The sequence below is a fragment of the Labrus bergylta genome, chromosome 18 (assembly GCF_963930695.1).
Source record: "Labrus bergylta chromosome 18, fLabBer1.1, whole genome shotgun sequence".
Taxonomy (NCBI): Eukaryota; Metazoa; Chordata; class Actinopteri; order Labriformes; family Labridae; genus Labrus; species Labrus bergylta.
Window position 1 is genome coordinate 20964318 of NC_089212.1, and position 50582 is coordinate 21014899.

Genomic DNA, 50582 nt, shown 5'->3' on the forward strand with positions numbered 1-50582 from the left:
TGCTTTTATTTTGAAGGGCTTTACGAGTAAAGAAAGGGAGGGATGAGGTAAAAGATTCATTAGATTGGGGGGGGGGTGGGGGATTTGGGGCCTGACGTGAACACACTTTACTTTGACAGATTTGCAAAAAAAGGCGTCCTTCAGGTTGAAGATTTCATTGACATTTGCAAATGATTTTGAAGCCTCTTCTTTTTTTTCTTCCATTTTCAGATTCTCCTTTGAATCTCTTACTTTCCTTTCGCTTTTGCATCAGATGTGTTTATGTTCACACTTCCTGGTGTTAAAGGTTTGTCAGTCTCCCGTTGTATCCGCGCAGCCAGCAGCTCCCACATTTTTGGAATGACTCACATTTCTTCTTCTTCTTCTTCTTCTTCTCTTTTTAATTATTGCTCATCCCCCCCCCTCCCTTTCTTTCCTCCCTAGTCCTTTCTGCTGTGTCACTGTCGGAAACTGAAATGAGATCAAGAGAAAGCGCTGCGGTGAAGGATACTCCCGTTTCACTCATCTATATTTTGTTTCCTTTAGATGTTATCTTTTCTGTCACAGCGCTTCCCAATAAAAATAAAAAAAAAAGTAGGAAGATTGAGGAAGGATAGTCTGTTATGTGCTTGGATGAGTGTTATGAGTGTTTCAAATAAACAGGATTTGTAACATGAGAACTGTTAATTTTCTCTCACTGCTACATCACCAGTGCCAGGTCTTTCTTTCATAAACAAGATTAAGGAGCACTTGATGTCATCACTGATACATGTTTTTCCCATGCTCCCTGAAAGCAGCTTTACAACAACAGATGCATGTCCAGAAAGAAGAGGGAGGAAATTTTATCCCACTGCCTGTCTGAGAACAGAAGCAGTTAGGTAAGATGTCTATGTCGAGGATGACCAAAATAGTAGTCCAAGTAGTACAGGTACATGTTTCCGTCAATGGGTGTGTGTCAGTAAAGTTTTTCTCTTGAGTGACATCCAGTTCAAGTAGAACTCATACAGCCCTGAGGTGCGTTTATCCTTCTGTTTTTATTCTCGTCTAGGTTTTTGTAAGCAGGCCAGATTTGACGTGTAAATCGACTGCCTGTGTTGTAAACAAACACCGCTGTCGCTGCACGCCTCCAGATGTTGCTCCTCCGCTTGCCCCTCGCCGTGCGGCAAAGATTTCAATCTCCTGCTCTCTTGTTTGTGACTTTGGATGTCTGTATTTCTTTTCAAAATGTACCTATGTCTTTCTTCCGTTCTGTCTGCTACAACCTCAGCAGTACACTCGTCCTGTCGTCGATAAACGAGGAGAGCGCAGCAGGGTCTCTTTAGACATTTACAAAGTAGAAGAGAGAGGCAGACATGCACAATAAGAATAGATTCACCCCAAGCAGGAAGAAACAATCGGAACAAGTGTGTGTACATGGATAATGATCGGATAAAAGATTGGAATAACCCTACCCTCTCATTTGGGATGAAAGGTCTTTCAGAATAGGTCAGACCGGCTCAGTCTCTTTTCTGATTTAGTTGTTTAAATTAAGCATTTCTGTTCCGACCAGGCTTTTATTTTCTGATTATTATGTCCATGCAAACATGGCTAGTATTAAACTTAAGTCCGACATGTTAAAAACTAAAGCAGGATGACAACCAAAGTAAAAAAAAAATAACATGGATGATGACCTGACGGGTCTATTTATAGTGTTATTTTTGATTTCTCTACTTGAAACAAGACATGTCGTAAGAACTGATTTTCCTGAAAGCAAATAAAAATATAAATAAAAAAGAAGGTCTAAAGCTTCATGCCAAACTAATAAGTGGTCTTTAAGTTGAGATTACTTGTCGAACTTGAAATAAGTCCTATATATCGTATGTTAAGATGAAAATGTTAAGCTTGCTTGTTTTGAAACGAGGCTGTCACATCTCAGTACCTGAGACAAGGAGAATTGGATCTGTTTCTGCAGAGGCAGATTATCTGAAATCTTACTTTCAGATGTATTATTTTAGGAGCTGAAAGTGCGTTGAAAGAAGGTAACTTGATCACATATTATCCTTATCACCTTCAACGTAATCATCACCGTAATGGCTGCCATGTTTGCTGAGCTCACTCAGTTCTCCCTTTCTCTCTTCCTCCTCTGTCCATGGGCCCCCTCCTCCCTCCCTCTCCGTCCTTATTTTTTCCCCTCTTCTTTTTCCTCTTGATTTCCTCCAATCTGCCCCACAGAGACTGAGCCAGAGCACCTGCAAGCTCTCACTTTGAAAGATGTTGCAGGCCCAAGAATGCGCACAGTAAACACACCAGAGCCCTATTTATAATAAATCAGCTTTATGGCCCTCTGATGGAGGTGATATCAGTGAAATTTATGCTGAAAGACCTCGCCGTGCTTAGCAAAACAGCTGCGAGATAGCACTACAGACCCCCCCCCCCCACCCCCACCCCTCCTCGAACCACCACCACCTTAACCCCATCTCCCCGCCAACACAGCCCAAACCCCACCCCAGCGAACAGCCGGGTCCGACTGGGGTTGGAGAGCCTAACACAGTCCTCCTCTCTATGTGGAGCTGCCTGCGGTCCCTGGAACGGTAAAGTCCAGACTGAAATAGAGTGTGGGCAGGGTGGCGGTAGAGGGTAACAGTGTGTGTGTGTGTGTGTGTATGTGTGTGTGTGTGTCTGTGGTTGTGTGTATGTGCAGTCATACGTGCATTTAATGTAGGCTGGGTTGCACAAATAGCATAAGTCTCGGTGAAGGGACCAGACGAGTGTCAGAGAGTTTTAGGGAAGAACTCCCGATCGGTGTTATCCCTCTCCGACATTTTCCACAAAAATCTGACTTCCCTTATAAAACTCAAAACGTCCGTCTAGAAGGAAATCTAGTTTGATGAACGGGTGCAGAAGTTGTGAAACTTATCTCTAATATTTAGCAGACTAAAATGTGACTGCTTTGGAAGCAGCATAACACTATTGGGCACCATCTAAATGTGGAGTAGGCTAGCAACACTCCAATCATCAGGGCTGACGTATACAGACGGACAACCAGCCACACGGGCAATTTTAAAGTCACCAATTAACCTAAGAAGCATGTCTTTGGACTGTGGGAGGAAGTCGAGTACCCAGAGAGACACGCAAACTTCACATAAAGAGGCCCTGTGTGACGGAGATTCAATAATCTCAATTTAATTATGAGGCTAGAGTAAGTCCAAATACAGCCTCAAGGTTTTAATAATACAAAATCATCGACCGATCGACAATTTCATTAAATCTAATTTACCTGGGTTACTTTAACAAAAGTTTGAAACAGCTTTTACAACAACAAAAATACAACAAAACTTAAAATACGACTGTTTAGTTACAATGGGCTTCAGATAAATTCTCTCATCCTGTACTGGATAAGCTATCTAAGGCCAAGCTGCACAAACACACACACACACACTGCCAGTCCCTGGATGAGCCAGACCTCCTCTAACCGACTCAGATGGTTCCCTCTCACTGCTCTAGAAAAATGAGCACAAAACAGATTTAAAAAGCAATGATGTCACAGCGGTGTCACCTTAATGCACCCATTCCCATCATTCCACCATGAAAGGTGACCACCTGCCATTATTTGGTTTTTCAGCAGATGCAGGCAATAATAACAGCGGCCGCAGCCCCGATGGTTAGAAGTGTTCTTAAAGCCTCAGTGGATTCACACACAATCAAGCCCCAAAAATAAAGCACGTAAACAGTGAATTACTGTGTTTTCCTCTGATGTCATCTCCGGCCCTGTTTTGGCCAAGAAGGGTGCAGCAGCTTCTGTAAATGTTTGTTGTCCTTTTGTCAACAACCCCATGAGAGGAGTTGCCTGTTTGGTATCAGGATGAAATAGCACACAGGTGGACGTGCAGAAAATGACAGTGAGTCACCTCAGCCAGCTGTAGGTTTTATAATGAAGGAGTGTTGGAGGAGTGTTAAATCTGTACAAGGAGAAAGAGGCACATTTTGTCCCTTCAGTCCGCTGCAACTTCTGCTGAAGTGCTTTCGATTTTGAGCAACGCACACATAACATTTTCTGCTCAGTGGTCGGCAGTAGAAGTAACCAAAAAAAGCCTGCAGGTGTGAATGCCTCCAGCTGACTGAGTGTAAGCAGCCAATTACAGGAAAAGGTCACATTCTAGTTTCCTCTACAGCCGTGTTTAGACAGAAAGCTTAAAATAAAACACATGGATGTTTGTGAGTGGTTAAATGAACCAGTGAGAGCGCACTGAGTGTGATCCAGGGAGTCTGCTTAGGTTAGTTCATCCAAAAGTTGTAGGGCTTATTGTAGTTGAAAATATTGATTTAATATTTTTCCAAGAAAAGTTTGACTGATTTGGTGGCAGCAAAATACTACCAGGATTATCTTATATCTGGCAGCTCGGAGGCTCTAAGTCTTGGAATAACTTAGGAACATTATGTAGAGGGAGAATGTATAGAGAGGAGGGTTAATGTGGAATTGAACACTACAGGTGAGCAAGTCTTGTCTCACCCTGAAGGTGTTGTTTTCTCTGTCATAGCGTACAGTCTTTGTGTCTTTTATCCTCTTTCCTCTGTTGTTATCGGCTCCTTTCTCTTTTTCTCACAGTAAACAGACCGACATCAAATTAACCAGATTTCTTCCTATTTTAATATGATAATAGATAATCATCCAGAGACTATGATTAGAGACAACTTGCGATGAAATAGCAACTGCTTTTCATTCCAACCCGTTGTTCTTAACAACTGTGATGTATGGAAGGATAGAAGACTGTTACGTCGCGTCATTGGCTGATCAGAATTAAAGATTTATTTGGGGTTATTTACGTCTTTATTGGAGAGACAGGACAGTGGATAGTGTCAGAAATTGGGGAGAGGGAGGGGGAAGACATGCAGGAAAGGAGCTATGGTTGGATTCACTCCCCGGCCACCTGCTTTCCAGGACTTCAGCCCCTGTAAATGGGCCACTAGGCTACTGGCACCAACGTCTGATGAGAATTAAGTGTTTAACACAGCCTTGTTATAAATTAAATCTAAGGTGTCCTCCTGGATTCTCTCTCTATATATATGCATATAGGATTTCAAAAATGTGGTGGAAAAATTGGCCCAGAAGATGATTGGGTAAAATGCGCCTGGATGTGACCGAACAATCATTTCTAATCACTGCAAACCACGACCTCCTGCTCTCCTGCCCTCCAAAATGTTTTTGTCATATGTGATAAAAACACAGCATGAATTGATGCGGACAGGAAACCATAGAGAGCTGAGAAGTGATTTGACTCTGCAGCATGGGGAGGGATGGGGACCTCTGAGAAGTCACTGGTTTGCCTCCTCCTATTCCTCCTCTCCTCCTCTCTCCTCGATGTTCTCACCTCCTCTCCCCTGCTGCGGCTCTGGCTCCCCGTGGGTGGGGTTCAGCAGGGAACTGGAAGGGGAAACCGACGGAGTATAACGCAGCAAATTTTGGCAGCCAACCCAACACCAGCCCCCGGTGTGTTTGTGCTGATGCCATGGTGACCAGCGGGACTCCGGCAGCACGGCCCGGGCTTCCCGTTTTTCACACTTACGACTCCTGAGGAGAGAGAGCAGCTTGGGATGGGAGGTGTTTGGAACAGGAACAAAGAGGATGGAGGGAGGTTTACTCACATGCACTGTTTTCTTTCTGTATTTTTAGTCGCGTTCTGGTTAAGATCAAACTCAGGATAATATGTTTATACGTATCTTTTTTAGATCCTGCTCCCGGATATCCCCACGCATATAAATAAACAAAACCTTTCCAGTGAGCCCTCAGATGCCACTTAACGTGAGCCAAACCACTAAAGACAACAATAACTGGAATAACATGGACACATGCATCATTATGCTGGCTAATATCTCTAAAACTGCGGTAGCTTTATTTAACTTTTGGCCCAGAAAAGCTTTTATTCCATGACTTGGATATGAGATTATTTAGTTTTAGGTTTTGGTGAAAAGGATCCGATGTTCACATGCGTCAACACAGAAATGGCATATTTACGTTCCCTGCATGATAAAGGGATATTGATGTGTGTATAAACACAAAGTCAGAATAAATGACATTTTCCTATGTGGGAAAAGGGCCTTGAATGCATCGTTTTTTTACTTTGAGATGTTGGAAAAGACAGACTCCATTAGTTGCTACCACGAGCATCATTGGGTGTGCGACACCTCGAGGTGTGTGCGTGTGTGTGTGTGTGTGTGTGTGTTGCCCTCAAGTTTGCGCTTGCAGTAAAATGAAAAGTACCCAAGAACAACAACTCTAAATACGTCAGACTCATTGTAGAATTGCCAACTTCTTGTTTGTCTGTTTATTTGTTTATTTATTTTATTGCCATCGGAAAATTTGTGTCATGTCAGTGGGCCCCCGGGGACCAGCAATGAAGCACAGAGCAGGGGAGAGAAATGTGGCTTCAGTTAGCTGCATCCATTACAAAGTGGATAAATTGGACTGTTTTCCCCTCCAACCTTTACACTTATTTATTTTGTTTGTGTTTTTAAAAAGCTTGAGCGTCTTTGAGGACTAAACCGTGGAGACTCTTGTCACTGTATCCGCATGACTTTATTCTCCAAAGCTCGTTTGATTTGACGAGGAATTACAGGTAATATGACTAAGCATGCTTTTAAGAGCTTCCCAGCAGTCAACAACTCGAGTTACATCTGGCCTCGTAACTATCTGATTTAAGATCTGCCTTAGCCCACCAGGTGCAGACTATTACTTTAACTAGAGAGAATTCAAATGAGCCCGGAGATGAATTCACATCAGAGTCAGGTAAGCACTGATATGAGCTTTAATCAGAATTCTGATTCAATGTTAAATTGTTCACAAATCTTATTGGGAAAAAAAGAGAAAGAGAGCTAAACCAGCAATGAATTGTTTCCTTGACCACGTCTTTACTATCAAAACCACAAAAGTGAGTCACACGTCGTCATTGGTGACATGTTTCTCCAGTATGCAAAGGAGAACTGCCGTTTATTTTGAGTAATACCACATAGTCTATATCCTGCAGCTGTAAATACTCACTACAACAAATCTCTGGTTGTAAAGAGCACTTTTTTACTTCTGGTTGTGCAAGCGGCATCCGGTGTTGAAGTGAGGCCGGTGTGGAAATGCAAAATCTTGCTAGTCGGTCGATCGTCCGCTTCAGGATGGCTGCAGAAGCCCCAGAAGTCACAAATACACCTCATCCAAAAACGCTGCATTTTACAGCAAAAATCAAGTTTACAGCCTGTTTTCTTTTTTTTTAAAAAAAGGTCTGACTAGCTCATGTCTGGATCAGCTAACACAGTACGGGAGTGACTTTTTAAATAACTCATCTGTTTTGATTTTATGAAGGATTATTCATAATAAGGCTCGTAAATGACCTGATTGACACGCGGGCACGATGTAACGGTTTGTCAAGAGGCTTTAAACCCGACTCAGATCCACCTCTCAGCCTGTCATCAGGTTGACTGAAAGTTAGGGTGAGACAGCATTTCCAGCATGGCGACCACCATCGATGGGACTCTAAAGCCCCCTGCAGGACATGTGACATCACTAAGGCTTTGTCATTTAATATTTAGTCTTTGTGTTTGAGTCATGTTTACTGAAACCTTCAGAACCCTGCTGTTTGTGCAAATATTGTGCCTTTATTAAAAGAATAAAGTACATCTGCAATTTGTTTTTTAATGTCTTCTGTAGCGACAGTAGCTACAGAATACCTACAGCCTTAACAGGATGACCTCCTGTCACATGTGCATGTCTGTGCGTGCACACACTGTACAGTGTGTTGTGTTGGCGTGCCTGCCTGAGTGTATGTGGGGTAAATGTATCCCACCCCTGAGCTCCAGCTCTCAAATCAAGGCCCTGAAAGTAAACAGTGCACTGCCAGAGGACCTCTTTTATCAAATCTGCAATTGCACTCATAGAGCAAAATGACCTACAATTACAAGCCCAGCTAGAAATTAACTTTTCAGTCAGCCATCCAGAAAAAGATCATAGGAAATCCTGCAAAAGGGAATTCTTCAGTAGTCGTCCACCCTTTTTTTCCTAAAACGCTATGCCGTCATGTCAAACATGTTCCATAAGGTTTTGTGAAAGTTTATATAGCTTCCATGCACACTAACACACAGCGGTTGAGTGTGTATATGTCACATCATGGTCAGGTTTCTAGAATTTCCTCCCAAAGAAACCACAACAGGCTCAAACGTCCCAAGCACGAGAGCTTTGTTGTTACCGGCCTCGCCAACATATTCCGACCACTCCTAAAGCGTCAGCCATTCCAGCAAAAGCAATTACATGCCACTGCCCTGAAAGCAAAGTGGAGAGGTTCTGCCTTTAAAGTGTGTAAAATTCCCTCCTAGTTTAATTATGTGGTGCTTGCGTGGAACCTGGAGGCTTCTCTCTCTCCCGGCTTTGCTTCAGTGTAAGAGCATTTTCCATGGCATAGAGCATGCAACATGTCGGTTCCCACAGAGGGATCGGAAGCACGGCGGATCCCAAAAAAAAACCTGGGTTACAGCATTCCTGGATCTGTGTGCAAATGTGGTGACCTAATCCCATGACCACCTACCGCTCCATGCCAAATCCCGAGCAGCAGGCCAGACACCCCTGAGAGTAACATCCGACTGCACCATGAAATATTACGTCAGGAGTGAGTCATCGGACACTGAGCCTGGGCTGAAACAGCTTTACATACACACAAACACAGGAGCTCTGATCAGACCGTATCAATGAAGGGAAATTCGTCGTTCCTGGCAGCCTATAAAAGTCTTTTTTTTCAATGTTACCGAACATTCAATGACACTGTGACGGAGGAAACTGTTTTTTACACACGCATGGAGAAAAAACAACATTTTCTTAAGATATTTTAGAGTGAAATCTGTGAGCCATGAAATAGCTACATAAGTAATAAAATGTGCCATTATGAATAATAACCAAAAGGGCTTCAATCCAATAAAATGTCCAGCATTTCAAAATTGATTTATTTGCTTCACTGAGGGAGAAACTGGATGTTTGTATCCTGAAATGATCAATTCCATCAGTAAAAACTTTTCTTCTTTTTTTTTTTTAAACCTTAGTCTCCCCTCCATTCTGCATCCAGATGTTGCTCAGTGTGGATTTTACAAACAAAATTCACTTTGACAAATAACCAAGCTGGAGACCCTGAGTTTGATAAACAAGCTTGTCTCTGCTAATAAATCAAATCATGTTGGTTTTATTAGTGTTTTGACATATCAGGCAAGCACATAATCCGTCAACATGTCCAGATAACTCACCAAGCAAACACGACTGTGGGCTGTTGACCAGTTGTCCTTTCTGCAGTATGTATAAAGTGTTGTTTAGCTTTACTGTAATCTTTTAATTTAAGCTAACAGCATAAGAATTCGCTTTTTTTTTTTTTAACTCAACTTGAGCTGCTGAATTTTTTAACCCACTATTTAAACAATCTTAAGTCTTTAAAAATCTTCAATAATTAACCACAAAAAATAAAAATACAATCTTAACAAATTGAATCAGTATTCTGTATTTTGGACACGGCTAGCAGAGCGCTACTGAAAAGTGTGAGGAGGCAAAAAACAGTTGAGAGCTTAAGTTAACAGATCAGACTCAACAGTGTGCTGGACTGCTGTAATATAAGCTCCAATAGAAAGTCAGCTTACAAGCTACTACATTGCCAGAAATGAAAACATGATTACGATAAATAAAGTATGACGCGATACGATAAAGACGATAAAAGACGAGGCATGTGATATGGAAGGATACAAAACGAGACAAGACTGGAGTAGTAGTAAGGTACTTTACGCTGCGATACCAAATGATGCCATAAGACGCGATACGATCAATATGATACAAAACTATATGATACCATATGACGCCGTACTACACGATGTGATACGATACAAAAAACAATGAGATACCATACGATAGGAAATGAGGCATTACAACCTGTTTGAAAAAAGATTCCGGATTTCACTGGCTTTGATAACTTTTGGAAATATTTGAGGTAAAGTACTCAACAAAAAAAACATAATACGAGTTTACTTCATTTTGAATTAATTTCGATATTTGGATTGAAACATTGTCATACAATTCTACATACCTTTAAGTCACTACAAAGCCAAAACTCATCAACACTGAAACCAGGTTTTAAATAATCCCGGTGAATTCTTAATTTCACTGCCTTGTATTTTCAACAAGTCCAGTATTTTGTTTCCTTTCTGTGTCTCTACACACTCGTTGCCTCTCCTGTTGCCCATGGTTCGCCCACACAGAGATGTTAGCATTTTCCAACTGCTTGGAATTCTTTCCTGCCGTCTTGGGAGCACACACTGCGTTTTAAAACTTGTTGGGCCCTTTCAAGTTTTATTTGAAAGTATGTAATTACATTCTTGGAGGAATAACGGGTTCCCGGAGTGATTTACATGCTGTATTAAATGTCACGCTTTTTAAAAGATGAGCTGTTGACACTCAGCCGTTTAAGAGCTTATTGATAGCCTGTAATGATAAGACAGCTTTGGGCAATAAATGGAGATGCAGTGATATAATATGGAGGAGTGGTAGAAATGAGGGCAGATGTTTTGACTGTCTCCACCTCTGTAGAGTCGTGTTGATGTCTCACTTCATGGTGGTTTGTTGGGTTGTCTTTGGCTGGTCTTAAGGTCCTATAAGGTGCAGTTTCATGTGTATCAATATGTTTTTTTTAACATTTTACCTTACAGCTTTCAGTCAGAGTTAGATAAATTGGTGCATGGCTTGAAATCCAATTAGGGAACCTGGGTTAACCACACTGACTTTTATTAAATTATGTTCTATTCTGGTCAACTTCCATGCAGTCAACTTGAATCTATTTTTCTCTGAAGCACCACTACACAGCACTTGTGCTGTTCTCTATCACAAAGCAGCAGCACCACAACCGCCGGAGAATTTATTTAGCTGCCTATTAGCCTGGCCTCTTGGGGACTGCGGTGCGGGACAAAGTCAACTCCCCCTCAGATTAAAGGAGTGTCTTCAAGTGCCAATCCAAACGGTGATAAAAAAGCTTTTTAATCCATCGAGAAAACCTTCCTGGTGTAACCTCCCCAGAGTCCTCAGCATCAGGCGTTGCCCCTCTCAGGCTGGGTCTGGATAGTGTTGAAGGCTGAGTGTGTCTCCCCAGCACCCTGACAGCGGGAGAGAACTGCCTAAAAAAAGCACCCCCCCACCCACCCACCCACCCTTCCAGCACTCACTTGGCTGGCTCTCTTTGATAACATCTGGCAGGGGGGCAGCAGGAGATGGAGGGGCATTGAAGTCCTGTCACTCACATTGGGCTGACTGAACCTCAATCGCTTACACCGGAGTGTCACTGATGATCTCCCTTTCTCTCTCTCTCTCTCTCTCTCTCTCTCTCTCTCTCTAATGGGTCTGATGATATTCCACTTGGCATTGTTGCTTTTTATTCTGAACTCTTATATGTTTATCTTATCATTAAAAGAACCCAGACTCATGAATCCTCAGAACAAGAGATAGACCTTAGTGTGACGTTGGATCTAAACATTCTTATAGAAGAAAAGTGTTTATCTCAACAGAGAAGACGAAAGAGGGAGAAGGGCCGGAAAGGACTGGACCATATTTGTTCCAGTGAAGGGGCTCACAAGAAGTTTACAGGGGGCCAAATGTGAGTTTCAACACAGCTCCCCCCGGAGAGGCTCAGACCTATTCAACATCCATCCTTCTCCATTTTCTCTCTGTTTACTTCTCAGTTCATGAGTTTACATGCCAATTCCATTACAGGGATTAAAATAGTTTGTCCAATCCATCCTCAAACTCTGCTTCCTTTGTCCTTCTCCCTCCTTAAACCCCTCACTCCACTTACTTTCAGGCTTTCAGGGTCCCAGGGCTGGGTTAGGTTGGGGGGGGGGGGGGGGGGGGGGATTACAGGACAAGAACGCTGCACCCAGAGAAACACAAGGCGGCTGTGCTGAAGAATGTTCCAACGAGATGTCCGAGCATTAGCGAGAGCTGAGGCTGCGACGCGTGTCTGCACTAGCGAAACACTTCACGGAGTGTCTGAAAGAGAAGAAAGAGAAAATGAAGGTGTGTTTTGACATCGGGCTCAGGGTCACCTTTGAGCCTCTGCTGATTAAGGGCTGGTGTTCACAGGTGAGCGGCTCCGAGCAGGATTTAGTGACACACAGGCGCAGAGGTGAAACCACCCGATTCTCCCGGCCCAACGTCAAAGCAGAAATACGCAGCTGACCTCTTCCCCCAAAAATGGCCAAAGGCAAATGTCAGGAGATAAGTGAGCTCTGTGACCGTGCTCTGCTCGCTCAAAGAAAAGTGATGGCAGGTGAACTTTCAGGTTTTTAAAGTCACTTCTCAAACAAAACTTGTACACACAGAAAAAAAAGGCTACATAGATTTATTGATGCATACAATATTTGCAGATTTGAATGAGATAGTATCCCAAACTTTTCTCATTCACAGATTCAAAGGCTGTGAGATCAGAGGTTCTTATCATAAGCAGTCTGCCAGTGGCTGCCTGTGGCCTGTGGGTCTAAGCCACCCGCAGTTGGTAATCCCCTTCGGAACTGGAGGGGCTCAAAGGGGCTAAGCCTGGTCAGCACCTAGGAAAGGACATCCACAGAATATCTTCAAGTGCTCCCAGCAGCCAGGTTGGTAAAACAAAGCTGAGGCTTTCTTGGTGGAAGGAAAACAGCCAGACTCTCAAGCCAGTGAATCATAAGAGTCAGAGTGAATTCTCAGTTTGAATGATGAAAATTAAGCACTTTATTATTATTATAAAACTTATTTAAAGTAATGCCACTTGGTCTTAAAGACGCAGACAAATCTGCAGGATTCAGTAAACCAGTTGTTTTCAACTGGTCTAGTCTCTGGACACACAACCAACTCCTTCATGACCCAAATTTCTGATATTTTTCCACCAATCAGATTTATTAAAAAATATATATTGTGCAGTTTGGACCACAAACTGTACAAAGAAACAGAAAAAGGCAAACGTGTTTAAAAGCGCTTCGTAGACTTGTTGACAAAAAAACATTCCTGGCACATATTCGTGACCCAATGAAAACGGATCTGCGACCCACTTTTGGGTCTCCACCAGTTGAGAACCACTGCATTAAGTCTTAGCCTTAAACCACTTAACAGGGTTGATGTCAAATGGAATTTTCCAACATTATACTTACTGTGTTTAATGCCTCATAAATCTTTGTTTGTGTATCTGAATGGTATATCTGACAAAATATGTAGTTCTAGAATATATTGTTATCCATCATATCACCATCCATCATGCATGACAGGTGAGGTGTGCATGAGCAGCTGTTTCTAACTGATATACACATTGTGCAGGTCGATCTTTATCGTATCCGTGCAAAACAAATAAGTCCATAACTCTGCTGTTTGTGTTTTTTTGGGGGATGTGACTGTTATTTAGACTTATCTGCAGTTTGCTTCTTGTGGTTTATGGAATGCTGGTGTGGGCTGGTGTGGTTATCTTTTATGTCCACATGCTGACGTAATATAGCAATATCTCCTGTCCCGCATCTCAAAACATCCTGTAGTCAAATATGTAACAATTTAGTTGTTGTTAGTTCACCCAAAACAGACGTGATAAAGAGCAGCGTCTCTAACACTGCAGCATTGTCCTGTCACATATTCCAGTCAGTATTTGGCAAGCAAAACTTAAATAAAGGGAAGTAAGTAGAAATCAACAACATAAAAAAAATCAGAGCTGATTATTGATTGTTGGCAGTAATGTCAAAACTGTAATATTGTGAAGAATACTGCATTTAAACATATCAAGCTTCTGGTATCATGTGCATGTGAGGTGGGTCACTTCTTTTTAAACCTTTTTAAAGCCTACATCTGTATTAAATCAAAGATAATTCCAACAATCCTATGATATTAATCAATTCAAGAGGCTGTAACAAAGGGATCCATTTTGACACACTGGTGCAATATCAGGTCATCGGCATGATCCGTCGTAGTCTTTGAACTTGAAAGTGAATAACATGAAACACGGATCCCACAAGAAAGTCTGTAACCTCGACTAGACTTGACTGCATGACAAGGTCGCCATCAATGAGACAAAACACAAATGGCTTTTTTATAAATAGTGTTAAGATGAGACAACTGCAGCTTGAGATCCAGCGGCAGGAGTCATGCAGAAGGTATGCAGCAGAAGGTGAGGAACATCAAGTGGCCTGAGTCACAGAGAACATCTCAAATGCCAAACACAGATGAGCACACACGAATGTCAATTAATTGTAGCTTGTGCACTTGGTTGCATTGAGAGCAAATAGGGCGAGCACCACAACCAATGACTTTCAGGGTTAAATAAAATTAATAATGATGATTAAAATAAATTCTCTGATTGAGACAAAAAGTTCCGAAAACTAATGTGAGTAGTTTCCCCAAGTTTATATGTCAAACAATTCATCCCTGTATGCTCTATTTTGACAGAAAAAGAAAATATCTGAACCATATTTAATCGTTACCTGAGGATGATCCTCATCAGTACTTAGAAGGTCATCAGTTGATTTTCCCGTTTCAGCTGTACCGCTCACTGCAAAGGACAGAAATACCAAGAAGCTTGAAGCTACACAAAACTTGCCCCCACGTTTCCGAAAGACAATAAAAAGCGGCCTCTTGGTAATCCATTTTCAAGTGAGCAAACATTTATGGAATAAGATAAACCATTTTTAGGGAATGATTAAAGCCCTTGGAAATAAATATTGTATCGATCAACTATCTAGAATAAATCTGGTACAGCCTCCATGATAGGAAAATGGTGTGCCACAGGGAATCGTTCTGGGTCTCATACATTTTTTAAAGATTCATTGAACATGTAAACCCTTCTTTGGTACATTTTATAACATAACAGAACTGACTTAATAGTGAAATGCTGTAATATTTCTGGCTGTTGTATCAGACACAAATCAGAGCCAAAAGAAGTATAATTTTTAGACGTGTCATTTTTAGACATCCCTGTCGGGTAATATTTTTTTAAAGTATAACCTTTTATATAAAATTAACTTAACTGTTTTTAAGAGCTGTTTAAAGAGTAGCTTAATAATTGTCCTAACTGCTCTAGGTCAACAAAGGCAATGAAACGTACTTCCTTTGGATTCTCTAAACTTTTTGTTTACACTCTTATGAGCACAAAAACCTTTGTAACCATTTAATCTAGCTCTGTTTAACTTGTAACAACTCAAAAATATTTTAGTTGGGGTGTAAGAGGAAGAATGTAACATAAAGGTCGGCCATCAATTGGGTTCAGGGTTAGCTAAAGATTACAACAACCACAGGAGCCTTGTTCAGAGAATAGCTGTTTAGTTTTTAAGGACAGTGATTACTTCATTTTGCCTCCTTCTCTCCATTAGTGATGACTGTTAAGGGCCCCATTAACACCATGATTGACTCTAAAGATATATGAATAAATGAATGGATTTCCCCTCCATGCTTGAGGAAAAAATAAAAACGAGATATAAATGTAGAAAAAAAACAAGTTTCCCCCACAAGTTTAGACATGTATAAAAATTAAGATATTGAGATATTTGTGGAAAAATGCACCAGGTTTTTATATCAGATTTTTTTTTTTATTATACTGATATGATGTCCGTTTTACTAGGTAAATATAAAAGTCATTCTAATTTCTATTACAAGCTGAATGTAAATGACTGAAGTTTTCTTCAGACAGCTGTCTGCGTCTGCAGGTATGTGGGTCTTTTTATTTAGAGCACCACGACGTTATCCTTGCAACAAGTCATTTAATGTCTGGAGCCCTTGCATTTAAATGCAGATTCGCAGCATTTAGCTATTGGGCCCCGTCGGCTGTTATTCAAAGTCAAATTACAAAGTTTCAAATCATGAGAAAGAAAATAGTGCGCGCAATGAGCTCTCTTTATTTAAAGTGGAGGAGGAGGGAAGAGGGGGGTTATCCAAGGTGTTTGAGACAGATGAGGGAGGTGGGGGTAGGAGAGGAGGGAGGGAAGGAGTAGGAGGAGGCAGGGAGGGTAAATTGGGCGGACACATAAAAACTGCAAGGGGCCATAGATGCTGGATCATTTGGAAAATCTGTTCGTCCTGCGCACCAGTCGCCCTAACAAGCTGAACTAGAGACGGATAGAAACCTCGCTGCAGACCCGGAGCACCGGCCTTCACTCCGACCTCGTCTCCTCTGGTCCGATCAGATCAGAGGTGTCGCTAAAGGATTAATGAGGCAGTAAGGCACCCAGCTTCTCCTTCAAGGCTCATTTCGGCGTTTTTCGGCTTTACGCCCGGACTGCCTTACACCTTCCCTGTCTTATTCACTTCATTTGAGGATACCTGTACCTCTACTGATGGTAAGCGCTTATCTGCTCACACATTGACACACAATAGAGATCCAGCAGCGCAGCTTTGACAAACTCAACCTGTTGAATAACACAAGAGGAACCACGGTGACAGTTGTTGACTTAAAAGTTTTGTTCTGTGGTGTTTTTGCGCGTTCAGAGATCGTCAATGGGTGTTTTGACAGCATGAAAGCCATAAATGTGGATAATACATTTCTTTTAAAATCAAAGACCTACCAGATTGATACAGAAAGGGAAACCAAGCGTCAAAAGAGCATGTGTGGATGAATAAAAGCGAAGTGGTCGTGTTGGAGCTCGTAACAGCCTTTTGTGCCGGAGATATGAGCACTGACAAACCTGCAATGTGAGGTCATATCCAAACACAGTATCCGATTTCTATGCCACTCTCTTCCTTCAGCAAAATTGAATATTTATACATTTTGATTTGTAACTTTCTGCTGAAGTTTGGCACGGCTTTTCACCCGATTCAACACCTGTGTCTCCTTCGTGTCACCTCAGTGTGCGTAATGTTGAAAGATGGAGATGACAGTGCTCAGAATTCGTGCCAGGATAGGAAAAAATGTTTTTAATTTTTCTAAAAACTGTTTTAATTAAATTTCAGTTTGGAACTCACGTTATTCCAGTTACATTTTTTGCGCGTTATTATTTGTGAAATGTTGTCATGTCTGACCACTTGTGACACGATGTGTAAACGCATTTGGTGCAAACAAATTACAGATGGGATGCCAGTTACTCAATTGGGAATTAAAAAGCTCAAATGTTTCTTTTCTGATTTTTCACACACATTTATCTTATTTGGTAACGAATAGTGATAATAGAGTATCACTGTGTCAGGTTAAACAGCAACATAAACGCTGCAGCAGAGACACTTTTTGCGGCCTGCAGGCGCATGGCGTCTTTGGCACACTCCTTTACTTTTCAACTCAAGTTTCGCTGCCATCATGCGGAGGAAAGATTTGCCAAATTTTTGTTGCAGAAACAATAAATAATCAAATTAAATTACATTCTTTTTATTAATGGCTAGTCTTTGGATCTCGTGCATCTGATAGTTTCAAAGTTTGCGATTTTCTTTTGGTAAATATTGGAGGTGCTAACATTTTTTTTTAACTCTACAGAATGGCTCTTCTTTTACATTTTTTGTTTGTAATAGGCTATATTACACTCTTGAACTGGTTTTGCTAACCAGCTCAGAGCATTACACTTTGACAAGAGTAAAACCCATTTAAACTGACTTCTGGAAGAGATCTTAACGCTTTTCAAAATGTTTGAAAAGTTAACAACTCTTCTTGTGTCTCAGAAAGTACAACAGCTAACAAAAGCATTAACCTGGTTACAGTGATCTCACTGACTGTGAATGTTCTCACTGTTCAGCTGCTCACTGGGAGCAAATCAAACCTCAAACCTGCACTGCTCGACAACAACACAACAGCCGGTCTCTGTTTTGTTTCTGTCAATACAAATGAGGATATTGCGATTTGTTGGGCACAATGGCAGTGAAGCTCCATGCTATTATTTAAAATCCGCTAAGCTTCTTTTAAAACTAATTTGTATTAGGGAGTAAACAAAGACTTGAATTTTAATCCATCTTTTTGTACTTTCTTATTGTAGCCATTAGAATAATAAATACAAACTAAAATTTATAAAAGCTTCCTCCAGCTAACCAAAAGAGGACTTACCCTTACTTCAATTCCCATGAGTATTAAAGGCTTGTTAAACTGAGAACTTAAATCTAAAGATGATAAAATCAGGCCAGAAATTTGGCTGTTCCTGTGGTAATCTGTTGCCCTCCTCCCACCCGCCGTCCCTCCCTCTCTCCTTTCAGTTTTTCCTCCCACCATCACTGTCAAATTCCTCAGGAAACACATCTGAAGAGCCATGTGCATAGTCTGATCACATTATCTCTGGTCAGAGAGAGAGGCCAAGGGGGATCCAGCAAAGCCAAGGGCAGTTGACTGCTTCGGCCTAATTGCAGCCTGGTCTGCATTTGTTGTTGCAGAAGCCTGTCGGTCAGTTTAAATGTGATCCAAGTGTACGGCCTCTTCAGATGTTTTTTATATACGAGCAGCTTAAAATGAGTACAAAGTGTCGGTAAATGTGAAGAAAATCATTTGAAAAATGAATGGAGTTTGGTGTCGCTCAAAATATATATATATATTTTTTTATTGACACTGGCCAGAAAAATGAACGCAGTGACTTTTCCCAGAGTTGAAAGTTCCTCCCCGTCTGCCTTACATCTTCTTTCATCATCATCGCACCACTCTGAGTGTCTGAATGTCTTAGCCTGCAGCTTTGTCAGTGGCTGGTTACAGTTACAAGATGTTCTGTATGGTCAGTGTTTTTGAGTGCTATGAATCCCTGTAATCATGGGAGAGGCCCTCGCTGTACAATGAGCGTTTGTTGTAAGAGATGTGCACTCACACACACACACACACACACAAATACACACACACACGTTATCCCCCCACCCCATGGGTAATAGAGCTGATCATGTTCTGAACCCTCCTCTCCCCTCTCTCTGTGCCACAGTTCTCACGAACATGCGAGCGGTGGCACACACTTATGCACACGTACATGCACACAATTGATCTCATGCACACACACACACACACACACACACACACACACACACACACACACACACACACACACACACACACACACACACACACACACACACACACACACACTGCACATCACCCTCTTTTCAAACACACACATTGGATCCAGTGTCATGACCGAGAAAGGAGGGTCAGTCGTAGGTCAAAGTCTAATGCTGTTAGCAAAAAGGTCCTTGATTGCATGTACGGTGAGCCATGCAGGGGCCGAGATAATCACACAGATACTATCCCAGACATGCTTGAAACACACACATAAAGCGCAGACACACACACACACACACACACACACACACACACACACACACACACTTACACACACACACACACACACACAGAAAATGTTCCTACTTAAATGCATCTTCACTGTGTAGTAATGTTTGGGTGTTCTCCAGTGGAACAGGCTCCAATCCAAATGATGACCGAAGACCTATTTAGTGCCATTGTTGTGGTAAAAAAAAAAAAAATCAGTAACTTTATTAGCATGATTCAACAACATTTAGTACTTTTAAATGACGTGTAACAGAAGTGAATCATTAGAGCCACATTGCTGTAATTGTTAAAACCACCCAAGGACAAAACAAAAAAGAGTATGTTACAGCGAAGACAAAATCTTCTATAAAATCAGGGAGAAGATGCTCCAAAAACTTTCAGTTTTAATCAAATTATTCTTCTGGTACATAATCCAAGAGAATATTCTTCCAAACTCTGATTAAAAACAAGAGTAATAGCCAAAGATTATCTTTTTTTAACAAACATGAGCGCCGAGCGTATGCCTCTCCAACTGATGACAGTGATGTCAAAGAGCAGAAGTCCTGTCATCAGCGTCACTACAACCTGTGTGATCCCTCAAGTGGGGGGGGAGTGTTAACCAAGAGATGAGGCCCTTTTTCAGATGGATGTGTTTAGTTTCTTGTGTAAGGTGGGGTGGGGGGGGGGGGGGGGGGGGGGGGGTAAGGGTGGACGAGTTCACTCTGGAGACGGGTTCTGTAAGCAAGCAGCCCTCTTGTTTTGGATATGGATTTTACCAGTCCCGATCAAAGCGGTGTTATCAGCTCTTTGGTCTGAACATGAGAGGAGTGTTTTTGATTTTTTTGTTGGGTTTTTTTCTCTCTGGGAAGGGCTAGGAGCATTGAAAAGAATCTGCTTTTTAAATCATGTACTTGGAGTAGATGTAGGTGCAATGAATGAGGTGTGTTTTCTGTCTTATGTGGTGTAAGGCATCATAGTTCTGCCGTCTGTGTTGTGGCACATACCTCTTTACATTCCAGTTACAAGTAAATAGCTAGCTTAGCCTAAGAGCCAAAATGATAAGCCTTAAAGAGACACTCCGTCTCTCTTTAACCAGCACACACACATTACCACTCTTAAGGTAACATGTAACAGTCTCAGTCTATAATCCTCCCGTTTTTTGTCTGTCTTTCAGGAACAGGGTCACTCCAACGTTCTCCTGCAGCCGCCCAACACCACCTAACATTTCCTGGAAGAACGTGTCCATAGCTCGCTCCCAACAAACATGGACTGTTTTCCCATGCTTTATTTTCTGTCGGTAAGTAAGTGGACCATGCCATTTCAATTTGTGGCTTGTGACGTATTGCAACATCTCCCACTATTTTTTTTTTCCCCCCATTGAGTCACTGATTTATGTGGCATCCTACAGACTCGAACTGAAAGTCACAAATGGGTGTTGGGTAAGGCACTGTTACGAGGAAGAGATTTTCAGTTAGATGTTTGGCAGATTGTCTTTGGTTAGAGGAGACTGTTCAGGGACCGTGGCTCCTTATCAAGTTAAGAATTTGCTCTGACCCCGGGGCTGCCTCTTTCATTTGTCTAATCATAGCGGAGGAGGGAGGAGATCAGTAGGGAGGGGGGGAGAGTGAGGAGAAATGGCCCTCGAATTCCATTCAAGAAAGTTTGATTCTTGAAGCAGCTGTTTACACTTGGAGAATGTCCCCAAAGATAAACTGCAAGCGGTCTATCTGATTAAGGACTGCTTTAATGTAAACAAGACAGTCTGGAGTATTCCAAGTCTTCCTTCAGTAAGGGAGATGAATGAGAAGATGATGTATAGGCTGGATCGCTCTAGGGAATCCATGGACAAATCTTTTATGTCAGTTTAAAAAAGAAGCCTTTCTGTAGCCTTGTCATCTTTCTTCTTTCAGTAATTTCTCCCCTTTACTCTTTTCTAATCTTTTATCTCCTTGCCATCTGCTGCTCCCCTCAGAGACATCATGATTCCTGGTAATCGAATGCTGATGGTCATTTTAATATGCCAAGTCCTGCTGGGAGAGAGCAACCATGCTAGTCTGATACCTGAGGAAGGGAAAAAGAAAGTACCAGGCCTGCAGGGTCGTTCGGCCGCTCAGAGCCATGAACTACTGCGGGACTTCGAGGCCACGCTGCTGCACATGTTCGGCCTCAAGAGGCGGCCGCGGCCCAGCCGCTCGGCCACTGTGCCGCGCTACCTGCTGGACCTCTACCGACTACAGTCGGGGGAGGCTGAAGACGTCGGAGCGCACGACATCGCTTTTGAGTACCCGGAGAGGTCAGCCAGCAGGGCGAACACTGTGAGGGGCTTCCATCATGAAGGTAAGAGAACAATGGAGGATGGATCTAAAAAAACAACAAACAAAACGCAGGAAAACGTCTAGCCATCAGCAGGAGCAAGACACCCAAATGTTACACAATTCTGCACCCATTAGTCATAGCTGCAATACATGCCAATATTTTTGGTAGTAATGTATTTCATTAGAATGGGCGAGGACTGCTAAGCATTCAGGGTGTAAAACAACATTTCCTACAACCCTTGAAACATGATTGTGAGGCAGCTCCACCCATCTCACCATAACCAAGGAATCTAAGGATGTGGTCACCAAACACTGTCTGCAGAGGGGCATTAAAAATTCTGCTAGACAAGCTCTCCAGAGCCTCATTTGACAGAACTCTGCATGTTTGGTTAGCAGCCGAAGGAAAAGCAAACCTCCTTCTCACCCCACCCAGCAGAGAATGGCTCAAAAAAGCCCGGCCTTGGCCTGGAATCATATAGTGTGTGCTCTTCTGTCTCATGTCTTTGGTTTTATATGGAGGGCTCTTTTAGATGGACCATCCTCAACGTGCAATTATCTTTAATGCTACTCTGCAGGCTTCTAAATAAAGCTCCTGCTGCCAACAATATGGGTGCTGAGAGCAGACACTGCAGCTCTCTAAAGAGATGGAAAAACAGTCTCAGGAGCTAGTGCGATAGAAGGACTGGAATGCCGTTTAATGTGCTTCAAGTCTGCTTCGTTTTAGCTGCGAAAGAAGTTTAACTAACTGGACTGAGTTGTTTCATGTGGGTTGAAAATGGAAAGCTTGACTGAAACTCTTCCGATAAGTGCATGAACACAATGTTTGGCAGAGAGGTGTTGCACCAGATTTAGCAAGGGTAGAGGCAATCTTGCCAGAGAACATGGGAAACAGGGGAGCTTTGGGGCTACAGAACATGTCCGCCCTTAGGGGGAGGAGTGAGGAAGGAGGGATGAGTCAGCCTTATTGGGGATTGTCAAACACACTGCTAGCAGTAGCACACAGAAACATGCATTTAAACAGCAAAGTACCAAGGCTAGTTAGCTAGGCTTAGCAAAAGCACTGCATGTGATGCAATGTGTGTGCACAAATGTGTGTTTGAGTACGGATTTCTGCTGCTCTCTACAGGCGTTTACCCTCCTTCTCCTTCGCTAAACTATGTTAATAATACGTTCTGAGGCCTTTTGAGTGGGAGTTCTTTGCTTTCATGGAAGCACTATTGTGCAATAGTGTGATTCAGCTGTCTGATCTGGCCAAAACAAAGAGAGGTTTTTCACTCTGTAGCAGATGGACACATAAGTGAAGAGACATGTTAAACTGTGCAGCCATTCATTTTTAATTCAATAAGAAAGATTGTTGTTTTTTTGGTTTGCTGCTTATGATTGGTGACATCTCCCTACTTTCTTTGATTGTGACTGCAAAGTCGATATCATAGTGTGCATGCTTGCACATTTGAATCTTGTACAAGCCTTGTTAAAGGATTGAACTCATTTCATCCCCCTCCTTTCCCCATGGGCTTCAGATAAATAAGATTCTTCTGTATCGTCTGACTCCTTAATGATTATTCATGATGAAAATGATAAACGTCTTAAGTGAACAAACTGCAGAGCCAATCAAAAACACAGCAGGTTTTGATAATGAGAACCACCTGGGCAAGATTAGGGCCTGGGTGTGAAATAACAGGGGTGGATTGAGCAGGAAAATAGTAGACACAACATTCCTTTCCCCAACAATGGTGATCTTGCCAGAAAATCTGCAGACTGAGCGTGGAACAGGGAGCCTCCACTGTGTTTATACTGTAGCTGTGGTACGATAATCACCACCCTCCTTGTAATGCGTGTTTCAGCAAAGTGCTCAGGGAAAGGCATTGAGAGAAGAGCTGGGTAATCCTTAAAAAGAGATAAGGAAGCATGGACCATATATATTTACATTCACTTAATACCTAAGAAGCCTTAAAAAGTGTGCATTGGCATCATTTGGTTTCAGTTCGGTAGAGATTAGTAATGAGCGACTGCTGTGAACATTTTTGAGGGTAAAGAACACATTCAGATGGATGGACCACAGATTATATTAAATAACTGAATGCTTTTGTGTTTAAAATCGACATCTAATGGAAAGTTGTTAGTTTAGTTTCTTCACATTGCACCGGCTGACATCACAAGTTTTGATGTGATGGAATTTTGCAGCTAATCAACAATCCCCTTTTTTCTTCTTTCCCATTTTCAGAGCACATGGAGAGGGTGCACGAGCTGGACGACAGAGAAGCCACGCCCTTCCGCTTCCTGTTTAACCTCACCAGCATTCCAGAGGACGAGCTGCTGTCTTCGGCTGAGCTGAGACTCTACCGTCATCAGATCGACGAGGCCATCGCCAACAGCCTGACGGATGACCAGGGGCTCCACAGGATAAATGTGTACGAGGTGCTGAAGCCCCCTCGGCCCGGGCAGCTCATCACGCAGCTCTTGGATACGCGGCTTGTGCGTCATAACGCGTCGCGCTGGGAGAGCTTTGACGTGAGCCCTGCCGTGCTGCGCTGGACTCGCGAAGGCCACCCGAACTATGGGCTGGCGGTGGAGGTTCTGCACCTCAACAAGACTCTGCAGCACCAGGGCCAACATGTCCGCATAAGCCGCTCGCTCCACCAGGAGCCCGGTGAGGACTGGGAGCAGCTACGCCCCCTGCTGGTTACCTTCGGCCACGACGGGAAGGGTCATCCGCTGACCCGCCGGACCAAGCGCAGCCCAAAGCAGCGTGGTCGCAAACGCAACCGCAGCTGCCGGCGCCACGCACTGTACGTGGACTTCAGCGATGTAGGCTGGAATGACTGGATAGTGGCGCCCCCTGGCTACCAGGCCTATTACTGTCACGGGGAATGTCCCTTTCCCCTGGCAGATCATCTGAACTCAACAAACCACGCGATTGTTCAGACATTGGTGAACTCTGTGAACAACAACATTCCCAAGGCGTGCTGTGTGCCCACAGAGCTCAGCGCCATCTCCATGCTCTACCTGGATGAACACGACAAGGTGGTCCTAAAAAACTACCAGGAAATGGTGGTGGAGGGCTGCGGCTGCCGCTAACACACAGACTTCGTAGAGAACTTGGACTTGGACTAGCGACCAGAAGAAAAAAAAAAGAAGCTAAATGGACGCTAAACAAACCAGAAGTCTTTACTCCCAAAAAATGTTCACTTGGACCCTTATTTATAACTTTTAAGTTGAGGTGTATGTTTGTCTCACTTTTTTTTGTTTCTTTGACAATATGATCATATATTTTGACAAAATATATATATTTATATCTACATATAAAAAATAAATTGAGTCCTTATTTTAAACATAAAAAAAGCTGTACAACTTTTCATAATGTACATTAGATTGTAAAAGGTTTTTTATTGAGAAAATAGTAAAAACAATCTAAAAAGTAAAGTTTATTTACTGGTAATATTTATTGCTTTCATTTTTTTTATTGACGTCTTTTTATGAAAAAAATAAAACCATGTTTTTTTTTTTACGACAAGCACATTCACGCAAAAGGAAACGAAGAGAGCTGTGTGTATCGGTCACAATATTATTTCTTCTAGGGTCGGGAAAATAATCCGAAATGTATATCTTACAAGTTGATTTTGGTGATTTTAAGAAGCACCTTTAACCATCCAGTAAAATTTTTGTAATTACATTTTCCACCAGGAAGTTTAAAGAAAATTGGCAGTCACCATTCACTTCTTTTAAACATGAATTTGGATTTAAATTCCAAGCTGGGTACTTCCCACGATGGCATCTTTTATTGTGGGTCTTTTAAAAGAAGTTAAAGGGAAGAAATCTCCCTGAACCTCGTCTTAAAACTTTTTACAAGACATCTAACTGACTTTGATGATTAACATCAAAGAAAACAAATTCTGAAAATGATCTGCCAACAACTAATCTGTGGCTTTTTCAATCTTCTTCCTATGTTCAAAGACAGAAGCTGTTGCAGAAATGCAATGCCTTTGAAAGCTAGCAGGCCTTTAGGTTAGAGCCTTATTGTTCTCAAATTTCACTTTTATGTCAATTAGGCTAACATGTGGTGGTTGGACACTCACTAATCCAATTGCAGCCGGGGCGGCTTGTTGAGCCTGACTGTGGGAGAGTGATTCTATTGTTCCTGACGTCCCCACACTGGGGGAATGATTGTGGCCGATGCGTCCTGCCCTGCTACGAGGCGGCTGAGTCCTCAGAAGAATCAAAGGTTAGACGCTCTGTCTCTGCCTTTGTCTTCAGCGGCTCATGCCGGCAGAGCAAAGACGCCTGTCTCCAACCTGTGCCCCATCACACAATAGGCTTCTACATCACTTATTTACAAGCTGACGGCTGTCCCAAATTATATGATAATGTTTGGAGAGAGGGACTCCTTTGAACTGCTGGGGGGGGATGGTGCCTGTGCATTGTTTCACAGAGTACCCTGTACATCAACATGTCTCATGTACTTACTAATATATCACATTGGAAAATATATAAGTTACATAAAGCTGAGGGTATGATCAGCATTTGAAATATTTTTTTTACCCTTTAATGTGATTATTTAAGGCCTAAAAAATTAATTCAATTTGATATAATAGGTGTCACTTGCCAAAAAAGTTATGCAAAATCCATTTGTCGGTGTGGTGTGTCTTATAAAATACTTACATCTTTTACCAATCAATCATTATTTGTAGATTGCCAATTCTCGACAAATGTTATCTCATGACACTTTACAAAAAGAGCAGCTGTAGACGGGACTCTTTGTCTTTTAGTGACACATCAGGCTCTCTACACAGGAGCCTGCGCAGGGCCCCGAGGCCCTCCAAAGGCCGCCGGGCTTCTCTTTGATGCCTGCATATCAGCGTCAAAACAAGGGAGAAGATGGAGAAGAATTTCATTTTGAAGTGGCTGAGGGCAGGGAAGAAGGGGCTGAGGGTGGGAGGGACGTACGTGTGTGTGTGTGTTTGAGAGAAGGGGGGGGGGGGGATGTTTCTCAGGAGCTTGACAGTGCAATTACAACATTTCAACTGATCTCCCCCCCTGAAGTTGAGATAACATCAGCCAGTTGTTGTAAATGTCTTGCCTGTTCATTATCCCACTAACCTACATGAAGAGAAGATGTATGTTTATTAAAAAGGACAAAAAGGTCAGGACACAAAGTGAGTCGGCCTTTTATTTAAACATCTGGCAAGCCTCAAGTCAAAACTAAAAACCTGGAGTACACTTCTGCGGCAAATCTACGGCATAGCTGGGGCGGCCGGAAGCCTAGTGTTTGGTGCGCACACACCATGTGCAGACGCTGTAGTCCTCCAGGCCTTCCTGTCTGGCCTGCGGCTCCTTACCTGCATGTTACTCCCAGAATTCCCGCTCTGTCCACTGTCTTATCTCTATAATAAAGGCTATAAAAGCCCAAAAATAAATATTTGCCGTAGCTATGAGCCCTACATACTCGTTGGTTGGTGCGTCTGCAGAGCTCTGCAATAACAAACACTAGATATAACACGCTAAGTATATCGCCAGTGTCGGGTTCATTCTCTCCTTGTCTGTGTACAGGAAACCATGGCGACTGGAACAGAGCGTATTATGTTGGAAAAGTAGCATTCAAGCGTTCTTTCTTCTGCAGAATTCTGAAAAATGGCGGCAATAACGGAAATGTTGTAAACGCAGGAAATCGCGATGCCAACCAGACCAATCACAGGGCTCGTGATCTGCTTCATTTCGACGAGTTGTTACATTCTTGACGAGGTGCACGTCAGGCTACGTACACAGGCTTCTGCGTACAGGTACAGGACAGGAAGTGAACCTATGGCGGTGATTAGACACAGAAGTGAAAATCCGGCTTTAGATCGACCCCTCAGCAAGCCTCACACCTGAAGTCCTAAATCCTCCAATTGTCCTCAGCCACGTGATGGTGAAGAACTCCAGGAAATAGAAAGATAAATGTGTGTGTGTGAGTGAGTAAGTGTCTGTGAAGGGAGTTAGAAGTTAAGAAGGGGGGGGGGGGGGTGGGGAGTCGGGGTCAATTACAGAATGAGTCCTTAAAAACAGATCGAGGGCTTTGTCATTCCTATGTGACGTGCCACTCAGTCTCCTGTAAGTGCTTGTTCTCACGCAATTACAGGTGAGTCATTATGCAGCGGCTCTATTGACACTGCTCGACTAATTGACCGGGGGAAGTCTTCAAAAAGCTTTTTATTTGGACGTTCTGCCATAAAAGCCGAGTGTTTATAGACAGTGAACCTCCCCTCAGGAACAAAGGGAGATGATCCTCGCTTTGCATCGGCCTGTTTGAGTGGGCGCACTCCATACCTCTATCTCAAATCTGCCTGGGTTTTTTTTTCTTCTTTCTTCTTTAGACTCAACAGATGTGAGAGGCCGGGTTGTGTGGATGTGTCCATGAATGAGGCTCTACAGTAAGTCATAGGACAAAGACACAAACGTGTTACCTTTTGGTTCAGCTTAAAGATGAGTCCTGTGAGCAAAGGTAGGGATCAGTGTTGGAGCAGATAGCTGACTTGATCTTTTTTTGGGGCTTTTTATGCCTTTATTTAGAGACAGGACAGGGGATAGAGTGAGAAACCGGGTAGAGAGAGGGGGGAACAAAACATGGGAACGGAGCCACAGGTTATCACTAGGATACCGACGCCCCCTCTTTGAACTTTTTTTTTAGAAAACTGAAATATATATTAAACTTTAGAGTGAAAAAATCCTGAATATTTTATAGTTCTATACAGACTGGATTGAAACACTTTGGTAAGTCCTGAAGCCGTTTTCATTCTTTTAACACACAAATGTGAAGTCTCGCTTCCTTTAGGTCTTCTTTTTAAAACTGCTTCATTCCCATACACAAGTTTAAAGTTTCATACTTTCTCCCAGACCAGGTTCAAAAAAAGACTAAAACTATTTTTTAAAATTGCTTACAAGGAACTTCTCCATCATTTTGTTTGATATATCAAGCTGTGAACGAACCATGCAACTTCTTTAAATTTGACGATATCACATTCAAACAAGCTCAGACTGAAATAAGCTGCAACTCCTCATAAATGAAAAGCTGGACAGAAAACAAAAACGAATTCACAAAGTATTTTTAAGTATTACACTTCTTGTCCCAGCTGTATGGACTAATCTTTTATCTTCTCTCACTCACATCAAACCATGTTTTTTTACTCTTTAAAATAGAGGGGAAACAGTTGATTTCACTCAACCGTTATCAGCCTAATTCACCCTGCTTCACTAATTAAAATATATTTGTTTACCCTGTGGGACTTTACAAGCCTGAAACAGTGATTTCATTGATTCTTATTGAGGTACTTTAGCAATCACAGCTGTACAACAATTGGCTCATAATCATTTCAAACTGTGCAGATGAATGTGCAAAACAAGGTGACCTAACACCTGTTGTGTTTTCATCTCAATTAGAACCCCTCAAAAAATGCAGGTTTCATCTACAGAGATCAAACTGAGTATTATAAAAAAAAAAAGCTCACTGCCAACCTTGGCAATGCACAATGTTGGAGGTTGCCAAAGTTTTGAGATACAACTGTAGAAGGTCCAAATAAAAATAAGACCATATTTGTGTTACTGGTGACTTTTTTCTCCTCCAAAGACTCCGAGAGCACCAAAGTAAGAAAGTTCTGCTCGTTTCCATCACATTAAGTTGGCTGACGAACCAGAACGATCGAGTCATCTGACACCAATGTTATCAAGCAAACAGCAGTGATACTCTGTTGTATAGAAACAAGTGTCCATGGACCAGCATGCATCACTCAGCTCTGTGCTTCAAACTGGAAAGAGTGAGTCTCCGCTCCGGTGCTCCGCTCTCTCCGTCCGTTGGAGAATCAGGAGGGGCTGCTGTGATGAAAGCTCATGTCAGTGCTGCTCCAGGTCACGGCCTCTTGTTTCACTCTCCCACTCATACTTCCACACACATGCACAGACACGCAAACACACACACACACACACACACACACACTCTTCTTATACTCTTTTTCAGGGTATATCATTTTTACACAAAGACACACACGCACGCATTCACGCACAGATCTGAAACCTTAGACCCTTCCCGCTGTCCATCTGTAGGGGTTATCTGTGTGACACCTCCTCTCACCCCCGTCTGTGACTCATCTCCACTCATCATGCACACCTCGCCACTGGCACATGGCAGCCGGGATGCTACGCATCGCATTTAAAGGGGATGAGGCTGTCATCGACGGACTACTTTGACCCCGGGGTCACAGGCATGGAGCACATACACACGCGGACACACAGTGTGTACAGTGCAGGTAGCGATGGGAAGAGGAGGATTTTATTCCTCAGGGTTCAGACACAGGTGAATTCATATTTAAAGGCTATATGCTAAATGCTAAATGTTGTCCTGAAGTGCTGAAAGTATTTGTTGATACATTTTACAACCATTTTAATAAGCAATTTAACCCCAAATTATAACTTCCAACTATGGCTTTATTAACTATACAACTGGAGGTGTTAGTCTTATTTTGAAAGCACCTTTCAACTAACTAAAACTACACAAGCCTATAATTTAAAAACAATTGTTCTGTTTCAACCTTTTCAAGATTCCTTCATGAAGTTTTCACCTGATTTTTTTTTTTTTTTAAACAAACATGCTCACTAAACAGTCCAGCAAAATCTTAACTCAGAAATTCACATTATTTGATTGTGAACTTTGATTCTGCATACCAAATGAGATAAAGACAAAGCCTGTAATCCAAAGGCTACAGACATTGAAATTGGCATGTTTTTTTTATTCTATTTTTTTGCACACAATTTAAGGGGATTGTTTTTGTCATTATCTTACGTACCTGTCCAACAGAGCTTATTCTGACTCGTGACTTTAGCTACATTAAGAGTAAATCAAAGCAAACAGTGTTGTTGCTAACCAAAAGATATAAACTAAAAACACTGATCATGACTGACAGTTGTTAGGGGTTTGGTCAGTCTCTCCCTCTCTGAGCTTCCTTTGGCTTTCAGTGTGCGTGTGTGTGTGTGTGTGTGTGTGTGTGTGTGTACATGCTTGCATTAACATGCACACTTAAGTACACGTGCACAGCTCTGTCTTTGCTCTCTGTTTTGAGGCCGTTAGCTCCGCTGGTATCTGTCAGGGGTGTTAGAAGAAAAACAATGACGGCCTCTCAAAGAAAGCTTAATAACAGTAATTGCTGCCTGAGTGATTAGAAAGAGTATCAGATATTTCCATCTTGACAACTGTTCCCAAACAAAGAGTAGCAGAGGGTCGGGGGGCATGGAGCGTATGAGTGTGTGTGTGTGTGTGTGTGTGTGTGGACTGTGTGATTAAAAACCCCCTCGTTTCTCCCACCAAAACCTCCCCGACTGAGAAGGGACCACAGTGGAAATTTCCACTTGTCAAAGAAACAACCTGCGGGTTTAAAATTTGGTGTCAAGTGCCGCTGTCGTTGTGTGGACGGAATGCGTCTTTTGTGGGCGAGTCTCTGGTGTAATTTCGGGCAGGGCAGGGTGTCCCCGCAGTAGGCCTTTCTTCCTCGAGCCCTGTGCAGTTTCATTAGATACGGCTAATGAAAAGATGGCTGCTGGACAGCCCGGCCCCCCCGACGCTCCTCTGGCCCTGTATTTAGAGCCTTCGCCTGGCTTCTCCCACTGAACAGGTGTGCTGGCCGGCCCCTCCAGCACTGCAGCGACTCACTGAAAACACTTGACATCCTCGTCTTTGCTTCAACACGCGGTGTAGAGATACTTCCACAAGTTGACTCAATTTTGAGCTTTTTTTACTTACTAACTTAGTAACAGAAATCCTTTATTTACCGTTAAGCTTTCTAACTATAGATTTTAATTTCATCACATGAATTCATGTTTCTGTAACCATTAAGGGAAACAGAAATTCATTTATATGTACCAGGATTTCCTCTTTCACTCTATAGGGTTCATTTTTGTACGATTTTAAATTTCTAGGTTGCATTTTGCAAAGCTTGGAAATGAGATTTGGAATTTTCTTAGAAATATTTGTTACTTTTTTGTGAATTGTTAATCATTTTGAGATTTGTATCCCTCTGGACATGTTGGGAGGTTAGCCACATCAGCATGTTGGTATTATTTCTCTAACGTGATGAAGATCAAACTGGGACTAAAACATTCATCCCAATTTATTTGTGTGCAAGATTTATGGTGCGGTACCTTTTTCTATTCATCACGAGTATAAATACTTCAACGTGGGTTTACAAACACCGCCTACTTAGATTTACAATTTCAGATAAGGACGCACGTATAAGGATGTTACCATTTAAGTTTTTTAATCCCATGAAGGTTTATCGCCCTGCAGAGCCTACAGTTTGTTTTTATGCCTGTTGTAAAACATAAGTGGCAACATTAAATGTCACATATTCTTCTCACATCCTTGTCTTTATTTACACATATGGCAGGAAATTAAAGACAGTGAGGAAAGTGTGTATCCCTCATTTAACAATCTGCAGCGCTCTGAAGCCTCTAGCTAACTGAGACATTGTAAAAGAAGAAGAAGAAGAAGAAAAACAAAGCCTCCTGTAATTAAACAAAGCTGTTTATGCACAACTGCTACATCTCGTTCCCCTATTGGCTTCTCTGTGAAGCTCTAATTTGCCTTTCAGCGTGATAATAGTTGATATACAGTAGGGTGTCGTCCGGTGACAGCTCATTGTTTTGCTCTGCTTACTTACAGAAGCTGTTTTCGGCTTACTGGCGGCTTCTCCCTTTTCAGGTGCATAAATATCTGAGAAGAGGACTGGTGTTTGGCGGGGAGTTAGATCTCAGTGTTTATTTGCTAACAGACTCCCTCTGTGTTCATACGCTGACCCTTTGTGTGGCTCTCGGAGAGGCAGGTGGATTGTGCCCCCGGCTTGCGAGCTATACAGTTTGAAAGCAACAACGTGAAACCGGAGCCGTAACACGACCCCGAGGCAATTAGGCCCACAATGAGGACGTTTTTTTTTTTGGCATTCACTCCCTTTTGTGTTCCCTAAATACGATTTAAGGGCAAATAAGATGAAGAACTTTCTGGTGCTTTGGCAGAGACGCTGAGGCAAATTTATTACCAAGTCGCAAATCAGCAACACATCCAAGTTTTTGTGACTAAATGACGGCTCGTTGTTGCACATACGTTGACAGAGATGCTCCTAAATGCGTCAATGGTCTTGCTTATTATTTTTATTATTTTTATTTTAAGAAGATTTGGGTGGGGTGGACAGGATCAAGGAAGCAAGACCACTGAAGTCCATTTTGGAGGGTGGCGACTCATTCCCATGTTTGACTGTGGAAGCGGGAAAAGGTACAAGGAAGGCTGGAAAAGAGAGAGACCTCCTTCCCTCCCTCCCTCCCTCCTCCCTTCCTTCCCTGAATGGAGTGTGTCTACCGGATCTGCCCAGGATGAAATGTCATATCTTAGACTGATCCTTATCTCTTAATCGCTTCCTTTGTCTCCCATGATTCCCCAGACCCTCCCTGACTTCCCTCCTCGGACACGGCCCTTTGATGTGTCAGCCACGGTTAGGGACGCTGGGGGTGGGATATTTGTGGTGTGTGCATGCATATGTGTGTGTTTTAAAGTGGCAGTCTGGTTCTGCTTCTAGCTAACGAGAGCCAGAGGTTATCAGGACTTCATGGGAAGGGGCTGGGGCTCTCACATCTCTTGTGGCCTTGTCTGAGTTACTTTGTGTGATGTCACATGCACATGTGTGTATCGAAGAATGTCTTAATGTGCTGGAGGGCGGGAGTAACGTATAACTTAAGACAGTAAAGTGTTCCTGTGTGCCTGGGTTTGATGCATTTGTGTGTATCTGTGCGGATGACACATCAGCCTCACAAACTTTCTCTGGGGCTACAAAGCAGATGGTTGTTGGTCACAGACAGGCTAATGTGAAACAAATGTTGGAAATATAAAAGACAGTGTGCACATAATATATTAAAAAAGAAGAAAATAAATCTTAAAAAGAGTTTTGGACTAATGTGTAAAATACTCAGGATGGGACTCTGTACTAGGGATGACTTTTGAATATTCAAATAGTCATTTATTTGTGAAAATTAAGGTGTTCATGCAGCTATATATTTTCCCCCCTTTTTCCCAGCGCCTTTTTTTTTAATGCCGTACTATCGCCAGATGGTGGCTGTCATACATCGGAAAGCTGTTGGCTGAAGAAGAAAGCATTTGCGTCAGGTGACCAAACTACAGCGTTACAGACTGTAAAAAAAACTAACTTAGCATCTCTTAACTTAACAATGTCAAGTAAAATAAATTATTTTCTTAAGTAAAAAAGAAAGTTTCTTAAGTTTAAATTACCGCAATTGCGATGCCAAATCGGATAGCCTGTTAAGGGCAGTATCAACTATCTGTTAACGTCAAGCTAACAAACTAATATGTACATCCTGATCCAATTAAAAGCTGTGATGCTGTCAGTTTGGCATTACAGCCACCATCTTGGTGGAACGACGCGGGAGTTGGTGGACAAACAACAGAGTCTGCTGTACCACGCTATGAGAACGTTTGCTTTCATATCAATGCTATGTGTTGTTGGACAGAATCACAATATCAACAAAAGAGCAGAGAAGAACATTAAGACAAACTGAAAACATAATGCATCAGTTTAATTACATGCATCACTGTCATACAGTCTATGGTGGTGCACTGATCGCAGGGAATAAATGTCACTACCCCCTCCTGCTGGCTTGCAGTGAATTATCCTGATTACATCCTGCTGTATTCTCACATCAGCTCAATGGGATTTCACACAAAAAATATTCCAGGGAGCTGGCAGGAGAAACTCTGGGTAAAGTCAGAGTGAAAATCCATCTGTTTGTGTTCACACATGCAGCTCACTCCAAAAACATCAGGAGTTTTTGAAGACATGTGTGCATGTGTGAAAGCAGTTTAGGACTGTAATGTACTACATATACCATGCTAGTGTGAAGGTACCTTAAAACTTAGAGATTGAGACAAAAAAACTTGTTTACTGAAGTGCTAATTAATGAGTAGCAGGCAACACCAACACCCTATATACAGTCTATGGTCAAAAGTCCAAAGATAAGCTCATTTAAACATTGCAAGCCCCTTGAAAACACATCCAGACATACCGTTGTTATCTCCCTGCCATTGTTAGCTCTAGCCTTGAGCTAATGCTACTGCTGTTTGTGCTGTAATGTAAAACATGTTGGCAAAGCTCATTAACTTCCAAACAGTCCCTCAATGTATATTTGATTTCACTGGGCTAGCAAGAATTTTAAACTGGAGATTAAAATAAAAGTAAAAAAAAGACAAAACACTGTTTGCTTTCCCAAAGTGAAACCAGCCGTTGATATAACAGATACAGCGAGCTAAATATATTTACCCTCTCTCTCCCTCCAGTTGGCCCTGCACATAGAGTATCCACTGCACTGATGAAGTTTCCATTTTTATATGCAGGTGTAAATAATTCAACAAAGGAAAAGCTAGAGTGACCTCTGGTCCAATCTGTCTAAGAGTTAATCTAATATTTTTGACCGCCTTACCTTCTGTTGACCCGGCATGCGGTGATGGGGAGCGCTAATTAATTTTCTTTGTTTGTCATCTTAAAAAAGAGGCAGTGACTTCGCTACATGTAATATTGGATACGATTCCAAGAGGCTGAGAGCCTGAGGTTGATGGCACGATCTTTGGAGTTTCATTTGTGGTGACTTGAGGTTAACGGCTGCAGAAAGGAGAGAAGTGTGATTGGGCCATGTGTGTGTTATGTGTGTGTTAAAGAGTTAGAGCACAAAAAAGGGACAGACAGTGAGAAAAAAAAAAGAAGACACACAGAGACAGTGAGAGCTTGTTCAAAAACGATCATATCTTCTGGCTCATCTCAGAGCAGATTATAAAGTCATATCTTTAAAAATGTGATGTAAGAGTTACAACTGAATGTATGTATGTATCCTATCATGGGTCATTGTTGGCTTATTTTGCGGGTCCGACATCCGGAGGGTTATTCTTTGGTGCCTGAAAGAATTTCGGGCTGCAGCCAGGGGTGATGGGGGCACATTGTCTGCACCCTCTGGTGGCAGGATGCAACAGCACAACCTGTTCTTTTGTGTGTGTGTGTGTGTGTGTGTGTGTGTGTGTGAGCACAAAGTGTGTTTGTGCACCTTCCTGTTAAACTGGAGGCAGTAAAAAAAAACAAAAAAAAAAACATGCTTCCTCAGGTGAGAACACAATACTGTATGCTTGTGTGGGGAGGCCACCCAGCATCAGCTGCATATCATGACAAAGATAGCAGACATGGCTTACAATTAGAGGGTTTTTTTGCTCCAGCCAAAAGCAACATTGTTCATTTCAGTGAAAGAGCGGGGCCCGAACTGGGTCCTTATGCACCTGGAGATGAAGGAGGGCGGAGGTAGGCGGAAAGTAGAGAGAAGAATAACAGCATTAGTGTCAGAAAAGAAAACGTCACCATAAGAACAGATTCATCATGTAATGGTAAGGCTATTATTATCGTGTCTTAGGGAAGCCGGGGCATTTTTCAAACTCAGGGTGGATCTAAAAATTGTCGTCCGCTGGAGTATTGTCTGTATTTAAACATCCAAGCCAGTGGAGTGAGAAAATAAGCGAGCACTTTCCCCACATTAAGGTTAAAAGCTCGAACAAGCTCTGGCACTCCCTCCTTTATGAGTGATTTTCGAGAGGCTGTTTGTTTTTCTTGGCATGAGCATACACAACTGTATACATTTAGCTGTGGACGTTGGGGCATTGAAGAGTGAGATCATTAACATATGGGCAGAGCAGTTAAAGCCTGCGGCCATGGGCCTTGAGGGACAGCCTGGTTGTGTAAGTGAACACTTTGCAACATTAGATATTATTGCCTCTCCCAGGGTTGGAAAAGTCTGCATCAAGTACTTAAACCAGTAAATTAGCAGGTGGGTGACAAGCGAAGAATTCTAGCTACATGCATTTTTTGTGATGAAACACAAACTAAGAAACTTTGCAGACTTCAAGCTCTGTTTGAAGGACCCTCATTCCTCATTGTTGCTTAGATAATTGGATTTCATGACAGGGATTTCTGCAGATTAGAGCCTGACTAATATAAGATAAACATGCCAATCCTGATACACATGTCAGAGGTCCATATCAATAATGTCCTCATACCAATAAATCTGTCAGGCTTTTGGAGTTTTTGGGAGGTTTTAAAGCCTTTCCTTTTGTCAATCTGCCTTTCATTTTTTTTTTGCAAAAAAATACATCTTAAACCTTGAAAGTTCAAAGTTTGCCAAGTATGGTGCCAAAAAAAAATGACCTAGTTTTGTTTAGCATAACGTTTTAACAAACCACACAAGAGACTCGGAAAAAAAGAAACTGTGAAAACGTACAATTAAGCATTTCGGTCAGTAATAAAAAAGAAAAGGATACCTCACCAAACAAACAGACTTGTTGCCTTGGTAGCGGACAACCCCTGCTGAGGTGATGCATACGGGCTCTCCAGACTGATGGAAAGAGGTATCAGAATGAGCTATAGCAAGAAACAAGGGCCGCCAGAGGGGTGAGTTGGAAGAGTTGGCAGAGAACCCTTTTTTTGTTCTTGTTGAAGCGTACCATTGAAGTCCAGGCCTTCCTAGACATGATCTGTTCCACTAGAAATTATCCCAAATCCTAAAATCATTACGGTGGGGATGGAGTTCAAACAGCTACTGCAACGTGTTAGCCATCTTGGAACTTGTTTCCACATACCTGCATTCCAAGAGCACTTGAATATTTTATTATATACAAGAAAAAGGTGGAGTTAAGAGTCTGGCTGTGGTATAGGGAGTTTACCTTCACAGAGCGAGATAGGAAACATGGGGACAGTCTTGGTGCTAGTCCAAACAGACACATGACAAAGGCACACAATTAGACTGGTCAACACGTGGTGTGTGTGTGTATGTGCAAGGCTTGCAGCCACAGCCGTGCCCGGAAAGGCTTAGAGCACAACCCGTCATTAGGAAGTCAGGCCGTCTGGAGCGCATTACGGGCTGGGTACTGTAACCCTTACAAGCACAGGCCGCAATCGAATCAGGGATGAGGGAAACAATGAGAGAATGAGGGACAAATAACTTTAGTGGCTTTTTTAGCTTACTTGTTTGTCCCGAGGGAACGTAGTTGTTGAAGTTGTCGTTCTGCAGGCCCTCAAAGCAGGATGAAGCACACATATTACCAGTTAAATCATTAGTTGGCTGTCTGTGTCGGTGTAGAAGGACAGTGAGACATTGCCCGGGAATCAGTGCTGCTATGCTAACCTTTTGACTTCAGCTCTCAACAATTTGACAGGTTTTAGTGCTTGATGTAGTGCTTACATTGGTTCTGTAAGGGTGTCATCAAATGGACATGATTCACGCTAGACTAAACAAAGAGAGCCAAACTGAAAGGAAAAGTAAGCATGCTGTAACATACAGGGAGATGACAGCTGGATAAAGAAATAGGTATGAGCGAGGAGAATATAAAAGAAAGAGAAATCTTAGTGAGTCAGATTAACTGACATAAACAGAAGTAAACATTGTCAGCGTTGTTGAATGATACCTGGTGAGTACTTCAAAATGAGTTTTTAACAGAAAGTCTTGCCCTAACTTGTCTCAGTGGCTCGGCTAATGAAGGGTTGGCCAAATAACAGTACTCAACAAGATGATCAGTAAAGATTTACACAGGACTGGCTTACGGTATATGTGCATTTTTTTCTTTCCACAAGTCTGTGGGCAGACACTTTGTAATGCATGATTATTGTGAAGGCCATTGCTTGCCACATTGCACCAAATAGCTGTTTGTCAACACTTTGTAAATCATAGCTTATGTCTTCATCCCAGCAAAACATGTTATACTGAAAAACGGGCAGAGGAAAATCACTTGTTGAAATGATTTAAAACACAACGCAGGCTTGAGGAAATGGTGGCTTTCAGAGGGGTAGGGGTGTAAAAACTAAAAAAATGGAACATCAACTGCATTAAGACAGGCAATTGCAAATCTGGGGGAAGCTAATTTGATCACTTGACTTTCAACAGGCATTGGCTTTCTGCAGGAAAATGGTCTGTGTGGAAAGCAATAGATGTGTAACAACCGGCCACTGATTTCCATAACCCTTATTCTATCCTCTGATGATGATTTAGCTTTATTTCATCTCTATAAAGAATCACCTGCATGCAAGTGCAGCTAACTATCTGTACTAGTTTGTAGTATATAGATAAGTAAGCGATGTACAGAGACAAATGGCAACTGATTGAGGAGGTACTGTCTCTAATTGTGGGAAAGTTAGAGGTTGGATTTTCTAGAGGATCCATGAATACATACCCCTGCAGTCTTGTTCCAAACTCCAGAATAAGTTCATATAAAAGACTCTTGAATCCTTAATCACCCATCATTAGAAGTAAATTTACAAGCACCACAGCTGGAAGGTCAAGGTTCACAACCATCGCCATCCAACCAGAAGAATTTCAACATTTGTGTCCTTTATAAGTTGCTTTCTGTCCACCGAACTGCTTTCTGGGACCAAAACCTCAAGTGAGTCATCACTGTGCAACTTTAAACCGCAAAAGTACAAGCAGATTTTGTTGCTCAGTAAGTTTGTTAATGAGGCAGCCAGTAGTTTTGCAGATAGTCAAGCCTTATACAAGAGAAGCAAACTGTCAAATTTGGTTGCAGCTAAGAGAAATCCGTCTCTGTAGTTAAAACGTATGAGGACTAGAGGCTGCCATTTAAGGCATCTTATTTGACATCTTGACTTCATCCTGGTCTCCTGGTTTTTGATTAAGGTTCAGAGGAGGAAAGGAATTGCCTGGCAAGCATCTGGTCTTCAATGTTACAGCATTCAACATTTTAAAACACCTGTTTTGATTTATTGTGTTTGGGTAGTTGGCAGTGGATTGATTCCAGCACTCAGCTTCTTGCACATGCACTGCCAAGAATACACACATGTCCACAACATAATTCTGTCTTTTACACTTAGGAAATTGTACACACTCACACACAGTCCAACTGAACACCAAGAGTACTAACTTGTACAGCCGGGCATTAACACATTTTCCCTTAGTTCTTCTTAAAAGTTTTACAAACGACTTAGAAACTAGAGCAATAATGAAAGCAGACTATCTGGAAGTCTGTGTTACGACGTCTCGTTTCCCAGCCTCCCCCTGCTGAGTAAAGACGCACTGGCACTCAGAAAAAGAAACAAAAGAGAGAGCAATCATCCAACAGAGAAGGGAATAGTTGAAGAGAGAATAGACCATACGTCAGTCTGCCCTGAACTCACCTTTGACAGGGTCCCACCTGTCAGCATGGAACTGAATCAAGTTCCCTTTTCTCTGAAACCAGGTGCATTAGACTGAGAGCGCAAATTCCCTGCACACCCTTTTTTTGGTGCTGTGCCAGAGTTCCCCTTTGTGCTGGCCTGCATCTATCTTTCTGGTGCACAGACTAGAGCTAAAGAGGAGCAAATAGATACGCCATCTGGCTGTTGTCTGGCCTTAGCTGTCTGTGGGACTTATGATGGATTTTACCGGGACAAGACGCCAAAACACAAAATAGCTGAGGTCAGTAAGTTTGGGAGATCACAAAAGTGGGAAAGGGCTGCAGATCTTGGCCGTTTGAAAGTTTGAGAGGGTTCTTGCGATGGGGATTTGTATGCCTATAACAGGTTTATGTCTTACACCACACTTTAAATCACAAGCAGTATCGTGTTTCAATGTTTTAATGCATTATACAGAAACACAGCTCCGCCCTATCTGGCGGTGCATGGTTGTCGTCACGTTGACGCAAGTGTACGCTACCCTAATTAGATGGTTTGGGGACCTAGACAACCGTTGGCCAAGGCCAGACGGGGTTCTTCCCTTGTGTGTCACAATATGACATCACAGTCTGGGTGCAAGGACACCCTATCATTGGTATGGACAGGCTGTGTTTGTGGAGTAACTGAGCCAACCTCAGAGTCCTGTCACAGTCCCAGTCCACCATGTGGACCAGGATTAGGAGGAAGTCGCCCATGTGCCAGGGAAGTGTGGGCTCTTCAACTAAGTCCAGGAATTCTTATCATGTTGACTTTCAAAAGGGATGCACCACACTGCGGTTGAGTTTGCAGCTGGGACAACAAAGTGATAAATGTAGCGGCCAGTGAGGAAGGGATATGCCCACACACTCACCTCCTACCTTTCTTTCTCCGTTTACGCCCTCAATCAAGTCACACACACACACACACACACACACACACACACAAATGCTGTTGCAGCCATCCGGGTGGAGAAATTTGTGAGCTGTGGGGCTCCGCAGAGCCACTCTCCAGGGCCGTGGCCATAAAACAAAAGCACTTGTAACATGAAAGAATTCCTGCAATTTACAAGAGGAAGTGGAACATCTGAGAGACGATGTTTGAATTCTCTGTGTGCTCTTTTGGGTGAAGTGTCAAAGCAGGGGTGGCTGCTGCTGGCTAATGTTTCCCTCTTCCCAAACCGCCGCCCCACAAATCAAAACCTCCCTCCATCCCACCACCCATATGCCCCCTTCAATACTAAATGCACTTCCTGTTCCCCATTACATGCCATGTCTGATTGACCGGTGAGACCTCAGTAAAATACGTCCACCCTGAGTGAAGGCATCCACCGCAAACTTCACTTTGAACCTAGCAGCTCCAGGGAACATTCCTGCCTTAAAAGGTTTATTTGGTTATCTCTCCGAAATGTCCTGAGGTAAAATATACTGTTAAGTAAACTTTGCTGACACAAACCAGTTGTAGGCATGCAATAGTAAACAGATTGCAAGCGCTCATGAAATGGTTGCTGCCTGCATCTTAGCACTGTGCTGCACACTTGTCTGCCTCCACCTGGTAACATCAGAACTATCAGATTTTTCCCATAATGCTCTAGAACTCTAGTCCTGACTTTTGCCTCAAGGCAATGTGGAGTCTGAACTTTTACAGGTTCTCACACATGATGTCATCTTGTACTTTTATCATGGGATCATTATTTTTTAGCAAGATTCCTAAATGTCGTTGAAATTACGTTCTTTTTTAAATCACAACCATTCTTTGCAAAGCAGAGTGTCGTGAGTGTGTAACCTGCATGTATTTGAGTGTGTGTTTGTAGTTTTCCAGAATTTGGTCTGCATTCATGTGGATAATTATAACTTTATGGAGATTTTTTTCCCTCCCTTCCTTACAACCACATCTGCAGTAGAGGCACATTGTAGAGGAAGGGTGGAGGCCAAACTTTCTGGTTTCTCCTCTCTCTGTTTCTGTTTCTTTCTGTCTCTGCTGCCTCCTCTCCTCTTTCTGTCTCTGCTGCCTCCTCTCCTCTCTATCTCGCTCTCTAGCCCTCCTTCCTTCTGTCGCTCATCTTCCTGCCTTGCCCGGACCACCTACGTTCGTGCCTTGGGTGGACCCAGAACCATTGCTATCAGCGCAAGTGTACTCAAACCTCTCATAATGACTTCCACTTAGAGCCAGTCCATAAACACTCTCAGATGCAGAAACACACTTTCAGGGCTCAAACAGGCCGGCTGCATGCTTTCCTTGTCCGCAGAGGCTGTAGTCACTTAGCTTGTTTCCTTAATTCCTTTCTTAATAGGAATGTGTTTGTTTGTTTGTGCACTGGTTCAGTCCTGTTTATTTGGCTGCTTCTTTAATGACATTTAGCAGAGTTCTTCAAGCCACCCTTCGAGCTGTGCTAACCTCATGTGTAACCCCACATATTCGACTTGAAGCTCTTTACAGTAACTTGTTGAGTCTTCCGGCAGTGGTTAAACCTGTGGTGAGGCTACCTCCATGAAGGTTTGCCAGAACGGTTTCATGACTTTGTATGATCGCCAAAGCTACAGGTCCCATGCCTGCGGGCGATGATGTCATGCCGCATTGTGTAATTATGTTATGCGTTACGTTAAAAACCATCAAACTCATGTACACTGCAAGGGTGGAGCTGACATATTCGTTTAACTCATTGAATGACCTCAAGCTAATTTAGCTGAAGTGCAACACTATGACTGACATAGTGCAAGTCTGAGGAGGATGTTGTTGGATTAGAAATGTCAGTTCTGTGTTATTTGTTTGTGTTCTCACAGATGTCACTTTTGATCTAAGCTAGCAAAGGGAGAACTGAATAGTAAGACGCTGAACACATTCTGACAGTCACGCTTTTATGTGATCAGCACTTATAGTGTAATTCACTACTGGGATGTTACTTTTATAGTTTGGGAAATAGTTCCCTCTCGGTAATAATAAGACTTTAATTTACGTTAATTGCTGCGATCTGGCAATGCAGTGACATTGCATAAAAGGAGCCAGATGGGGCGAACAATACCAGCAGTCAGAAGATTATCAAGGCTTTAAATGAAAGCCTCAGCTTAGCCAAACTTGTTTGAACAAGAAATAAAGTCAAATTAGTGAAAGTAACGCAAGCTAATGCAAACATTTAACTTTACTCCCTTCCTCTCCATCTCTTTTGTATCATCTGGCACATATACAATCAAGTTACAGCTCCACTTTCTACAGATTTGGACTTCTGTACATGCCATAGTTGTGTGCTTACACACTGTTCCATTCGACACCATATTTAATTCATGCCAACATAGAAAATTGTGGTGAGGTGCAATTGTTCTATATATTTTAGTCAGTGTGTCCAATCAAAAGTCAAAAACCAATGTTTTTGACGAACTCAAGATATTCACCAACTTCCTGAGTTGGTCTGTGACACTCAGTTCCAAGCTTCTTGATTCATGGAGTGCCTTAACCATGAAATCTTTAAAAACAGGCCAATGATAGCATCATGTACAACAGGAAGTGACTTTTCTGATTATGAGAAACTTTACAGGAAACAGTGTTGTTAGTGTCTAATTAGCTCTAGTGAGTGAGCATGAAGGGGACATGACAACCAATATATTGTTTTGGTTAATTTTGTTTTCTTCAATGTTTGGACCTCAGTGGAAAAATGCTCTTTACGTGATTCACCATCCTGACACCTGTAGACACTTACTTGAACTTAATCGTGACAGAAGAATGTCAGAAAAAGTCCAGTGACACCATCTGTATCACAACACCTGGAGTTTATCTACCAGCGAGATAATCGCAAATATTCACACATCATTCTGCCCAAACCTCCTAAACACATAACACTCTCCCGGTTATCAGAGATTGGGTGGACTATCTCATGCCTGCTCTGACAGGATGAGACTGATAGGCCTCTTTAGAAATGACATTTTTGCCAGCAGACTGTAAAGACCCTTACGTGACAACAGAGCATCTCCCGAAGGTCGGAAAAAAAGAGCAGAGGAGAGAAAAGAGAAGATTGAGATCAGACTCCTGGCTGCTCTGCTCCCATCCTCTATCAATGTTGACATGTCAGAGTGTTTTAAATCATGTCAGAATGTGGTTTTGAAAATGTGCGGTTCTGAAGCTTAGCTGTGGAGAATAAATGTATCACATATTCTTTGGCCTGTTTAAGATTTCCAACCCAAACATGATGATATCCTACATAAAAGACGAGCATGTGAACATGGACAAAAATCAAGAAATGAATCAAAGACACTATGATAAAAAAAAAAAAAAAAAAAAAGATCCGACAGCCCTTTTCATCTGGTTTGTTTAGAATTTTTCCATCTCGTGTTTATCCCTTCGAGCAAAACTATGCATCTTATTTTGCGATCAGCCTGCCTTTAATCTGTTTGGGACATTGTCTCGTCTTCCATCAGTACACAGGTAAGTTATCTCTGCAGCTCTGCATCCTGCCAAGCGTGGGGTTTCACAGCTCAGGGTCCACTATCTTTTCTTGTACTGAACGGTTATCTCCACATGTGGGCCGGAGGGGCGAACGTGTCCACAGCTTACAAGATCAGACACAGCACTGAGCCCTGCCATCATGCGCCTGCTTCAAGGTGATGTTGCAAACCCTAGGAGATTACAGATGAGCAGATTCAAGATATCAGACATGCTAGTAGGGCAGGTGGGTGTTATTCTAGAGGAAGATTCTCATTTGAGCGTCTACGCTCCAGACAGAGCACTAAGTTCCACCGACCAGCTGCTCCAGGATGTGCCAAAGACAAGGAACCAAGCCGGGGGCGATCAAGTTTTTTTGGTAGCTGCACCAAAACTGTGGAACGCTTTACCTTTTCACATAACATCTGCCCCAAAGAGTGTTTTAAATCCAAGCTGACTTATTTCTTCTTTTTGGCTTTCCCTTCACGATGAGAATGTTTTCTCCCTACAGATTTCAGAACTACTTGGGAACCTAAATGGTTGGTTGTGGTGAAATAAAAAGCATTGATCTACTGGAGGTTAAACAAAGACCTTTTCCAGCACTCTCTCTCTCTCTCGTTAAATATTATTGGATTCATATATCTGTATTATTTGTTGGTTACAGTGGAACACTTTAATCAAAAACCTCAGCATGTGATCGTATGATTACGAAGTTTGACCTGGTGTGAGATGTATCACTTTGCAGGAAATATTATAGATAAATGCATATTGATAATGAACGAATATTAAACAAAATAAAAGCATTGTAGCCTTTCTTACTTAATCTTTAGCAAAGTACTTCATACTGGCTCCAAAACTGTTTTTTAACACATCGGGGTCATGGTTTCCAGACCGGTGTTATTTTTAAAAACACCTTGCTTTCCAGAAAAGAGTGAATACAATGGCATGAGGAAGCCGCTTCCCTCTCAGGGTCATGCAAAGTTCCTCGCTTGGTGAGTCAATTACACTTGTGAGTGAGTCAATTAGTGTTTGTGACTCACTTTGTGGGGCCATTTTCTCCGTGAGTCACCTAGATCCGACATTGCATTTCCCGCAACACAAAAATACTTTTTTTTTTTTTTTTAAGGTCCCCACTGTTTGGACAGAAAAGCCCCATTAATTGACCTCACTTTGATGTTCCCATTTAAAAGCCTTGTCTGTGTTGTGTCACTCAGCAGGCAAAGTGAACTAATGACAACACGGCTGTATCTCGCCTGAACAGTTCGGTGGTGAGGGGGTAATGATTGGATGCTCTCAAAAGGAGTATTTCCCCCTGATACAAGTGCTCCGCTATTATAAATAAAAACCTGGTGAGATTCTGAACCACAGCCACAAAATAACAACATTAATTGGATGACTGGAGGGCCTGTAAGTGAGTAAGTAAACAGTCACTGTGGCCACATCCACACCAAGGTGGATAAATCTGGGAACCTCGTTTACAAAAGGAAATGACTACTAACCAAAGAAGCAGTTTAAATTTTTTTTTTAAATTTACTGCTTCAAAATTAAATGGAAACACGGGTCAAATGGTCAAATATCACCATTTTCTTGAGTAAAAAAAACAATAAGTGTGGTGACTCCTAAATGTTATATGTAAACAACTTAACGATGGGACCATCCCATGCAATAAAGATCACAATCAGTGCATGGAGCAGCAATAATAATGAACACATACATGCCTAAAAACGGCCCCTTGGTTCCATTCTGATGAGTAATCTTCCAAAGGAGTATTTTGTTCCAAATGTAAACTAACTGAGTCACTAGCTCACACATTTACCACAGGTAGTTGCTAATCACAGGCGGGACTCAAAATTTGGAAAAGTTAGCAGTCCACTAACAAGCAACCACCAACGTTACACGAGTTCAGTGGTTGTCAAACTTTCTCTGTCATGCTCCCCGGGGATGCAACAAAATATAATATTGGCTGGCATATATACTGTAACATGTTTTTTACGGATTTGCATACAACTAGCTTCCATGCATTGTATTTATTGGTTTTACTTGTTCAGTGTGCAAAGCAAAAGGGGCTGAACACAACCTGCCATAATGCAACCCGACCCCCCCCCCCCCCCCCCCCCCCCCCCATACCCACTGCCAGCCATTTAACGATAATTTAGCTTTCATCAAATATGCATACAAGTGCAAATCACCTCCCTCAAAGTTGTTGTTTCTCATCACTAACTCTTTTCTTGCTTCTCCAGATACTAGTTGGACTGTTCCAAAGCAACTCAGAAACAGAAATCTTGGCTGGAAGTCCTGTATCGTTTACTGCTGGCTACACCAGAAGCCACAAAAAAATAAGATAGGTTTCAAGATTGCCATTAATTAAATGACTAGGAAACAAAATAAGCCTTCAAATGACGACTTGATCTCTGGCATACAAGTTAAGCTAATATTATGTATATACAAATAGGAACTCAGTGAGTCTGTGTTTCCCATCGTTTCCCTCTGTGTTGTTTCTGGGGTTGCCATGGTCACAGCAAGTCATGAGGGGAAGTTGAAAAAACATGAACGCACATCAACTCGGACAGAACTCTCTGTCATGTTCCCTTTCTGTCAGCGAACAGTCTCTCACTGCAGGCACCTTAATGTGGACAGGAGCAGGATGATAAAGCACAGTTATTCTTTGGGCTGTCTGCAGCTTAGAAATGGACCAATTATTCCTTTATTTGTGTGTTTCAGTCCAGCTAAAGAAAGACACAGTCTGTGTATTATGACTGCCATATTTTTTTAATCAACAGAATACACATTCAAACTAAAGCTTCCAAAAACTAATTTATTGGGTGTAAAAAATGGCTGCTCGAAGAAGACTGTCGGCCAAAACAAAAAGGGAAACACAGGTTTTCATATCCAGTCATCCTACATAGGACATGGCCTGAGTCATTCACATTTACCTTCACTGTGCCCAAACTCTATCTCAGGGGTGCTGAGAGCAGAGGTTTTGGTTCTATCATCACAGGCTGAGTGGTTGCAGACAGGAAGAACCAGCCCATCTGCTGAAGTAGTTTTGCTGCTGACTTTGGACGACTCAAGTGTTTTTGAGTGCGGTTTTCGTTATCTAACATTAATAACAGCCTTCGTTTTCGATTCAGTTCATTTTAGTTCAACGTGGGCTTTATTGACGTGAAGAAAGAAAAAACGACAACGTGCACATACACACACTCAAAATCATGACCACCTGTGCAATCTAACCCAATACACCACAATACACCCCTTTGTAAAGAATATGATGTTGACGCTCTGTCTCCATGGCGACTTTTGAAGCCACAGATTGCTTTGTATAAGATTGAAATATGCAATTGACACTTCATTAAAATGTAAGGTAAGTAAAGTAAACCAAGTGTATCTTTTCAGAATGCACTCACTTGAACATAAGACGAGAATGTATTTTATTACAATAATGCTGCATAACACCACAATGGCAACACACTCACATACACACTCAACACACACTTACATAGACTTCAAAGGGAGAAGAAATTATAGCTTGCATACTAACTGGGGCCTGGCATACTCTCCTTGGCTCTCCCTCATCTGAAATAAATACACTCTCAAATACAAAACAGGCAAATCCAAAACCAGTTTAACACATGTTTTCATCACCGTCCAAAGTTTCTTTTTCCTTTTATTTCTGAGGTAGACGGTTGTATTTTTAAAACAATCCAGGTGCTGTTGCAGCAAAAAGCCCATTTTGCATTTTTAATGAATTCAGGTTAAGGTTAACAATTCCGTGCATAAAATGCACAATGTAGATACAAAATTCCTGTATGTTAATCTTAAAGATATGATGTTTTTTTTCCTTTCATGTTATCCTGACACCTCGTGCTTTCCCCCTCATCTTCAGCAATCTGAGATTAGCGACACGCAGTTCTTCCATGCAGACAACAGCTATGAGGGTTCAAAATGTTAACAACTGCACTCTCGGAGTCTATATTCCCATCACTCTGCTGCACACCGTTACTATCTCGTTTCGGTTCTTAAAATTGAATGGAGTGATGACTTCACTGTGGGTCTTTCAAGATAGGAGGCAAATGTGGGCATCATTTTACAAGGTCGTCACAATATGTTTCTCGCTGGAGGCGAAGTTAAATAAAACCATTCCAAGGATTCCTTGGCTCTAAGTATCATCTGCTGTTTGGACCACCGTCCACCAGTGCAACAAAAAAAAGAGACAACCTGCAAACTTTTAAAGACGGAGTCTGAACATCTGAGCATTTTAAGCTGCACAAAATGTTTCTGACATGACGCAAAGCCTAAAAAAAAAACCTTAACAACCGAGAGGACGGTATGTTTTTTAGTGCCACGGGTTTATAAAGTACATCTGCTTTTTTTGTTTAGAGCGAAATGTTCTCTCTCATCTTTTTCTTCCGCTATAAATCAGAGACCACAATGGCACAGTGAATAAAAGTCAGGGACAGCTAAGCTCTGTTGTACATCTCACCAGCGAAAGCAGAGTCTGTGTTTATGCTTTCATAGATTTGTTTGTGCCGACTTCTTGTCCGTCTTGTCTGTCTGTCATTCAGCCTGGGTTATGCATCATTTAAAATGTCTTCATTTCCAAACACTTGGCATGCTTGTTTCAGGAAATACAGGCTGAGGAATGATGACAGAGAATAGCAAGTCCTTGTTAGTATAAATGATTAAATTCATCCTTCTTGTTAACTAAATGTTTTGGGGAAATTGTGGTTGATATCGTCAGTGTACCCTTTGTCATTCCTCTCTCTTGCTTTGAACACTTCGCCCAGTGCCTGATTGATATTTAAACTGTGGAAAGATTGGGAAAGCTATTATTTTGGTAGTTTCTGTCTTCCCTACCCTTTGTCACACACGATGCTGGTTTTAGTAGAGTTCCTCTTACAACTATTTTCAATATCCAAATTGGTTCCAAACACATACACACACAAAGAGCCAGCTGGATGAGGCCCACCCTGCAGCCTGATCTTGTTAGTGGTGCGGTGGAGAGCGCTGCCACACCTCCTAACGAATCAATGAAAAGATGGGACAGAAAGAGAGCGGTGCTCCGGATTCGACCCCTCGTCTCTCTCACGTTATCCTAAGGCGTGGACCCCGATTCTGTGGTTATTGAGCCTGTCTGATGCCTGGCCACAGCGCTCTGAGGATCCCTGTATCATCAGACTCACGAAACTCATTTATCCTGCCACATGTGTGGGCAAAAGCAGATGTATGCTTGGATGCATCAGCACAGAGTTGCTGTCTGATTCAATGATGTCTTCATCCGTCACCAACAGCAAACATCTTGTGAGACAGTGAGCATTATGTAAACATCTTCCTCGAAAAAACGGGCCATTCACAGAAATCACAAAACCAGTCCTCATACCCAAGTGACTAAACTGTTTTTTTCATTGCCTTCCAAAACAATCTTTGTGGATGTTTTCCTCTTTGACCGACACGGGTAAGAAAGCTATAACACTGTTTGTGGGCCCATTCCAAGCTGCTCTCCAGGAGAAACGGAATCTGACTTCAGACACGAGACCAGGCACTGAACATGGAAACAAATATGCAAAACTACTACACATTGTTCTCGGATTCGGAAACTGACTGGATCAAATTTTATGGAGAATTCATTTCTAATGCCGTTACCTTTTTAGCTCAGTTAGCCTTGCAGCTAGCAGTACTGGTATTTGACTTTTCTTGGCCAGGAGCTCCAAGCACAGGTAAAGTGTTGTTGTTTTACATCTCCAACAAGCGGAGGAGTTTTGGAGTCTGAGAAAATATGGACTGCCGGGTTGAGGGGACTCAGCAGAAAACCGAGGCTGAGTTAGGAGACAATGTGTGGCATTAACATCAAGTACAAAGGATACAGCAACTCTGACCTCCGACAGTGTGACATGTTAGATATTTGACACAAGTTGAGTATGGATGTGCGCGACTAGCCGACAAAACGGTTAAACAATTCACTGTCGGTATAGTTGACACCAGAATGACAAGTCTGATTAACTAACTATTTATATTTTTCTGATCAAATTCTGAGCTCAAACTGCAACACAGCTACCCGCCAATAGTCGGGGCTGTAGCCACAGACTGGCTGTGTTGGGCCTTCTCCTCTGGCTCTACTACCCTGATGTAAACAAGCACAGTGAACAAATAATAGCATCCCGTCAAAGCTTCACGTCTGGCATTATTTTGACCAAGAAAGTCAAGTTAAAGTAGTCAGGTTAAACTGGCATATTGACCGGAGCATAGTGCAACCACATCCACCTCAGGCATCAGGACGTAAACCTGCAATGAGGACTGGAGACTGGCACTGCAAACGGATCACTGGAATAGGAATTCAAGTTTTTAGTAAATTTGACCGTTTACTGAGAGTTTTATTGCATTTAGACTAGTCATTTACTCAAATTTAAATGGCTGTTTTACTGACTTAGAAAATACTC

At 42.3% G+C, this 50582-nt stretch overlaps 1 protein-coding gene across 1 annotated transcript; it reads left to right on the forward strand.

The window, feature by feature from the left end:
- Positions 1-16006: 16006 nt before the first annotated feature.
- bmp4 (bone morphogenetic protein 4) lies at positions 16007-24910 on the forward strand. The gene is made up of 4 exons (XM_020638670.3): positions 16007-16296; positions 20347-20469; positions 21145-21509; positions 23712-24910. Exons 3-4 carry the CDS (start codon positions 21152-21154, stop codon positions 24563-24565), a joined length of 1212 nt encoding a protein of 403 aa, XP_020494326.1. The 5' UTR covers positions 16007-16296; positions 20347-20469; positions 21145-21151; the 3' UTR covers positions 24566-24910.
- The last annotated feature ends 25672 nt before the right edge of the window (positions 24911-50582 follow it).

Bases quoted from the DNA above. Each gene is read 5' to 3' on its own strand.
- bmp4 (XM_020638670.3), top strand. From the start codon at position 21,152: ATGATTCCTGGTAATCGAATGCTGATGGTCATTTTAATATGCCAAGTC. The intron at 21,510-23,711 runs GTAAGAGAACAA...TCCCATTTTCAG, and splicing joins GAGGGGCTTCCATCATGAAG to AGCACATGGAGAGGGTGCAC.